Source organism: Pinus tabuliformis, chromosome 6, assembly GCF_031772625.1.
Source record: "Pinus tabuliformis cultivar Carrire ecotype Pingquan chromosome 6, CPIR1, whole genome shotgun sequence".
Lineage (NCBI taxonomy): Eukaryota > Viridiplantae > Streptophyta > Pinopsida > Pinales > Pinaceae > Pinus > Pinus tabuliformis.
Window position 1 is genome coordinate 1826273294 of NC_142292.1, and position 72089 is coordinate 1826345382.

A 72089-nucleotide genomic window follows, 5' to 3' on the forward strand; every position below is an offset into this window, starting at 1 on the left:
GTAGGTATTCTCATCTTCTCATCTTATCTATTGCTTGTAGGGTAAGACTAAAATACTTTAAACTGTTGTTCTAGATATGGATACTTATCTAGGGAATTAGTATTTATCCATAGATACCAAATTCTCCAAAACAATCATGCACCAAGCATAGCAGATGCTTGATGGCCAAAACTATCATGGGGTGTGGTTATAGTGTGACACCTAGAGCAGGTTGAGAAACCCTGCCTTTTCTACCCCCTTGAGCCACCTTCGCAGCTTCAATGCAGTCATTCTCGTATTCATGTCAATGATGTCATGCATCAATTGCTTGGTCGCCAAGTGTGGGAACTTCTTGTGGTCCGCCAAGTCCTAGTCTTCAAGCTTCAGTATGGGCACTCGTACCAAGCACAGAATGTCAAAAACAATTTCATTCGGTGGCAGAGGGGTTTGCAGGGGAGTCTTACTCTCATCAATGTCCTTTGGGACCTTTGATTTAGGCTTTCATGGAGGGAAATACTTCGGCAACCACGTAATAGGGTCTGCACCCTTAGCTTTAACCTCCTCCACTTCCATTCCCACATCCTCATCGTCTATCGGGATGTCTTCGATATCTTACTCCTCTGGTTCTAGGTTTATAGCCTTGCCTTTCTCCTATGCAGTGGGATTTGGTGGGGTTCTCCTTGGCGATGTGCACACTGGTATGGCAGGTTGCTTGCCCTTATTGTCCTTCAAAGTCTCCTTAGTTGGGGTTGGCTTCAGTCTCTATGTTCTTGGTGATTTAGGGACCTCTGTCAATACTTTGTCCACTTCTGGAGTAGCTACTTCTGCTTCTCTTTCCATTTCCTATGTCAACTCCTCTACTACCTGTTCAGTATTTATAATTTCTTTGGGTGTTGACATAACACTTTCTAATAGTGCTCACGTCACCTCTGGAAATTTTGCAAACTAGGGAGTCTCTTTGAAAGTCTTGAAGAATTCTTGGTTCATGGTGTTATCACCTGGATTCAACCTCAGGCTGAAGGAAGGAAATGTTAGGGTAACCACAAACCACGCTTAGCCAAATAGCTAGGTCGGGAGAGGGCTCTTTCCGTAAGGATCTCAGCCAAGATAACTGGACCAGGAAAAGGATTTTAGGCTAGGTATAGTAGCATGAAGTTTTGATTCGATTTTGAAGGGGTTTTGCCGGATTAGGAGTAGCTTGACAATTTAAGTCTAGGGGATTAGGTCAAAATTGCAGGGTGTTCAATGGCGCAAGGTAGGCATAGGATTTAGCACTCTAGGGCTTGATGGGGTGAGATGTTTAATACTGGTGAGAAGCTAAGAAGAGCATGTGAAAACCATGGATCCCTCCTAGACTGTAGAAAACATGAAATGGTGAATAGTTTCCCAAAGAAAAGCACTGATGTAATGAATTCTGCCTATCAACTTGAAAGAATTCACTTAAAAGAAATGAAACGATTAACAGAGTACAAAAAACACATTAACATATGATAAAAAAAGAAGAAATTTTACTAAGACTCCATACCACATGGATCTCGTAAAAATAGCTGCAATTCTTATTAATCTCCTGCTAAACTAGTACAAAATGGTGTACAATCAAGATCTGAGCATCCAGCTAAGTCCAACCCTCTACAAAGAGAAGAAGAAGAAGACATAGACATGAATTCAACCTCCTCCCATCCTTAGGGGTCGAATCCATAAGATGAGGAGCTAATCTAACTAATACTAAACAAGAAACAAGAATATAGGCATCTCAACAACTTGCCTCTAAAAGTGAAAAACTGATTCATTTGAGCTCAAATTGACTTCTAATGTAATGAATCTACCCTCTATTACTATTTATCTATCATATTTACATGGAAATTCATCATTTACAAAGGTAAATAATCCTCCATGAGAGAGAATCCATGAACACAATAAAAAACTGGAAAAATAGACATCCTATGTAAAATTTGCCCTACGTGCAGCGCCACTGGCCCAACACGCAACACCACTGTCAGGTCCCTTTTCGAGGCCTTCCCGGCATCCAAATTTCACTCATGATAGATCATTGGAAATTTTTTCAAGTCTACTTTCCACAAAACCTGGAATTTCTACATTTGAAGCTCATTTGACTCCTAAAAGCTTGATTCTCCCAAGACTGCTTCTATGTCCAAAAAGTGGCAAAAAGGTAATTTTTAGGGTGTTTTTTGACCTTTTCGTGGACCAATTCTACCCTAAAAACTTAGAAAATATCTATGTATGTACTCATCGCTTGGAATCCAAAAATGCAAACCATTTCTCCATTTGATGCCCCTAGGAAAAGCGTAGCATTAGTGGCGTTGCGCATTTAGGCAGTTTTCCTGTGTGTAGAATTTCAAAATTTTCAAATGACAAAAATTCCTCCAAGCTTGCCCAAAATTGGTGAGAAGAACCATCATTAAGTATCTTGATGAGCCAAGGAAGCTTCAGCAAGCAACCTAAGCCTATCCTCCTCCCTTTTGCCTTTCAAAGCCTACCTTAGCTTAGTTTTCATCTTTTTGACCGTCATGTTGCAAATCTTGTTTCGGGTCCTATAATGGTAGGCCATGTGCCTGATCATCTGATTGTCTCTATTTGCCTTCTACAACAACTTCTCAAGGTGAAAATTGACTCTCTCAAGCGAGGTCTCTGTATCATCTTCAATCTCCTTCTCAATAGGAGTCAAAGTGACATGTGCCAATTTGTCACTTTGTCAATTTACCTTGAGCAGTTCTAGCTCCATGAGGACTTTTTTTTCACGCAATTGCTTGTTCTCTTGTTCCAAATATGTGATGACATACTTGGCTCTCTCCAAATTGTCCATCAATGCTTGGACTTGAGCCTCCTTTTCCTGTATGATGATGTCTTTAATCGTTTCTTCGTCTCGAGCCTCTAAGTCAATTATTTCTAGTCCATGGTGAGTATAACACTGCTCCGACTCATCATGCTCAGTCAAGTCAAAGTATCTTTCCTCCTCATCATCAAAACTCTCCTCCGACATCTTTTCCTTACCTTTGTGCAGTTGTTGCACCTGTACCTGTTGTGCTGATGAAGAAGGCAAAGCCCCTTCCACATCCTGTGGAGCTAGCATTTGCCTATGGGTTGATGAAGAAGGCAAGGTCCCTTCCACACCTTGTGAAGCAAACACTTGCCTATTGGCTACAAGTAATCTCCTTGTGCACCTCTAATATGTCATGAAGGTCTTGGACACCTCAGTAGTTCTAATCTCTTGGGCCTCCTCATCTGTTTTCACCTGAGCAATGCTAGAAGGTCCCCCTGCTTCTTGAGACACTGGTGGAGGAATTTGAGGACCCCTGAAGATGTCATGAGAAATAAATGTCTCCCAAGAGATGTTGAGGAGACTGAGATGATGAAGCACAATGATCTTGATCAGGGAGTAATGATAGAGACTGCTCATCTGCTGAGGGTATGGCTTCTTCTGCACAAAATGAGCCATCTTCTCAATATTCCTGAACAAGAAATAAGGAAGGTTTAACATCCTCACCCTGGTAAAATGCATGAGGAGCCTGATGTGATAGGTGTACAGCCTGGAAAATATGCCCTCACAAGTGAAATATTTCATGATGATTTTCATCATGGGGACATACTTGTCTTCAAGAAATTTGAAATGAAAAAGTCTCTTCACCTCATTTCTATACCGGGGTTTGATATAAGGCTCGTAATAGTGTTCATCTAGGTCCTAGGCCTTGTACCACTTCTACCCCACATTCGGAATCCTAGTTGCATCTGAAATGATGGAGGGTGAGACGGTGAATGTTACCCCAGTAAGAGTCACCTTGTTGTCCTAAAGATGAGCTACAAAAAGTCTGGTGAGTTCAGGGTGGTGTTGAACTCTCTCTACCTGCTCATAGAACTCATAGCAGCCAAGATATTTGAAACATGTGACAGCCAATTGAGAGGCCTGCAATTCTCTAAGGTTTGATGGCTCTTCTCTAATAATCCTACCTCCCTTGTGTGGTTTTCTCTGTTGCCTAGCTCTATCTGTTAAGGTGTCACTGCTTGTGTTTTCCTCCTCCTCATAGTCTCGATCCTCTCTGTCCATGTTTGCAAGGCTTGAGGTTGTATGAAGGGAATGGGTGAGTGTTTTTAGGAGTGAGGGGATGGGAGATGAGCTTGTGGCTAGAAAATGAATGAGGGAGTAGGAATGATAAAAATGAGAGGGAGGGCTTGGTTTATTTGAAATATTTCCCTTGGGGAAAAGGAATAAAGGGATAGGGATGATATGGAATAGGGATAAAGGGATAAAGGGATATAGGGATAGGGAAAAAGGGATAGGGAAAGAGTTTAGATTTGTAGTGATAAGTGATAGGAGGAATAATGGGGGTTTAGGGTTTTAGGCATAACTAGGGAGATTTTTAGGGTTTCATATTTATCATGGAGAATGATGCTTAAGAGTTTGATATGCAAACCAAAACTACAACAAAGGAGGTCAACTTACTTGCATTGAAGGTAAGAGGGAACAATTTTGAATTTTGTTGGCGTTTTGAGGCCTTTTTGGCCCTTCTGCTAAACGCGCAGCGTCGGTGCACAGATGCGCAATGCCACCCTAGAAGTGCAGCGCAATGTAAAGTTACACTGGGAAAATTTCCAGATGTGTGGCGCCAGGCCTCAATGCGCAGCGCCGACCATACCTGCCTGAAATGCACAGTGCTAGTCTGCCTACGCGCAGCGCCAGTCCACCACTACTCTAGACGCACAGCGCCACCCTCCAGAAGCGCAACGCTACTTCTCCCTTGCCCAAAACTTGCTCAATCTTTCCTCTTCTTCTCACTTTTTGACTTCTTCCTTGCCAAATGAGAATGATGAACTTGAAAATGAAATGTGAGAGCTTATATAGGAGTAAATTTTGATTTTTCACTTGAAAACCCACTTTCTAATGTTTCTTGTTATTCTTCAAAACTCTGTTTTTAATGCCTTTTCTTCTTTGTTCCTTTTTAGGTGGATAATGCTCAACTTGAACTGATTTTTGGAGTGTTTCTTTGTTTTGCAGCAAGGAGAGATGCTCTGGCGTAGCTGGGATCATTTATTACATAAAGTGGCTTAAAATTACATAAGAAATACAAATAAACTCAAAATACTCTGTTTTCACCTAAAAAACATGTTTTTGAGGTGAAAAATACATTAGGTTAAAAAAATAATGATATAGTGACTATGACCTACAAGCCATCATGCTTGACCTATTTATCATCCTCATACCCTTGCTAACCTTTATTTACACACAAAATTAGGCTCTTGACCTTGGAAATGAAACCCTAATACCTAATGAAAACATGCCCTATGACCTAATGAAATCATGATTGCAAATTGACCATGAAACCATGACTAAAGACAACCTGAAGAAGGGTCAGCAAGTATACTCTATGAGGGTAAAAATTAGGTTTCCTAAAGAGAAGACTACCATCAGTGGATCAGTTTGACATGACCTAATGAAATGATGTAAAATTTCAGTATGGGACCCCTAAAATGAAAATGCAAAGAGCAAATTTTGATCCTTGATGGAAGTATGCAGATACTAACACTAACACATGGATGCCTGAGAGCTTAACAACTCTGTCACATAGGCAAGTTCCTTCTATGTACAGAGGCAACCCCTCTAGCCCTGGAGTGGGTCTAGTCATAGCAAAGACAATACCAAATCAAATTTCTTTAGAAAGTTGATGCCATGAAGGCTTACCTTCAAACCATGATTCGATGAAGTTCCTATTGTGTTGCTCCAGCTTTCATTCTTCTAATCACTTGTTCCTAAAAACAACATACAGAACACAACCACGAACATAATAGAGTACAAAAAAAACTATCTACTTAAAGATTCAAGGAGCTTCAAGCTATCATTACACATTTCGACATACGATATAAGAAATAAGCTGTTGATTTGTATTAATGTAAATCAAAGTAGAATTTACAACCAAGCCTTGACGTTGTATGTCTCCTGGAAGGGTCCCGTCGGCATGTCTCCACAAGCATTCACCCGTATACTATCTCCCAAATATGAATAGCTCTCTCTCCTATCCAAAAGGCTAATGCTAGAATACTCTTACAACCAAGTTAACTCCACTCAAAACCATCCCAAACTAAGTTACATGAGAGTCTACCTCCACACTCTAGCAAAAACTCTCTACTCTTACTATTGAATTCTTGAACTCTGAATCTAGCTGATCTCAGTCATGGAGGAAGTATTTATAGGAGGAGGAGTTTCCATAAAATATGGGAGAAATAGCTTATCTCTTTGAGAGGTTACACAAAATGTGGAACAACCATCCCAAAGGAGAGAGGTGAGCTCATTTGATCCAACAACCAACCATAGGACTGCTCGTGAAGCTGTTACACTTCGAAGCTTCGACGAGTTGTTTAAAAAAAATTCCAAAAGTAGCTCATCGTGAGTGCAATGTAGAGACAGAGCGGAGACTTCGCTAGGGCTAGTGCAATCTTGGTCATCTTCGTGGGTGGAACAACTGCTGTCTTGGGACGACCCAAAAACATAAGTAAACAAGGGTCTGCTTTAGGAGAAGTAAACTGAGATATTCTTCCTGAGATGACAAGGAAGACATTGACACATAATTTGCAACATGACACAAGGCAGATGTCAATAACATGGACCGGTAGTGTCCAAAATCAAGGAATGCGGGGTCGTTGACAAATTAATGTGTAACAGATGCCCCCTAAAGCATGAAGGCTGAGAGAGTGGGAGTGGTGAAATGCTTTACGAATCCATAACTGAAACATAACACCATCACGAAGAACCTACAACATAAGTACAACTGATATCTCTGATACATGAGTACATAGTGAAAGGACATACATGTACATAAGGCATGGGCACAACCATTTATAAGATAAACATAAAAGACCTGTGGTATGGACGCAACCATCCAATCAAAAGGATCATATGAAAGACTCAGTTATGGTCGCAACCATCCAATCAAAAGAGTCATGTATACAATCATGAACCAATCCACGCAACGTGGACTTACGTAATCTGAGCCCAGGGTTATGAAACCCAACCCGATCAAGGTACAAACTATAATATGCGAATAGATGTGCTGAAGTCAAGCATACTAGAAAAATTGCTTGATTACTAGTCAATGATGAAAACCCTTAACAAGCGCAAGAGAGACCACCAGTAATGTCAATGGTTCTCAAGGTACCCCTAGTACAATCCACGAAGTGTGAAGAATGATCTGAAGTTGAACACCTATGAAATAAACCAATCAAAGACCAATGATGAAAGCATGTCGTCGAATGCGAAGAACTTGTCATTAAGGCATGCAAGCTCCAAGGTACCAGAAAAGAGTCTCTAGATCAACTTCCTGGATAATGAGCTGAAGTCGACAGTAAGCGATCGGTCAAAGGAGGGCCATAATGCTTCCCACATCATTGACGTGAGACAAAGGAACAAGGTGAATGTGGATGAGACAGAGATTCGGAGGAAGGTGTGTAAGGACACAAAATGCAGAAGGATTAAGCTCTTGAACATGTCGGTGACATGACTCTGGAGTTTTGCAGCATCTTGGTACCAAGGGATCAAAGGTCATGATGATGCAACAAGGATCAAATGTAATGAGGCAAAATGGATAGCCCAAAACCCGGAAGGCCAACAATAAAGTGAGGATATCCCAACCCGACACGAATCAGAAAGATTGTTGATGTTCAAGAGTGACAAGTTGCCGTAATAATTAATACAACCAATGGAATACTTCTAAATTTCCCCCCACCATTTCTGGCAAGTACCCCAATTATTTTTTAAACAAAAGATTGAAGGGGATAGCATATGCTTGCGATGTAATTTTTTACTTTAGACAAATCCAACCTAATCATTTTTTAATGAGCCCTAAGAAGGCGAAGCTCAATTTCATCATGATGACAAGTCCAATGTCGTCAAGGTTTAACCAGTTCCACATGGTGATTGAATGGAAAGAGTGAGAACATAGCAATGATGATGTATTGGCCATGGGGGATCCAAATTTCCTGGACGTGCTCAGGAATTGTGGGATTTTGAAATTATTCATGGTACCATGCCTGAGAGAACAACCCGATCTAATTCAGTACCTAGTTGGAGCATGGGATCCGAATGAGTGCAAATTCAACATTCGAGGGCAGAAGCTAGAAATCGATGCCAATGCCATCTATTTCTTGATAGGGTTATCAAAGAGGGGTGAAAGGCCCCGAATGACAGGTACCCAGATCACAGGAGAAACAATGGATATGCTCATTGAGAGAATGTGTCCAAAGGCCTAGAAATCAGACAAGGGAGGCAAACTAAAGATCTCCACAGTAGAAGACTTGTCCCTGAGAGTTCTCCTTTCCACCATTACTAGAGCAGCGGGTTTGCAGGCCCCACATGAGGCCACGAAGACTCAACTCCGGCTGGTTGTTGACTGCATAAACCCCACTGTATTCAACTGGGCTGAGGCGGTAGTAGACAACCTCAAACTACAGTTGACAAAATGTCGGCGATGAGATACCAAACAATTTGGATATGGCTCAATGCTCGTACCGTTCATCCTGGAATGACTCCCCATCTTCCAGAGACAGGAGGTGGTCATGGCAAGGCCACCACCACAGGAACTGCAGATCACTCGCTAGACCATTCTAATGCCTTGAGGAGGGGGTGACCAACAGATGTCATGGAGACTAGAGTTCTTCGAGTGGCTAGATTGCTAGCTCGTTGTTGCAGAGGATTGGCCATATGCTGGGACGAACTTCATGGGTGACCCAGACCTAGTACTCCCACCTGGGGAACACTGGGATGATAGAGGTAACAAACTCATTTTTTGATTTTAAAAGAGTTTTATAATTTTAATATTTTTTATATATATGTCCTAATTATTATACTTCAATCTTGCAGATGTAGGACTAGAAAGACTTGTAGGTTTATCTCCCATTTCTCACAGAGTTGAGAGGGAGTTCGAGCTACCTCCTCTTGGTGGAGATGTATAGGATGAGATTGCCTGAGACCTAGAGGGATTGACAGACGGGATCCCGAACTATGCGGGATTTTAGGATGTCCCTTGATGGTACCATCGACACACAGTTGGGGTGTCGAACAGGATCCACCGACTGCTCAGACGTGTTGTCTGAGCAGTGGTGTGCTATAGGGAGCATCACACAGATTAGACCCCTAGGTTTATTTTCTGCAATTTTGAGAGACATGTTGTCTCATGATGTAACCTGAACACATATTGTTTGAGCACTATGATGTGCAACACACGATATATCTATATATATATATATATATATATATATATATATATATATACATACCTATGTTTTCTTTTATGAACTTATTACGTCTCAATGTTTACTTTTATAAATGTCGCAAATGTTTATTTAATACATGATTTTCCAATGCATCTGTTAATGTATTTAGCCTTTTAGGAATGTGCTGATATGTAATGAAATCAAAATTCCGTTCCAATAAATGAACACGTAAATACAACCTTAAAATGTGATGGTTTCTAATGGAATAACGCTCGTTGAGCTGGAGAACAAGAAGCTGTGAATCTAGATTTACAATCAAAGTGTGAATATTCAGGGCAACAATCTCAGTCAATAACTCAATAACTGCACTTTTTTCAGCGACATTGTTTGTAGTGCATCCTAGACAAACACCTTGAAGATCTACCAACTCACCGTGAGGATCATAGACAACCCATGCCGTGAAGGAAAGATTCTGATTACTGCGACAGGAACCATTAGCGAAACCGACATAAGGTGTGATAGACATCTGTGTAAGAAGAAAAAGGACACAATAAGCGAAAAATGCTTACAAACCAAGCCAAAAATGTACAAAAATGAAAACACACTTATGTACACAGAAATGCACGAAAGACTCATGCATAATACTTCTTGAGATAAAGCCCATTTCGGGGTTTATCTAAAGGATTGCATTCATAATCAATCAACTCATAGGCACCTTTTTGAAAAACACGTTTTACAATGTAGGGCCCATGCCACATGGGTTTGAATTTGCCTGCCCGTAGTTTATCATGAGCTTGATCATACAACAGGACTAAATCCCCTTTAATGAAGGAACGCGGGTTGACTATTTGATCGAAGTGAGCTTTCACTCGCTTCTTCTGTGCTTCAATGACCAATGAAGCAAGTCGACGAGTCTCATCAAGTCGTTCTAAGTAAAGAAGGCACTCCTCCACCGGAGTGGTATTCGGCTGTAATTCAATAGCTAATTTGAGAGAATGGATTTCACATTCAATCAAAAGGGTAGCCTCCAGACCATAAACTAGTTGAAATGGTGTAAATTTGGTAGCATCCTTAACCAAGGTTTGATAGGCCCATAGAGCTGAAAACAACATCAAATGCCAATTGGACTTATGCATTCCAATGGTACGCTGAAGCATGGTAACCAATACTTTGTTTATCTAATACATGATTTGCCAATGCATCTGTTAATGTATTTAGCCTTCCAGGAATGTGCTGATATTTAATGAAATCAAAATTCTGTTCCAATAAACGAACACGTAAATGCAACCTTAAAATGTGAGGGTTTCTAACAGAATAACGCCTGTTGAGCTGGAGAACAACAAGCTGTGAATCTACATTTACAATCAAAGTGCGAATATTGAGGGCAACAGCCTTAGTCAATAACTCAATAACTGCACTATATTCAACGACATTGTTCATATTGCATCCTAGACAAACACCTTGAAGATCTACCAACTCACCGTGAGGATCATAGATAACCCATACTGCGGAGGAAATATTCTGAGTACTGCGATAGGCACCATCAGCGAAACTGACATAAGGTGTGACAGACATCTGTGTAAGAAGCAAAAGGAAATAATAAGCAAAAAATGCTTACACACCAAGCCAAACATGTATAAAAATGAAAACACACTTATGTACACAAAAATGCACGAAATACTCATGTATAATACTTCTTGAGATAAATCCCATTTCAGGGTTTATCTAAAGGATTTCCTTCATAATCAATCAGCTCATAGGCACCTTTTTGCAAAACATGTTTTACAATGTAGGGCCTATGCCACATGGGTTTGAATTTTCCTGCCCCTAGTTTATCAAGAGCTTGATCATACAATAGGACTAAATCCCCTTCAACGAAGGAATTCAGGTTGAATGTCTGATCAAAGCGAGCTTTCACTCACTTCTTCTATGCTTCAATGACCAATGAAGCAAGTCGACAAGTCTCATCAAGTCGTTCTAAGTAAAGAAGATGCTCCTCCACCAGAGTGGTATTCGGCAGTAATTCGATAGCTAATTTGAGAGAAGGGATTTCACATTCAATCGGAAGGGTAGCTTGCAAACCATAAACTAGCTGAAATGATGTAAATCTGGTAGTGTCCTTAATCGGGTTTCGATAGGCCCATAGATCTGAAAACAACATCAAATTCCAATTGGACATATTCATTCCAATGGTACGTTGAAGCATGGTAACCAACACTTTGTTTACTGCTTCTACTTGGCCATTGTACTGAGGGTAATATGGCATCGAACTGTCGTGACGCAAGCCCAACTAGGATGTCAACTCAGCCATCATGTAACTATGAAAATGAGAGCCATTATTTGTGATGATGGCTTGAGGGACTTCAAACCTGGTGTTGTACGTTAAGAAACCAATTTCCTGGCTATGTAGAAATTGTGCTTAAGATATTAATGATTATAATGATTGTCACTTGTTTGTTAGTTAATTGTATGTTGTGTTCTTAAATGAAGGACCTGGGAGACTTGGTTTTTAACCCTCAATACTTAGGTGACATGAAAATATCAGAATGCCATTTGATTGCTAAATATAAATGATGAATGAAGAAATCTTGAAGAAGTCATAGACAATACGCTATTTTACACCAAATCTACTATCTGTGACACTTTGAGAAGTTAAATATAATATGATGTCTAACACAGAAACTACTATCTGTAACTTAAAAGAATTACAGAGGTTGAAACTTCAAGTATAGGAGTCATAGACAATATGTTGTTCTACACAGAATCTACTATCTGTGATACTTGAAGAAGTTAAAGATAATATGTTTCCTTACACAGAAACTACTATCTGTAACATAGGATAATTGTAGAGGTGGGAACTTCAAGTATAGGAGCGCTCTTTCAAGGGATTTTAACTTCATTTACATAAGCAAATAAAGACTTGCAGCTTCATTACCATACTTAAAGGAAGAAAACATTTGATGACACATAATAGAGAAGACACAAAATAATACCCAACAATGTGTGGAAAAATTTTGATTCCTTCATTAATCAACAGTTGTATCAGGAATACAGTGGCCTAGTATCCAGGTTCTCCAGAGTTCAAACCCCTTCTCTGTTAATTTTCCTCTTTTTATACATTATGAGACAGTCGGTAATCACCAAAACGGTCAAACTACCTAACTATCCTCTAACTACTTTGAAGTAAAGGTTATTACATAATATTGCATAGAGGATAAAAAACACCTCGTAAATAAAATAACAAGAGGTAACAGAATTTAGCAAAATGATGATGACTGTTAGCTTTTCAACTTTGTTGCTTGGCTATAGATGAAGTCTCTCTCTGTAGATGCTTTAATAATGGTTAAAAATTTTTAATCATAATAAACTGTATTGGACAAAACCCTGTGCGTGGACTTGGGCCCACATATGTATCGAGAGTGTTTTGATTGGCCAAAACACAAGGAAACCTGACAAATCACCTTTCTTTGGAGTTTAAGTCATTCACCTCTAATTTTGATTATTTTTCTTAAACCATAGAATCAATTAATTTACGTGGAACATTAGTTTACCCCAGAGCTAAAAAGAATTAACAATTTGATTCATAGACCTATTGGGTCCGCTTTAGTTGTATGCGAACCATCCGATCACTCATTCAATCAGTGGTTCGATCCTTCGAAACTCACGAGACTTTAAACCTGTTTGAATTAAACCTTATTAAGTCTGCCTTTTCAATGCTTCGTCGACTCCCATACAGACTTGATGGGAAATATAAACCGCTAGTTAATAATCTATCGGGTCCGATTTGAACGATAAAAGCTGATTACTTTTTCACCCGATATCCATCGAATCCCATGTCTTTGGATGGATTACTGAGATTGGCCTAGACTTTAGCAAATTTAAACTATGTTTGATATGCCATCGCGTTCGATTAGTTACTCACCCAATTGTCGTCGGATCTGTAGCCTGTTGATCAGAAGTCCCAGATCTTCTCAAAGGTACATCGCCGCATCCGATCTCCGCAATGAACCCATTCTAGTTAGCTTATGTGATTACTGTTGGATTTGTGGCTTATTGATCAAACGACCCAGACCTTCTCGCAGGTTCACATTCAAAATTTGTCCCATCAATAGAATAAAATAAGTTATTTAGGTTATTTCTTTTGAACTTTGTGGGGGTAAAGAATGCACAGGAGCTTCATTGAGCTTGAACTCCCGCAGTGATTTTAGGCCACACATTGTGGTCAACCTTGCTAACGTCATTATCAACTGTGGGGGTTGAGCCTTAATTAACCTTTGTGCTTATTTTTTCCCTGCAACACACCTCATCGTACTCATCAAGCTATCGCTTGATCGTGCCTCTTGAACCTGCATGACCTTTCAACAATGCTTTAACTTTTCATTTCTTTTGATTTTTATTTCATTTTGTGATAAAAATGAAAATAAGACTTAAATCACAATAGAAGCTACAACATCTGGCTCCACCTTGGGATAGTGATTTTACCACAAAAGAACTAAGAACTGCAGATCAGTGCCTTCACCTTGGGCATGTAGTCACATATTTCTTAACCAATTCAAATTCTATGGCATTTGTACACTGAATATACTCTGGTACCTACAATGATAGGATGCTTGTGCTTTGATGGTAGAATGCTAAGAATCGTAGATCAATAACCTTAGTTGGGCATGGAGTCTGAAATTCTGAAAACCCTGAAATTTGAAAAACTGAAACCTGACATTCTTGAAGTCTGAAACCTTTGCAAACCGGTTTCGACCTGGGATAGTCACCCTTATTTATCCATTAAAATTAAACTAACGAACTGCAACTGGAAACCAAATACTCAACACATGAGCTTATTTATGTACAGGTTCCTACCTATGTGCATGACTGATTTCCATCAAGTGAAGTCAATCTTCCAATGGTACCAGGTTAGCATTTGAGTGCCTGATCTAGAACCATTCTACCAATGAATTTTGAAAATACAATTCATCCTGAATGGAAAATAAACTATGCATAAGGGCAGCTCACAACAAAAATTAGGAATATATCCACAAAATGGTATGTGTAGGCTGTTAATAAATTTCTCCATGTAATCTGCCACAAGATCTTCAAAAGTATAAGAAAAAATATGGTCCTGATCAGCTCCAAAAAAGAAAGTCTCTATGTATGAAGGTTCTTGCTCGAATAAACCTTCTATTGGGATAATATGCTCAATAGAACAATCAACAACATCTTTAAGAAAATGATCTATGTCACTTTTATGTCTCCACTTTTCATCTCTGAGCTTTGATTGAAAATAATTTGTAATTATGACCTCAGGAAGAAAAATAATTTTTTTCACATCACTATATGACATATGGCCAACTTCAAATAGATCGTTTACCCCTGATCCATGGGCATCATTGTGTTCTTCAATGCAATGATATACAATCTCTTTATTAGCTTTCTTTTTACATAAGATATCCTCTTTTGCTATGATAAATGACTCAACATATTATTGTCCAACATTTCTCACTTGCTGGTTTTATTCTCTATGTCCAACACCCAACTGATGAAATTGAAGACCTTCATCCTGTTCCTCATATGAACCATTTTTTATAAATAGGAGAACCATCAAATTTAACAAAATAATATCTCTAGGGATTTATTTGCAACTTAATTATTTCTCCCTCTTCTCGATTGCTGGGCAGAAATTCTTGATGCATGTTTGAACTTTTCCCCATTTGAATTCTCTCTTGATTTTCCTGGAATAGGGTCAACCAATTCTCTGCTTGTGAGGTTATTGAAGAAAAGTCTTTTAAAAACTTTTTCGCATCATTTTGAGAAAATTATAGTTCATTACTTTCAGAGACGTGCTCATAATTAATTTGGCTATAACCTCTATGAATGCATGATATATTATCAACATGATCATTAGTTTCTTCAGAAGGATTATCATGAGCTTTTAAAGTTTATTTAGAATCATAATATTCACAACAACCTTAAAAAAGAAACTTGTGTGCATAAGAAGTTCTATAAAAAGAATTGAACACTGAATGGAAATCTTTCAAAGATGAAATGCTTGAACGAGGCAGAGACTTGTACCAAACCCTAGCTTCTTGGTCCAAAGAAAACATAAACAACTTCATCTTCACATCTTCATGAATGATGCTCTGTTGCTCCATGCATTCATGAAACTCTTGGAGGTGCTGAACTGGATATTCATATTCATTTCTACTGAATCTTGGAAGATACTCATTCCACTCATGAAATATAGGCATATGATGAGGATAGCCAGTGATCCTAGTAAAATCTAGTGGGCTAAATTTATTGGCTAAGAATGTAGGGATAGCCATTAAATCCCAGAAAAGAAAACTCCAAAGTGAAGATCACAGGTGTGAATGTACAACCAACTGCTGAAACTTGTCACCCTCAAGAATCAGCTTCAAACTTAATAAACCCAGGGAAAAGTGTTCTTATTCAATTGTTTTGCAGGCTGTGGTTCTTGTTCTTGTGGAGTCGCCTTTTGGAACCAAAATTATTGCTTTTATTCAAAATAGCCAAATATTTCCTCCTCACTGAACAACCAGAGGAAAATATTGAAAACCCAGGGAAAAGTGTTCTTGCCTTCTCTCCCTGGCAACGGCACCAATTAATGTTGTACCTTAAGAAACCAATTTCCTGGCTGTGTAGAAATTGTGCTTAAGACATTAATGATTATAATTATTGTCACTTGTTTGTCACTTAATTGTATGTTGCATTCTCAAATGAAGGACCTAGGAGACTTGGTTTTTAACCCTCAATACTTATGTGACATGAAAATATCAGAATTCCATTTGATTGCTGAATATAAATGATGAATGAAGAGAGCTTGAAGAATTCATAGACAATATTCTATTTTACACAAAATCTACTATTTGTGACACTTTGATAAGTTAAAGATAATATGTTGTCTAACACAGAAACTACTATCTGTAACTTAGAAGAATTGCAGAGGTGGAAACTTCAAGTATAGGACTCATAGACAGTATGATGTTCTACACAAAATCTACTATCTATGACACTTGAAGAAGTTAAAGATAATATGTTGTCTTACACCGAAACTACTATTTGTAAATTAGGAGAATTGTAGAGGTGGGAACTTCAAGTATAGGAGCACTCTTTTAATGGATTTTAACTTCATTTATATAAGCAAATAAAGACCTGTAGCTTCATTACCATACTTAAAGGAAGACAACATTTCATGACACATAATAGAGAAGACACAAAATCATACCCAACAATGTGTGGAAAACTTCCGATTCCTTCATTAATCAATAGTTGTATCAGGAATAGAGTGGCCTAGTATCCAGGTTCTCCAAAGTTCAAACCCCTTCTCTGTTAATTTTCCTCTTTTTATACACTATGAGACAATTGGTAATCACCAAAACTATCAAACTACCTAACTATCATCTAACTGATTTGAAGTAAAGGTTATTACATAATATTACATAGAGGATAAAAAACACCTCGTAAATAAAATAAAAAGAGGTAACATAATTTAGCAAAATGATGATGACTATTAGCTTTTTGGCTCTGTTGCTTGGCTGTTGAAGAAGTCTCTCTTTGTAGATGCTTTAATAATGGTTAAATTGTTTTAATCATAATAAATTGTATTGGACAAAACCATGTGCCTGGACTTGGGCCCACGTATATGTTGGGAGTGTTTTGATTGGCCAAAACACAAGGGAACCCAACCAATCACCATTCTTTGGAGTTTAAGTCATTCACCTCTAATTTTGATTATTTTTCTTAAACCGCGAAATTTTCTAATTTACGTGGAACATTAGTTTACCCCAGAACTGAAAAGAATTAACAATCTGATTCATAAACCTGTCAGGTCCACTTTAGTTGTACGTGAATCATCTGATCACTCATTCAATCAATGATTCTATCCTTCAGAACTCACGAGACTTTAAACCTGTTTGAATTAAATCTTATCAAGTCCACCTTTTCAACGCTTCGTTGACTCCCATACGGACCTGATGGGAAATATAAACCACCAGTTAATAATCTATCGGGTACGATTTGAATGATAAAGCCAATTACGTTTTCACCCGATATCCGTCGGATCCCATATCTTTGGATGAATGGCTGAGATTGGCCCAGACTTTAGCAAATTTAAACTGTGTTTGATATACCATCGCGTCCGATTAGTTACTCACCTGATTGTCGTCAGATCTGTGGCCTATTGATCGGACGACCCAGATCTTCTAGCAGGTACATCGTCGCATCCGATCTCCAAAATGAACCCTTTCTAGTTAACTTATACGATTATCATTGGATCTGTGGCTTGTTGATCAAACGACCCAGACCTTCTCGCAGGTTCATATTCAAAGAATGCATAAGAGCTTCATTGAGCTTGAACCCCCGTAGTGATTTCAGGCCACACATTGTGGTCAACCATGCTAACATCATAGTCAACTGCAGGGGTTTAGCCTTAATTAACCTTCGTGCTTATTGTTTCCCCGCAACACACCTCATCGTACTCATCAAACTATCACTTGATCGTGCCTCTTGAACCTGTATGACCTTTAGACAATGCTTTTATTTTTCATTTCTTTCGATTTTTATTTAATTTTGTGATAAAAGTGAAAATAAGACTTAAATCACAATAGAAGCTACAACATCTGGAAATCACATGATTGAATAGAAATTGAGAAGCTATCTTACCGTCGTTAATCAATGTAGGCATCGCTTTGGCCCATTTCGTAAAGTAGTCAACGACAACGATGATATACCCATGCCCCCCGGCCGAGCGAGGGTTACAGGTCATAAAATCAATGCCCCACTTTGCAAGGGGCCTACGGTAATGACAAGGTGCAAAAGAGAAGGCGGTGCACGCATCTTGCGTTGGAAAATTTGACATGCTTGACATGAACAAACGGCAAGAATGCAATCCTTGAAAATGGATGGCCAAAAGAAACCACATGAAGAATCTTCTTAGCAGTGGCATAACCAGACATGTGACTGCCATAGGCACTAGAGTGATAGTCATTTAAGACTTTCTTAGCTTCCTCAAGGGTTAAACAGCGATGGACAATAAAATCAAATCCTACACAGTATAAAGTGTCTCCAATAATACAATATGGTTGAGAATGATGGTGAATGCATCGTCGAGCATCCTTAGAAAAGTCAGGGTGAAATGAAGACGTCTGGAGGTAAATGATGATGTCACTATACCAGGGATGGAGGGTACTAATCAAGAAGAGTGTATCATCTATAATGTGGTCCTCTATCCGAGAGGGTGGTCCTCTATCCGAGAGGGAGCGGAAGCAGATGGTAAGGAGCAAAGCAACTCAACGAAAACTAGTGACTTCTTAGAATTGGTAGTATTGAACTCCAAATCAAACTCCTGGAGGATAATGATCCACTTGGAGTATTTTTCCCCCTAGCAATTGGCGTGACAGAATATATGTCATCAGGTTGCAATCAGAAATCATGGTCATGGTACGCAACAAATGTAGTGATGAAAATGTTGAACAACCTGAATGGCTGCCAAGGCCAACTTCTCTACATAAGAATAACGAGCCTAAATGTTAAGAAGGTTGTGGCTGAGATAATATATGACATGCTTAGAACCATTGTCATCATCTTGAACCAGAACCATGCCAATGGTATTATCAGCGGCGGCTAGATAAAGCGAGTAATCACGGTCATAGTTGGGTGGACGCAATAAAGGAGCAGAAACAAGAAGGGTCTTTAGTTGCTCAAATGAATTTTGGGCAATGCCATCCCAAATGAATGGAATGTCATGCTTAAGCAGATACGTATAACATTTAGTGACCTCAGCATAGTTAAGAATTAAATGACGCAATATATTAGCCTTCCCTTGCAAACTCTGCAATTGACAAAAAGTAGCAGGAGGCGGGAGATTCAAAATAGCTTGGACCTTGAGTGGATCGAGATGAATACCCTCCTTAGAAACAACAAATCCAAGGAGTCTGTCGAAGTCGACGCAAAAGACACATTTGTGCGGATTGAGACGAATATTATAATGGCTACAACAAAGAAAAATTTGATGGAGGTGGTCCGGATGGTTTGCGCAGTTAGCTGAATGAGCAGGAATATCATCTAGATAAGGCTGAACAATGTCTCTAATATCATGAAACGCATAGGACATTTCTCTTTGGAAAGTCGCACTGGCATTCTTCAGACCAAAAGGAAGCGTTTTATAAGCAAAAGTATCCCATGGAAAAATAAATGCAGTCTTATGTTGATCAGTAGGTAATATATTGATCTGGTTGTAGCCAGAGAAGCCATCCATAAAAGAGAATATTGCACTCCCAGCATAGTCATCAATAAGTTGGTCAATAAAGGGAGTGGGGTAGTTATCTTTCAGACATGTGCGATTGGTATCATGATATTCAACACAAACTCGAATAGTGCCTTGCTTTTTAGTCACAGGGACAATGTTAGAGACCTAATATGTCAATGGAATAGGATAAATGAACCCAGCCTTGAGAAGTTTTTAAACCTCTACTTTAATGGCAGTTGCCTTTCTTGGGTGCATGGGACGTAAATGTTGACAAACTGGTTTCGCATCAGGATATGTAGGGATCTCATGCACCACAATACTGGTATCTATACCGGGAATTTCTTCATACGACCAGGTGGACACATCGCAAAACTCTCGGAAGAGACTAGTGTAAATCTTGATCTCCTCAGGAGAATAAGTTACTCCAATGTGAATATTTTCAACAACCCTTGGTTTAACAGAGATGTCGATAGGCATGGTTTGTGTGATATTTCCCATATTCCCTTCAGAAAACACCTCATGAGTTAAGATGGGCGTTTGAAGCAGTTGAGAAGGAACATGGGAAGCAAAATTAGCTAGACAGGCAGTCATTGCCCAAAGCTAGGAAGAAACGAGGAACGATGATGACTATCGACCCAAGAAGGATCCTCAAAAGACAAAGTTTCTAGAAGATCCTCATCAGAAGGAAATGTTTCTTGCAAAGGGTCAGGAGAAGTAATATCTCCAAGCCAAGGGGATTGCAAGTACGTGTCAAGAGACCTACTCGAAGGAGTAGATTCAGAAGAATGAGCTGAAGTCAAGACGATTTCAACATAGTTAAGTTCAGCAGGGCTCAACGGCATAACATCACCCCAAGAATCTACCTGATCGAGGGGAGGAATCACCCAAGGATTAGGGTTAAAAGAGATCATATTAATAGAAGCAACATTAGGAGGTGGGAGCGGAAAAACTCCCATGAGGGCAGGAGATTTAAAGAGCCCAACACCCACACTCTCATAAGGAACACCAGTATGCTTCACATAGGGAACATTGCATTCCGTGGAAGAAGAAGCAAAGAAGGACAACTGATCGACCGTAATGACATGCATAGAATACGTCCAACTTTGACCCAGTAGAAGGTTGTAAGTAAAATTGGCATCAACAACCTCTACTTCGACCTTGACCATCTTGCCTTCCAAGGTGATGGGAAAGCACGGGAGAATACCAAACGGATGAGAATCTCTTCCATCAAATGCCTCCAGGGTATTCAGAGATTGACTCAAAGTGGGAGAACCAATGGCTTTCCAATAAGCAACAGACATAATGCAAGTCGATGCTCCTTCAACGATAACAATACGATGGATCATCTTTGAGTTAATAACAACTTGGATGAGAAAAGCGATCTAGTGAGGAAAACGCGGCACATGATTTTCAAGATTGAAAGTAATCAACTCGGAATCATCTAGATCAATTCTACCGATGGCGAATAGTAATGACTTCCATTGGGAAGGATAACTCTGGAGAACATCCAAAGCAAACATAGCCAAAGGAGCTTGGGCTAGATCTTCGACAATGCTATAGTGTTGTGCAGCACAAGCATTGGGATTATAGGAAGATTTCTAGAGAATTCCTTTAGTAGGTGGTCAAATGATGGACTCATTACTAGGCCTTTCAATATGAAGAGGGCCATAATTGGAGGGGGGAACACTAGAAGGGACTTCAGGTTCTTTCCCAGCCGGCGGAGCATACTCTTTCGCTCGAGTAGTTATGTGAATAGGAATAGTCCCGACCATGAAGACCTGGGAACCAGATGAGGAAGAAGATTGAGGCTGGTCCACCATTTTAGTTTGCTAGGAAGGGAAAGGTTCTTTAAGCACAATAGGAATCCTTGAAGTCCCCTTAAGCAAACGACTTACTTCGGGCTGTCGAGGACAGTCTTTAGTGAAATGATCCTCATCACAGATAAGACAAGGATACTTAGGTTTGTGTTTAGAACCATCATCGGTAGGAGTCTTAGGAGGTTCTTGCTTTGGTGTGTCAGACTTATTTTTACCTTTCCCTTTCTTCTTACCCTTCGAAGTTTTCTTCACCATGGTGGACTGGATGGCATTAATGTCTGAGGTTTTCCCAGGATTGGATGGGGACTGAGAAGCAGTTTCAGTAGGAGCAATGGATTTTTGCTTGGCAGAAGTCGTGGAATACTTTTGAGAAGACTGAGCAATAGAACCAATAACACCATCGACAGAAGGTGTCGATAGAGCTTTAGAAGTCCCAGGCCACGGAGCATCGGGAAAGACATCATAAAGCGTGCCAGATTGGGAATATACCAAATCAAGATATTTAGTATGCGCGATGGCTTGCTCTTTAGTAATGCATGCCCCCATTTCAATATCTTTAGCTATTGGACTGACAAAAGAGGTATTGAACCAATAAGTCAATAGTTGATCAGGGATCCAAAACTTGATCAAACGGCGACACCTTCTCCATTCATGAATATGATAAGAGATGTGATTAGCCATGTCCTGTTCAGAGACACAAGAAGATGCATTCTTGTTTCATAGTGAATCGGTAACTGAAAATGCATAAGGAATTCCATCGCAAGAGAGTTAAATCTTGGAAAGTCTCATGAGCAAGCTCAATGTACCACTTTGTAGTGGAACCAGTAAGTGTCCATTGGAAAATACGAAGATGGGTACAATTGTCAAGCCAAGAATTAGATGAGCACCAAAGGTGATAAGACATGACATGTGCCTGGGGGTCTTCTCCGAATTTTCCTTCAAACTAAGGAAAGTCACCAGGGATCTTGGTTGGAACAGGTGCCCAATATGGATTATGAAGTATAGGATCCTTTGTCAACTTCGACACATCAGGTAGTTCCAAAGTGGTGAGAAATGGTAACTGAGGATTGAAAGACATCGTGGATCTTTAATAAGGACCAAAATTAGGGTTCCAACTAGGGCCTTGTTGCCTCCATGGATCTTGTCCCGGAGGATTTTTTCCATAAGGGTTATAGCTCGGCAGATTAAAACCATACCCTAGTTGTTGACCTGGATTTTGACCTCCAACAAACCATTGATTACCAGCTTGACCAACAGTGGCAACATATGGCTACTAAAAATTCTGATAAAGATTAACTTGAGGTTGCTGATAGTTCTGATATGGATTACCCTGAGGTTGCCCTTGGGGTTGTTGAGGTACTTGAGGACCATACTGAAACTGAGGCCCAAACTACACCTGGGGCCCAAGTTGTCTTTGATAAATAGGTTGGGTTTGGAATCCACACTGAGCCTAGGGACCAGGTTGAGGTTGGGGACCAGCTTGAGCTTGAGGTCCGGGTTGCATTTGAACACCAGGTTGACTGCTAGCTAGATTGACTTGACCAAAAGTTTTTCCTTGCTGAGTAGCAGGTTGGCTTTGTTGGAACTAAGGCTAACCTACTTGACCAGAAGTTGGTCCTTGAGATAAATGAGATTGTCCTGAATGCACCAAAGATTAACCTGTTTGGGTTAAAGGTTGTCCCTGAAAGGGTTGTCCTTGTGAGCCCAAAGGTTGCCCTTACTAATTATAAGTCTGCCCTACTGAGGCATAAGGTTGTCCATGAATGGGTTGTCCTTGCGAGCCATGGTAAGTAGTGTGATTCCAGGAAACCGAAGGTGGAATTTGACTATCAACTGAAGCTTTCCAAGGAATATGTCCAGTATAATACATATGGGCTCCATAGTGATCGTAATAGTGCAGAGGGTTATGTGGAACGGGCATCTGCTGAGAACCTAGAGGGTTATAAGTTGGATTTTGAAGAAAAAATAGATATTGATCATACGAAAATCCCCCTGGAACGAAATCTGAGGAGATAGGTACGTTACTTGTAGGTTGACTGACTCCAGACGTCAGAGGTGAAGGATCACCATCAGCAGGTCTGGAAGATATCCCAGTGACAACAGTGACCACCGAGGATGTGGTAACCACACTAACAAGAGGAGTCGAAGATGCCACACAAATGGTGGGCATCGATGGAACAGATGTGACTGACGTAACTTGCATCTAAGGGATGGAGGTCAAAGCCGACTGAGTAGACACGAACAGTCCTAAAGTCAATAACGTTGCACGAAACCATATAGAGCTATGATGTAGAGATGTAGAACCAAGTATGTCGGCTAGAGCGTGATAGCAAAGTGGTAATGAAACATCTGAAGAGGTGTGAAAAGGGAAACCTTCCAGAGGAAACTGATATTTGCATGTCAACGCAAGGCTCTCTTGACTACTAACAGGACTTGATTCATCCATGTCGAAAGAGGCCATAGGAATCAAAGCACCAGGGGGAGTAGACGGAGGATCTTTGTCTAAAAATTCCCAAACATTGGGTGGAGTCCAATTGATATCAAAAGGTTTCCTGCTCGGAGCTCAAGAGGCAAGAGGCTGGACACTTGGAACAATAGCAAGAGAGCCACTAACAGATGATACCTTAGATGGGATGGGGGTAGAAGGCTCTCTGTCACTTGGTAACGATGATAGAACAGATGAGTCCACCAGGATGGCCTAAACTCAAAATACTAGGAGGGAAGATGTGATTAGGAGGGCTTTGAATTCTTTTCAAAGATATTACTCACAATGTGGCCAAAATTCACTGGTAGGATGTTATCGTGGGCAAATAAATTTTATGACACTAGAACAAAACTTTGACTTTTCCCTTTTATAGAGTCACGAAAAAGGGCAAAAGATGACTCTAGTCTCCTTTGAATTTTAATGAGCCTGAAAGGACAAGTGCTTAGATAATCCTTTTACTTTTAAAGAGTCAAAAAGGAATGAAAGTGACTACTTTGGAATTATAGGCCAAAGGGTTTACCAGGCGAATGTGAACTTCAGAATACCTCCCGGAGAACCAAGAAGTATGAGCAGACTATCTCCCCGAATGTTGTGTTCAGTGTATCATGTCGGCAAGGCGGTCAACTCAGCCTCCTATGGATAAAAGGATTACAACCTAGTGGGGTCTCCCATCATATACGTGACGGTACAGGGAGCACAAGTCCATACTAGTACTTATCGAATCACAAAAGGAGGAATCACCCAACCTTAGTGAAAGCAACAACCACTAGGTTTAACAACGTTGGAACATGTCTCTCGCCTAGACCTCTAGATATGAACGTTAAGTTCCAATGTGTTTTTATATTGATTCAATGAAGTTTAGTCATTAATCTTGAATTAAATTTTAGTTTCAAGGCCCTACTGAATGTATTTTCAAAAGCTCCTAGAATGAAACTAGATGAGTGAAGAAACCATTTCTTTTCAATGAACGACTAACTAAAGCAAAGTGAGAGGTTCATTTTTAAGCAGCCAAAGTGACAAGCAAGCAAATCCAAGCAACCTAATCAAGAAAATGAATAACACATCCTTCGCTTTTCAATTTCTAAATGGAAAGAACTTACTAATGCAAAATATTGTTCATATTTCCTAACACTAGATGAATGCAATATTTTGATTTTTTCAAATGAATAGCAAGCAACCAAATGAAAAACTCGAACCATACTAGTCTTAAGATTTTTTGAATGAAATCACTCAGTGAATGAAGAGAAATATTTTACTCTAAAATGAATCAAAGACTCAAAACTAAGAAGATGTTTCTTTTTGGAAAAATGGAAAGATTTTCTCACTGGCCGGGAAGCAATGTGATCTATGCCAAGTGAAGGAAGGAAACCAAATGAACAAGACTTGAAAGCATGGTAACCAAATTTCATGTAGCAATCAGGAAGATGAAAAAAAAATTAATAAAGAGAAGCCTCAAACTAAGCAAGGGATCATGCCAAACGCCGCCCAAAGATCAAACGAACAAGTAACCCAAGAAAACTAATGTTTCAAGAAACCCTAAGGCAAAGAGGTTACATAGTTCAAAAGGAGAAGTTTCAAGGGAATGGAACTCGAAATCAAATATTCTAGTAATAAAAAATTTGACACACAGTAAAAGGTAGAAGAGAAGCTCAAAAGGATAGGACACATTGGCCAATCAGCAAGGAAAACCTAAAACTTGAAACCTACGGTAATCGTCGCAAGCATAAAACTGACAACATGCACCAACAATAAAACGTCGCACCTCTGTAACTAGCAACTTTGTGACGTTGTCACCGAGGTACACTAGTTATTAGCACTGAGCTGATTTTGGAGCTCTTCGTGACTGTGAGGTGACTTAATTGCGCCAAACAATAGAAAGTGTAACTAAGTAGATAGTGCAAGCGCGACTATCTTCATGACTATCACAAAATAAACTCCGACAACCCTATAACAAAGGACAATTTTCAAAAAACTAGTTGAGGGAAGGCTAGACCTATCACTCATGACAGAGGGAAGACTACCACGAATAGTCAAAACAACCCAGAACATGAAAAATCCATCCCAAATGTAAAGGAGACAATAAACAAATAAAACAAACTAAAATCATGAGACAAAAGACAAACTTCTCCCCAGTATGGTCGCCAACTTGTGACACAGGCAAGTTCCTTCTCTAGACAGAGGCAACCCTTCTAGCCCTGGAGTGGGTCTAGTCACAACAAAGACAATACCAAAGAAAATTTATTTAGAAAGTTGATGCCATGAAGGCTTACCTTCAAACTATTGTTCAATGAATTTCCTGTTGTGTTGCTCCAGCTTTCGTTCTTCTAATCACTTGTCCCTAAAAACAATATACAGAACACAACCACGAACATAATAGAGTACGACAAAAACTATCTACTTAAAGTGTCAAGGACCTTCAAGCTATCATTATGCATTTCAACATATGATATAAGAAATAAGTTGTTGATTTGTATTAATGTAAATCAAAGTAGAACTTACAACCAAGCCTTGATGTCGTAAGTCTCCTGGAAGGGTCCTGTCAGCATGTCTCCAGAAGAATCCACCTGTATACTATCTCCCAAAGATGAATAAATATCTCTCCTATGAAAAAGGCTAATGCTAGAATACTCTTACAACCAAGTTAACTCCACTCAAAACCATCCCAAACTAAGTTACATGATAGGCTACCTCCACACTCTAGCAAAAACTCTCTACTCTTACTATTGAATTCTTGAACTCTGAAGCTAGGTTATCTCAGTCATGGAGGAAGTATTTATAGGAAGAGGAGCTTCCATAAAAGATGGGAGAAAGAGCTTAACTCTTTGAGAGGTTACACAAAATGTGGAACAACCATCCCAAAGGAGAGAGGCGAGCTCATCTGATCCAACAACCAACCCTAGGACCGCCCATGACGTTATTACACTTCGAAGCTTCGACGAGTTGTTTAAAAAACTTGTGAAAAGTAGCTCGTTGTGAGTGCAACACAAATACAGAGTGAAGACTTCGCTAGGGCTAGTGAAATCTTGGCCATCTTCGTGGGTGGAACAACTGTTGTCCCGTGACGACCCAAAAACATAAGTAAACAAGGGTCTACTCCAGAAGAAGTAAACTGAGATATTCTTCCTGAGATGACAAGGAAGACATTGACACATAATTTGCAACATGACACAAGACAGATGTCAATAACATGGACTGGCAGTGTCTAGAATCAGGGAATGCGGGGTCGGTGACAAATTACTGTGTAACAAACTCAATTCTCAAAATGCCAAGTGTTTTTCGCTGGATAGCCACTTGTAATTTATAGGGAATTTTGTATTCAAATCCGACCATTCCCCCCAAAATCGATTCATTAATGCTGGATTGGCGACAGATTTTCATATTTCATCTTAAATGCCGACCACCCATTCCATTTGGCCTCACTTATGCTGTCAAATCATGAACAATGACTTTAACAGTCACTTTTCAGCCAACCTGTGCAATTTCTCCCTGGGTAGCGCAGCTCCCTCCGTGTTGCTACAAACCCTGTGAGACTTCCTTGCTTCGCATCATCCTCCAATTGCACAACTCCCCAACTTGGGCAGTGTAGTTTATAGTCCCATGCATCCTTTCAGTTGCTTGGAGCGCTAAGACTGTGCTACCTTCATTTGGTCACATGGTCAGACCACTAGTGTATGACTTCAAGCGACTTCCATTCACCTTTCTTGGGAAGGGTTCTCCATTCAATTTGACAAGTTGTACCACTCCTCCATCAGTAATTTCCTTAATGACATAGGACCCTAACTAGTGGATTTTGAAATTCCTTGGAAATTTATCAAACTTACTATCATAAAACAAAACTAGGTCATTTACCTTAAATGAGCATAGCTTGATGTGTCAATCATGCCATGCCTTTTTGCGTTGCTTTTGGACCTGCTGGTGAAATCCAACCAAAAATATCTCTTCTTCAAGCTCATCCCACTGTGCGAACCTATCCTCCAGGGCTTCGTGATCCGTCATACCTATGAGCACTGCTATGCACAAACTAGGCAAAATATATTCCATAGGCATTACCGCTTCAACACCACAGACAAGACTAAAGGGGGTTTGTCGAGTCAACTTCTTACATGTCGTTCGATAAGCCCATAGTACTGTAGGTATGTGTAGGTCCCAATCACTTCACTGAGCATTTCAAACTTTGGTCAATGCATTTTCGAGCACCTTATTGAATGATTCCACCATCCCGTTAGCCTACAGGTGATAAGGTGTGCTCTTCTAGTGGTATACCTAAAATTCGTCAATCATCTCATTCAGGAAGTGTGTACCACGATCACTCACCAAGATCTTTGGACATCCAAATCGCGTCAGTATATTCTCAAAGAGGAACTTTGCAGTCGTCGCACCTATGCAATTCTTCACGGGCTGTGCCTCTGCCCAACGATTTAAATACTTCGTCATGATGATAATGTACCTTTCTCTTGTCTTTCCTTGGGGCTGAATGGGTACCACAAAATCTATCGCCCACTTCTCAAAGGGTTGCAATGTCATTTGTGGATTCAAAGGAATCTCATACCTCTGCGATGGTCTACTAGACCTTTAATACACATCACACACCTTGTAATATGCTTTTGAGTCCTGATGGAGGGTTGGCCACCACAACCCTACGCGTAGAATATTCTACGCGGTTTCTCTACTTGCATAATGTCCTCCTGCGGCACCACCATGAGAGTTTGCGAGGATGCTGCTTCTTTCTAACTCAGGTACATACTGTCGTAATATCTCATTAGTCCCCATCTTGTATAGATACCGAGCAATGACAGAGAAATACGTCATGCGCACCACTAATTCCTTCTTTTGCTAGATAGTGTATCCTTTTGGTGTAGTACCTGTCATTAGGAAATGTATTACATCCTCAAAATGACCATCCATGACGTGCACTACAAATAGCTATGCGTCAGGCAATCCCCCCTCCAAATTAGTGGGCTCTTCCCCTGTTTCGATGCGCGACAGATGGTCTAGTCCCGCGTTCAGTCATCTAGGCTTCACAATAACTTCAAAATCATACTCCTGGAACAATAAGAGCCACCTGCAGATTCTCCCCCCCAACACAGGCTTATTGGCTAGGTACCTCAGCGTGGAGTGATCTGTATACATTTTAAAATGGCCTCCCAGCAAGTAGTTCCTAAACTTCTAGATAACATACACCATAGCTAACCCTTCGTGTTTAGTGGTAGAATAGTTCTTCTCCATTTTGGATAATATTCAACTTGTGAATGTGATAGGATGGTCCAATCCTTCTCTGCCAGCCTATGTCAGTACTGCTCCCATCACTATACATGACGGGTTGACATGTACATGAAACTCCTTCCAATATGGGAAGACTAGAATTGGTGCGGTGACCATCTTTTCTTTCAATATATCCAAGCTCTTCTTACAGTCATCATTCCAACAGAATGCGACATCCTTCTTCAACAATTTCTCCATAGGCGCGGTGATCTCGACATAGCCTTTGAAAAACTTTCTATAATATCCCGTATGTCCCAGGGTAGTGCGCAGCTGCTTCACGCTTCTCGGTGCTTCCAAGTTCAATATCACCGCTATCTTTATGGGATATAACATCAGTCCCTGTCTGCAAACCACATGCCCCAACAGGTTCCCAAAAGGAACACAAAACAGACACTTCTTGAGATTGAGTGCAATATGGTATCATTGACAGGTATCTAGCATCAGGTGCATACTTTCTACATGGAATTTCACTAGCCCAAATACAGTCCAATGATCAAAGTATACCTCAAGGAACTTATGAATAAATTACTTAAACGTAGCAACCACTATGTGCGAGAAGATCGCAGGCACATTCTTCAATCCAAACGGAATTAGAGTGTACTGAAAACAACCCCACTCAATCGCGAAGGTTTTCTTACTCCTATCCTCCTGCGTGATTTTGATCTGGTGATACCCAGAGAACCCATCAGTGAAGGAATATGCTTCCTAGTCACCTACATTTTCCAACACTTCATGAGTGAAAGGATTCGAGAAAGGATCATATAAACAAGCGGCATTCATCTTTCTGAGATTCACACATATCCTTATTTCATCCTTCTGCTTCTTTTCCTGTACCACTATTGGACTTACCCAGTCAAATTCTTCCATAGGCTCAATGATACTTATCGTGAGCATCTTGTCTAGCTTTAAGTAGACCTTCTCCTTATATTTTGGATTGAGACGGTAAGGTCTTTTCTTAACTGGCTTCATGTCGGGCTTTAATGTGATCTTCATCATACCTAGGTCCCTGATTATCCCCTTCAGATATGTGAACTTGGTAAGGAATAAATCCTGGTATTCATGGAGCAATTCAGCGACCTTATCCACTGTTGCGTCATCCAAGTAGTCTCCAATATTTGAGAATTTTGGTTTTGCCTCCGTACCTATGTTTACTTGTTTCGTTTTCAACAGCGTAGTTACATCAGGGTTCTCAATCTGTGGTCCTTTAACCTCGCGACGACCTTCAATTTTCAGAATATTAGTCTTCTACGAATCCTCATCCTCTTCTTCAGTAGTTACATTATCACATTCTAGTGCGTGACTCAGTTGAGTAGCCCATTCATGCTGAATCAGGTCTAAAGGATCCTGCGGTATCCTAAATATTATTGCTTTCACCTCTTGTAGCGCTTCATCAATACTGTCAAACCCATCCTCAAAACTGAATGTCATCATGGATCTCTCACGTAGGATATCCCATTCACCAGTCCCATGGTGGAGCTCGGTTTCTACATACCAGTTCATCGGGATAATATCTAGGGTGTGACAGAACAAGTGCACCCATTCAGGTTGGGGCTTTTCTCCATAAGCCTGGGTCCATTTGGCCAAATGTGTGCATGGATCATCCTACCCATCATACTTTTCTGTCATTTGCATCTTAGGCTTCCTGAATCGTGTTGTCATCATCCTCCTACATTCATGCCAAACATCAAAGCTTCCCTTATGCATACCCCACTATCTTGCGGGCATAGAGTGTAGTGCCCAGTCCAACGCCTGGAAGCACTGCTTTTCTGGTACCTCCCTTTCAAATGCATCCAAAAATATATCTACCTCATTCAGACCATCATAAGTAGGCAGATTTCTTACCTCTGAGGACACACAGTGCAATGATCAGGTCATCATGTTGGAATTTAGCTTAGTCACTTCATGTAACTAGTTCTGCCAGTGCTCTAACTCTTCATTGGAGTTCGAAGTGCAGGAACTCTTGTGATCCCATGTAATTCATTCATCTGTGGTGGGATTCACCCAGTCTTGGTCTCACACTGTTATCTTATAGATATAGTCCAAATCTTCGTCACTCTCATAATCGCGGACTGGTTCCGTATAGTGCAATCCCCTAGCAGGATCTAGAGGTACTATTACGCGTAGCGATTTCTTCTCAAATATCATCTTTCGCTTCTTTAGATTTATTACCCCATTCATATCAATGGCCTAGTCAATTCCCGGGAGTGTAGGATAGGGATTGATGTCATCCACTATCTCTATTACTTCAAAATCAGCTAGTGTGCTTGCTCCCTCAATATCGACAGTCACCCCCTACAACTGTCCCATGGGGATGATCTTTTACTGATTGGCCATCCTTAGCTAAATTGGGGACCACTGCAGCATGAGTCTCCCCATCCGTTCCCAGGTATTCTTTGGTAGGACGTTTGCATCCCACCCTAGGTCCAAAATAACCTGATCCTTTTCATACTCTCCTATCTGCGCAGTCAGTCTCATCTCCTGTCTCGTTCTTGTTTTATGCTTGCCAATCTTTCGTACTACATGCGGCTCACCAAGAGCGGTTCTAGTGTAGGTTTTAACCCCGTACATAAATTACTTGCATATGAATTCTTAAACACAGAAAATAAACAATGCAAGAGCATAACACATAAAACACATATACACAGAGATTTTCCCTTGGATCCCAAAATCGGGACTACCAGCCTGATTTTTCATTATGTTCCTTTTAATGTTACAATACATATTTATACATGCCGAAGCATCCAATACCATGGAACGAAAACCATATATAGGTTTGCCCAACCTATGTAGGTTAGTCGTGGAAAGAATATAACACAACCCAACATTCTCCCACTTGTTGTTTTCTTTCCACAGGGGGCCACAGGAGAGCTTAGTAATTTTTCCAACCCTGAAATTCCCATTGTTTCTCTACACCAGGAGAACTTCTTAGAGCTCACAGATTTTGTCAATGCATCTGCAGTATTCTTCAAAGTGTCCACCTTTACCAGCAACACCTTTTTGTCTTCTATCATATCCCTCACAAAGTGATACTGAACATCAATGTGCTTTGTCTTTGAATGATAAGCAGGGTTCTTTGCCAAGAAAATTGCACTTTGGTTGTCACAGTCTATCCTTATAGCTCCCTGTACTAACCCCATACTTGAACACAATCTCTACAACCAAACTTCTTCCTTGTTTGCATGAGTGGCTGCCATGTATTCTACCTTTGTAGTTGATAGTGCCACTACAAATTGTTTCTTATTCATCCAACTGATTGCACCTCCAAATAGGTTAAAGACATACCCACTTGTAGATCTTCTCTGATCCAAATCTCTAGCCCGGTCTGCATCAACAAAGCCATGGATATCCAAAACTTTATCCAATCCTAGTCTTCCTTGGTAGCACAAACCATAATCTCTAGTGCCATGCAAATACCAGAAAACCTGCTTCACTGCTGTCCAATGCTCCTTCCCTAGTTTTGACATAAACTTGCTTAATACTCCCACTCCATGTGCAATGTCTGGTCTAGTACAGACCATTGCATATATCAGGCTACTGACTGCACTTGCATATGGAACACGGGACATATCCTCTTCCTCTTCTTGTGTCTTGGGACACTATTCAGCAGATAACTTTACACCTATAGGAATAGGAACCTTCACCAGTTTACTATCCTGCATATTAAACCTCTGCAATATTGTCTCAACATACTTCCTCTAGTTTAACCAGAGCTTCCTCTTTTCCCGATCTCTTTTAATTTCCATGCCCAAAATATAGTTTGTAGCACCAAGATCTTTCATGTCGAATTTGGAGGAAAATTGGGTCTTCAAATCCTGGATAATTTCTTTGTCATTTCCAACCAGCAACATATCATCCACATACAAGACCAGATAAATAACACGGTCACCAATTAATTTAAAATACACACAATGATCTGCTTTTCTTCTAGTGAAGCCAAGTTCCCCTATAAATGTATCAAATTTCTGATACCACATCCTTGGTGATTGTTTTAACCCATACATAGACTTCTTTAACTTGCATACCAGTTCTTTCTTACCCTTCATCGCAAAGCCTTTAGGTTGCTTCATGTAGATCTCTTATTCCAGATCCCCATGAAGAAATTAAGTCTTCACATCCATCTATTCTACCTCAAAATCAAAAGCAGTAGAAATAGATAAAAGTAATCTAATAGAAGTTACCTTTGCAACAAGAGAAAAAATATTACCAAAATCAATTCCCGACACCTAGGAATAACCTTTTGCTACCAACCGAGCTTTGTATTTCTTCACCTTTCCTTTTGCATTTGTATTCTTCTTGAACACCCATTTGCTGCTAATGGGCTTCCTTCCAGTCGGGAACTCCACCAGATCCCAAGCCTGATTTTTGTGCAAAGATGCCATTTCATCAACCATGGCCTCTTTCCAAGGTTTTCTATCCTCTGATCTACTACTTCCTTCACAGTTCTGGTATCATCATCAGTAATAGGTAAAGCAAAATTTGAACAAAAAGTAGATGGACTATACCTTTCTCAATGCCTTCTTTCTCGAACTGATCTTCTCACACCCGAGGTTTGTGGCTCTTCATCATCTAACTCCTCCTCTACTGTAGGGTTTGATTCTCAGGTTCCTTTGGTTGGAATTCATGTTTAATAACATCTTTTACCTTTCTGAACACCACATCTCGGTTGTACACAACCTTCCTTGTTGCTGGGTTCCAAAGCCTATAACCCTTTAAATCATCCTTATACCCAATAAAGATGCGCTTTTCAGATTTACTATCCAACTTGGTTCGTTTCTCCTTTGGAACATGTACATATGCATCACATCCAAATACCATCATATGTGAAAGAGAGAGTTTCTTACCAGTCCATACCTCTTGTGGATTTTTATCCTCAACGTTGATGAAGGTGATCTGTTGACAAGGTAACATGCTGTCTCCACCGCCTCTGTCCAGAATTCTTGTCCTAAACCGGCACCACTAAGCATGCTTCTTGCCCTTTCCATCAATGTATTGTTCATTCTTTCTGCAACTCTATTTTTCCGAGGTGTATGTTATCACAAAACCAGTACTAGGGACTGCAACCAAGCAAGGTCTCATGTAACTGTTTCAGACCAAACTTTAGATTAGGAATTAGCCTTCCTAATCAGAGAGGGCTCTCTCACAACTCTTAATAAAATCCTTCAAACACTAGATGGCTAACTCTTTATTTACTTATGAAAACATAACTGGTTGGAAACACACCAAAAGATATCTCATTGGGCTATGGAGTCTATAATATCAAGTAGACAAGAAAAACACAGTGATCTCATAGAAATCAAGGCTCTTAGCATTACAAGTCAAACATATTCCACCACACATAGCTTGCTGTATACACAGGAAGTCAGAGCATATAAGTATGAATTCTGAGTGATTGCATACAACAAAACCATAAAATAACATAAGGTATAACACATCATCACTTCATTTGACCATGACAATCCTTCGAGAATCTTGAGAAGAGAATAACTCTGTTTAACTATTACTGTCAAAAAAGATCTTACAGTGGCCCAAAACAACACACTTTTTCTATTAAGTATCCAACCCTTTCTACATTCTAATCTAAGCCTTTTATAGGCAAACAAACTTATCCACCTCGAGCTTCCTCCTCCAGCATGAGGGGAGCCTCGAAGGTGGCTATTCATTATCCCTATCTATTGCATAACTAATCTATTAATTACATAATGGCTAAACTGAAATCACAAATGGTTTTCATTTAATCAAAATCCTAAATCTTTGCTCCTTGTCGCATGATGCTTTTCTGGCTTTTGACACATGTCCTTTGCTGCTTGGGTTGAGGTGTCTTGAAGGAAAGTACACTAAATGAGTTGGCCTTGGATTCCAGTCACATAGATGGCTTCATTAATTAACCAAGGAAGGTGCTCTGTTTTCACGGCTTCTGTCTCCCATCACTCTTCATCACTTTAAAAACATGTCCACTGTTCTTTAATTCTTCCTGAACAACGCATATCACCACATCTTTCAAATAAACTGGAAACCTTATGAGCTGAACAGGTGTCTGCAGTTGCTAATTGGCTCTTAATATAATATGTTTTCCATCATCCTAAAATATAGGAAACTTTTCCTGTCTGTCAGTCTTTGCTTTGCCTCATCATATTCGAACCTAAAAGAGCTTACCTTTTATCCTTAATTGACTAAAATAGAGCGGACTGCCACATATTGGATGTGCTGTAGGTTATACTGATAAACAAGTGTCTTTCTTTCAAGTTTCTCAATCATCTTCACCATCATAGCTGCTCTGTGTTTAAAATCATCACCTACAGCAGTTTCGTAGCGCGCTACGAAACTGCTGTGTGATTTCAAAAACACAGTCTTGTGATATGCATAATAAATTCTACTGTACTTTTAATAATCCCTAACAAGATCCCTGCTCCTCTCTCTGTCGTGATAACGATCACCATTGGTTGATTTTGAAATAGCATCACTGCCATTCCTGTCACGAGGCAGTATTCGACGCACAGGTGAGGCATCTCGGGTAGAAGCACAATGTGGTGCATGCTGGCCAAATTACACAGATAAAGCAGCTTTAACTGATGGTGGCCTTCGGGCAGTGTCATCTGATCCATAGTGATTAGTATCACCAGTCACTCCTGCATGCCGAGTGGGAGGATTCATTCATTCCAAATGAGCAGTAATTTGACACATGATAGGTACCGGTATGTGAGGAAAAAGTGTATCGAAATAGTACTGGCCTAGAAGTAAATCATGAACATAAACACCCATTGTGGTCATCCTTCCATTTGATCCTGGAGAAAATTCCTCCTCGTCCTTAACATAAGGCTCAACCCAAACCCATAACGTCTTAGGATCTGCAACATAACGCAAGTACAGGAAACCACTACATCTCATGTATGGAGAATCCTCGTGCTTAAGAAGCCCATGTATTTGCTTCACTGTCAACTTCATGGTAAAAAATTTGTAGAGAAGACAAAATGCTGTAAACGGGCCCCTACAATTCCCTTCTTGTAATGAGTTATACTCTGATGTATATCTCCTTCACGCTTCACCTTTGTACCAAGGTCTGTAAGGGCTATAGTCATGTTATTCTTAGCGATTTCAAAATTAGGATATACAGTCAAACACCTCTCAAAGAGCAGCAATAAAAACTGGACTTCCCATGTGGAACAGGTGTCCGCTGAACTGGTCTTTGGCACACTTTCAATGGGCGAATATAACGCTGGGTAGTAGTACAGAAGACAAAATTTACCAAGAAATCATTTTGCATCTCTGTAAAAAACCTGCAAGGCAAAGCGACCAGAAAAAGAGACAAGGGAGATGTTCTCTGACATCTCATTTAGCATAACATTGTATGTGTCCATTGATAAACGTTCTGCTAGGAACTGATAAGTGAGTCTCAAAACGTCTAACAGTTGTTGCAACTCCACAACGGCACAGAGATCATGAGACTCAAAGAGTTCAAACAAGAAGTCAATATTTTCTCTGAAAATTTTATTCATCCTCTGCGTCCTTGGAATTTCCTTGTTTGGCGAACCAACTCCGTAAAAATCTCACGTGTTCCATGGAACCCGCATTTTTCAGGGTGAATGCACTCATTCCACTAAGCATCAATTTCGCCCTCTGTCCCCACTTGATAAACTCCGGCAAAACAGTCCCAACAACGCAAATCAAAGGCGAGAAAGAAAGAGTTTAGATATCTTGTGTCAATGGCTCAATTTGTCTTCCTCCATTTGCGCATGAACAGAATGATCTATAACACCCGGCAATTCCACAAACATGATCCACAATCCGGCGCGCTGTTGTAGAGGCCATGTGTCATATAATTGACACGTATATTATTACTTATCCATAATCGGTTTTACCCACAGCAGAAGAAATCTCCACCGGCCCATTTTAATAGTCCTCAACCATAATATGAAAACGGTGCTCCCATATAGACCCGTATGTTGACACGTATCATTTGGGAAAAACTCCTTCATTAACATTGCATTTGCTGAGAGATTTGTATCTATCAGCAACTCCAGAACTTGAAACGGAATGTGTTCCTGGATACCATTCCCAATTTGTAACTTTCTTAATGCGGCATGAACAGGTAACCACAGCTCAAGCTACGTATCTGGTTCTTTAAGTCGATCCAATAATGCTTAAGCAGCCAATAAATGTTCTGAAATAACTGTCAACTTTGTCACCAAAGCAAAAATATCTGGTTGCAAATGTTTTGGAGCCTTATCTAAAACAAGAGCAATTTTCTGAGTTGTGACCTCTGTCTCGGTTCTGGACCACCGTGGGGAACTACACCATCGAATGCCTTGAGAGAATTGACAATCAACCCTAATAGTTCTTCAGATTGCTCTGGCCATTTTGTCTCTTGCTTTTGATTAGAATTGTTCACTCTCGAAGACTCTTGTGCAGTTGATTCCAGAAGTGATGAAACAGGCCAAACTGCAGCCTTTTCCGCATACACTGTTGCCAGTAAGTCAGTGCTTTGCACTGTTTGCTCCATCCATCCCAACATCAAGGCGTTAATCTACAGGATTATTCAGAGATTCCAGTGTTCCATTAAAACCTTTAATTCTCTAAGAAGTGAACACTCCCCTGCGCAAACATTATGGCAAACATTTTTATGACACTGAATGTGATCTTCCCATCTGTAAACACTTGAGCCAATGTTCCAGCTCCTTCAATAGCTTCTGGTAGTATGCTGTGACAACACCCGACTCAGGAAACAATATGACCATTGCATACTTGAGCATAAAATATATCAAAACTTGCATCTTTACATGCTTCATGACTAATTTAAATGTCTCAACAATTGAGCTTGCAGGTTTTCGACTGTCCTCTGAAATACATCATAGACTCACAACCTGTTGGCATGAAGCAACCAGCAATCCTGCATTCTCCTCGAAACTATACTCAATCCAAAGCAGCAGAAAACCTCTGTTATCCTCTGTAATCAAAGATACTCTAACATATTCCTTTGGCTTAAATGGGCCTTTTCATCCGAGCATTAGCTGAGAAATCTTCAAGATTTAGCCAATAAGTAAGACTATCAAGAATACCACCTGTAGTTTACATTACTTTGTTTGGTGATTGTTCATGTGTGTTAATAAAGATATTCCTTGTTGTGCTGACTGCCTTTGTTCCAAGGGTCACAAGCAATCTTGGGTCAAGACCATCTGCAACAGGCTGGGAGAAATAGCCCACTAAAGGAGCCATATGTATCCTGCCTATAGTTCAGAACATCATCGGAATGTCTGAGTTGTTTATTTTCAAGCCTATACTCATGCATAACTCAGTGGATTTTGATAACATGACCGCTGGTGAAAATGGCAATGGTTTCGGGAAAATTCCCAATTTGGTAGCGCAGCCAGTGCAAGGTTAGTGATTTTGCTACGAAATCACTAAAACAGATGGCGCTGCTAAACTGCTAACGAATTTATGCGCTGCGAAACTGCTAAAAGAATTCAGGCACTGCGAACACACCCTGGTCTTTAAACTAGGCTAAAATTTTTTAACTACAGCATTTTCAGTGATAACAGTGGCTCCACTAGGGATAGTGTGCCCTTGTGGTGCGCTAAGAACACGCAGCTCCAGTGCCTTACCCATTTGTAACAAACAAAAATTTGCTTGACAAGCATGACTGTAGGAGAAAGAAACTACTGCTACTGAAAAATAAATGCTCAGCCAACCTTGAGCTTATTTGCAATCTACCTACCTACCCTATCAGCTGCAAACTCCACTTGTAGCTCAAGCAACATGATATTTCCAATGTAGCCAATCATTCATCTTATCTGACATTTGAGTCCTTTGACTGTATCGGATTTCAGAGCCAATGTGATAGTGTAAAGACCGCTGCCACTGAAATTGTCTCTGATCTTCTTTGAACAACTGAAATACTGGAGAGTAAAACTCTTCCATATAATCAGCTATAGGATCCCAGAACACATGATCAGCTTGTCTTTTCTCGAAACTTTCCAGCTGTACAAACTGATCTTCAACCACCGTGTTCAGTTCCTCAATCGTGAAAGAGAAAGGAACCAGCGTAATCTCCTTGTGTTCTATCATAGAAAGCTGCTGAAAATAATGATCATGATAACACTCTTCATTTTCAGGCCCCTGATTCTCAACCACACAAGACTCCTCTGATGTACTATCCACTTTTCTATTTGACAAGCTATCCAGTTGCTTTTCTGAATCATTCCAACAAACAATGGAATTTTCCTCACTATTATGATTATTATTTGGGGTAAGCTGCTGCAAGGAATTACAAAATTGAGCAAGCTTTTCCTCTGCCTGAGGGTCATAGAAAATTTCCTCCAATATTTCTTCTTGCTGAGTGCAATTAATTCCGTCTTCATTATGATCTGAAGCCTGACAAATTTGCTGCATCTCTACATCAATATCAAAAGATAAAACATGGTTTTCACAGGTAAACTCTTGTTGCTCTTCATGCGGCGCTTCATGGAGTGTTATACCTTCTTCTTGGTGCTGAAAAACATTGTCATGGAGAGCCTCTAAAATTTCTTCATCTGTAAATTCATCATCATCATAACAATCCTCCAAGTACTGAATAAGATTCAAAGAATGCCTACAGCAATCTTTGAGCAGCAACAAAGAAGGATAACATTCTTTATACATTTCACAGAACGCATCATGGAAATCAGCAAGAGAAGATAATGAATCATTTTCCAAACCTTTATACCAAGACCATGCCTCTCCTTCTAAAGTAGCCATAAACATCCTCATGAGACAATCTTCAGGGAAATGAACCTTAAGACTGCGTACATGTAAGTGAAACTTAACCAAATGGAGAGCAGCATCATCCTTCTTTTCATCTTTAAATATTGGAAGATCATCTAACCAATCAACCTTTGGCATAGGATTTGGAAAACCAGGGATATGAGACCGATTCATAGGAGCATACCTGGCATTCTTTCTCGCAGTGGAATCCATCTTGAAACTTCATCAAGCTACTGATCTTCTAGCAGTGGAGTCACCTTCTAATTTGTTCGTTGATGTGTGGAGTCGCCAAGGTAGTTTTGCAGCCTTGAAAATCATTTGAACTCCTGCTACCTTCAGAAATCCAATCTTAAGCTCCCGGCAGACGCACCAAAATGTTATCACAAAACCAGTACTAGGGACTGCAACCAAGCAAGGTCTCATGTAACTGTTTCAGACCAAACTTTAGATTAGGAATTAGCCTTCCTAATCAGAGAGGGCTCTCTCACAACTCTTAATAAAATCCTTCAAACACTAGATGGCTAACTCTTTATTTACTTATGAAAACATAACTGGTTGGAAACACACCAAAAGATATCTCATTGGGCTATGGAGTCTATAATATCAAGTAGACAAGAAAAACACAGTGATCTCATAGAAATCAAGGCTCTTAGCATTACAAGTCAAACATATTCCACCACACATAGCTTGCTGTATACACAGGAAGTCAGAGCATATAAGTATGAATTCTGAGTGATTGCATACAACAAAACCATAAAATAACATAAGGTATAACACATCATCACTTCATTTGACCATGACAATCCTTCGAGAATCTTGAGAAGAGAATAACTCTGTTTAACTATTACTGTCAAAAAAGATCTTACAGTGGCCCAAAACAACACACTTTTTCTATTAAGTATCCAACCCTTTCTACATTCTAATCTAAGCCTTTTATAGGCAAACAAACTTATCCACCTCGAGCTTCCTCCTCCAGCATGAGGGGAGCCTCGAAGGTGGCTATTCATTATCCCTATCTATTGCATAACTAATCTATTAATTACATAATGGCTAAACTGAAATCACAAATGGTTTTCATTTAATCAAAATCCTAAATCTTTGCTCCTTGTCGCATGATGCTTTTCTGGCTTTTGACACATGTCCTTTGCTGCTTGGGTTGAGGTGTCTTGAAGGAAAGTACACTAAATGAGTTGGCCTTGGATTCCAGTCACATAGATGGCTTCATTAATTAACCAAGGAAGGTGCTCTGTTTTCACGGCTTCTGTCTCCCATCACTCTTCATCACTTTAAAAACATGTCCACTGTTCTTTAATTCTTCCTGAACAACGCATATCACCACATCTTTCAAATAAACTGGAAACCTTATGAGCTGAACAGGTGTCTGCAGTTGCTAATTGGCTCTTAATATAATATGTTTTCCATCATCCTAAAATATAGGAAACTTTTCCTGTCTGTCAGTCTTTGCTTTGCCTCATCATATTCGAACCTAAAAGAGCTTACCTTTTATCCTTAATTGACTAAAATAGAGCGGACTGCCACATATTGGATGTGCTGTAGGTTATACTGATAAACAAGTGTCTTTCTTTCAAGTTTCTCAATCATCTTCACCATCATAGCTGCTCTGTGTTTAAAATCATCACCTACAGCAGTTTCGTAGCGCGCTACGAAACTGCTGTGTGATTTCAAAAACACAGTCTTGTGATATGCATAATAAATTCTACTGTACTTTTAATAATCCCTAACAAGATCCCTGCTCCTCTCTCTGTCGTGATAACGATCACCATTGGTTGATTTTGAAATAGCATCACTGCCATTCCTGTCACGAGGCAGTATTCGACACACAGGTGAGGCATCTCGGGTAGAAGCACAATGTGGTGCATGCTGGCCAAATTACACAGATAAAGCAGCTTTAACTGATGGTGGCCTTCGGGCAGTGTCATCTGATCCATAGTGATTAGTATCACCAGTCACTCCTGCATGCCGAGTGGGAGGATTCATTCATTCCAAATGAGCAGTAATTTGACACATGATAGGTACCGGTATGTGAGGAAAAAGTGTATCGAAATAGTACTGGCCTAGAAGTAAATCATGAACATAAACACCCATTGTGGTCATCCTTCCATTTGATCCTGGAGAAAATTCCTCCTCGTCCTTAACATAAGGCTCAACCCAAACCCATAACGTCTTAGGATCTGCAACATAATGCAAGTACAGGAAACCACTACATCTCATGTATGGAGAATCCTCGTGCTTAAGAAGCCCATGTATTTGCTTCACTGTCAACTTCATGGTAAAAAATTTGTAGAGAAGACAAAATGCTGTAAACGGGCCCCTACAATTCCCTTCTTGTAATGAGTTATACTCTGATGTATATCTCCTTCACGCTTCACCTTTGTACCAAGGTCTGTAAGGGCTATAGTCATGTTATTCTTAGTGATTTCAAAATTAGGATATACAGTCAAACACCTCTCAAAGAGCAGCAATAAAAACTGGACTTCCCATGTGGAACAGGTGTCCGCTGAACTGGTCTTTGGCACACTTTCAATGGGCGAATATAACGCTGGGTAGTATTACAGAAGACAAAATTTACCAAGAAATCATTTTGCATCTCTGTAAAAAACCTGCAAGGCAAAGCGACCAGCAAAAGAGACAAGGGAGATGTTCTCTGACATCTCATTTAGCATAACATTGTATGTGTCCATTGATAAACGTTCTGCTAGGAACTGATAAGTGAGTCTCAAAACGTCTAACAGTTGTTGCAACTCCACAACGGCACAGAGATCATGAGACTCAAAGAGTTCAAACAAGAAGTCAATATTTTCTCTGAAAATTTTATTCATCCTCTGCGTCCTTGGAATTTCCTTGTTTGGCGAACCAACTCCGTAAAAATCTCACGTGTTCCATGGAACCCGCATTTTTCAGGGTGAATGCACTCATTCCACTAAGCATCAATTTCGCCCTCTGTCCCCACTTGATAAACTCCGGCAAAACAGTCCCAACAACGCAAATCAAAGGCGAGAAAGAAAGAGTTTAGATATCTTGTGTCAATGGCTCAATTTGTCTTCCTCCATTTGCGCATGAACAGAATGATCTATAACACCCGGCAATTCCACAAACATGATCCACAATCCGGCGCGCTGTTGTAGAGGCCATGTGTCATATAATTGACACGTATATTATTACTTATCCATAATCGGTTTTACCCACAGCAGAAGAAATCTCCACCGGCCCATTTTAATAGTCCTCAGCCATAATATGAAAACGGTGCTCCCATATAGACCCGTATGTTGACACGTATCATTTGGGAAAAACTCCTTCATTAACATTGCATTTGCTGAGAGATTTGTATCTATCAGCAACTCCAGAACTTGAAACGGAATGTGTTCCTGGATACCATTCCCAATTTGTAACTTTCTTAATGCGGCATGAACAGGTAACCACAGCTCAAGCTACGTATCTGGTTCTTTAAGTCGATCCAATAATGCTTAAGCAGCCAATAAATGTTCTGAAATAACTGTCAACTTTGTCACCAAAGCAAAAATATCTGGTTGCAAATGTTTTGGAGCCTTATCTAAAACAAGAGCAATTTTCTGAGTTGTGACCTCTGTCTCGGTTCTGGACCACCGTGGGGAACTACACCATCGAATGCCTTGAGAGAATCGACAATCAACCCTAATAGTTCTTCAGATTGCTCTGGCCATTTTGTCTCTTGCTTTTGATTAGAATTGTTCACTCTCGAAGACTCTTGTGCAGTTGATTCCAGAAGTGATGAAACAGGCCAAACTGCAGCCTTTTCCGCATACACTATTGCCAGTAAGTCAGTGCTTTGCACTGTTTGCTCCATCCATCCCAACATCAAGGCGTTAATCTACAGGATTATTCAGAGATTCCAGTGTTCCATTAAAACCTTTAATTCTCTAAGAAGTGAACACTCCCCTGCGCAAACATTATGGCAAACATTTTTATGACACTGAATGTGATCTTCCCATCTGTAAACACTTGAGCCAATGTTCCAGCTCCTTCAATAGCTTCTGGTAGTATGCTGTGACAACACCCGACTCAGGAAACAATATGACCATTGCATACTTGAGCATAAAATATATCAAAACTTGCATCTTTACATGCTTCATGACTAATTTAAATGTCTCAACAATTGAGCTTGCAGGTTTTCGACTGTCCTCTGAAATACATCATAGACTCACAACCTGTTGGCATGAAGCAACCAGCAATCCTGCATTCTCCTCGAAACTATACTCAATCCAAAGCAGCAGAAAACCTCCGTTATCCTCTGTAATCAAAGATACTCTAACATATTCCTTTGGCTTAAATGGGCCTTTTCATCCGAGCATTAGCTGAGAAATCTTCAAGATTTAGCCAATAAGTAAGACTATCAAGAATACCACCTGTAGTTTACATTACTTTGTTTGGTGATTGTTCATGTGTGTTAATAAAGATATTCCTTGTTGTGCTGACTGCCTTTGTTCCAAGGGTCACAAGCAATCTTGGGTCAAGACCATCTGCAACAGGCTGGGAGAAATAGCCCACTAAAGGAGCCATATGTATCCTGCCTATAGTTCAGAACATCATCGGAATGTCTGAGTTGTTTATTTTCAAGCCTATACTCATGCATAACTCAGTGGATTTTGATAACATGACCGCTGGTGAAAATGGCAATGGTTTCGGGAAAATTCCCAATTTGGTAGCGCAGCCAGTGCAAGGTTAGTGATTTTGCTACGAAATCACTAAAACAGATGGCGCTGCTAAACTGCTAACGAATTTATGCGCTGCGAAACTGCTAAAAGAATTCAGGCACTGCGAACACACCCTGGTCTTTAAACTAGGCTAAAAATTTTTAACTACAGCATTTTCAGTGATAACAGTGTATATGGAGTAGTATTCTACCGTGCTATACCACACTTCTTACAGAATTCTTCAAATTCTTTACTGCAAAACTCTCCACCTTATCTATCATTAGCACCTTTATCTTCTTCTTTGTCTGGTTTTCCACCAGAGCCTTAAATTCTTTAAACCTGTCAAAGACTTCAGATTTCTTCTTAAGGAAATATATCCATGTATTCCTTGAGAAGTCATCTATAAATGATACATAGTACACAGAATTACCCAGTGATGGAACCTTCACAAGTCCAAACACATCATTGTGCACAAGCTCTAATATCTGTTTCGCCCCCTTACCACCAGAGGGGAAACTCACCCGATTCTGCTTCCCATATACACAATTTTTCACAGAAATGAAAATCGGGAGAGCTATTACTCATACCTTCTACCATACCTTTACCATGGAGTATTTGAAGGCCCGTCCCTCCAATATGTCCAAGCCTTTGATGCCATGGCATGGTCTTCTCTCCAGAGACCACTAGATTTTCTGCTCCACTTTCAGGAACCATAGAACTATTGCACCCATCAATAACAGTGCTACCTTTCAGCTTATACAGAGTTCCAGTCTGGACTCCCCTCATCAATACTAGTGCTCCTCAAACCATCTTGCAGGTATGCTTCTCGAACACTATTTTTACACCTACATCATCCAACTTGCTTATAGAAATCAGATTTCTGGCTAATGCAGGAATATGCAGAACACCTGGAAGTGTTCTAACCCTTCTACCTTGCACCTTCAACTTTACTTTTCCACGAACAATGATTCTAGCCTTCCCATCATCCCCTAAGAAGACATCACCACCATCATATTTATCACACTTGCAGTACCACTCTCTATGGGGAGTGAAGTGAAAGGATGCACATGAGTCAATCAACCATGCCTCATGATCTACATGTGTACTTGAAGAAGCCAAGTACACATCCCACCTTCATCTGAGGTGGTTTTCACCTCTGCAGAAGGAGCATCATCAGATCCCTTTCCTTTATCAGGAGATTTAGATTTACAATCCTTTTTGTAGTGCCCTTCCTTCCCACATTTCCAGCACACCACCTTTACATATTTTCCTCGAGATTTAGATCTCCCTCTAGATTTAGATCTCCCACTTGATGACTTATTTTTGCTTCTATTATGGGATCGTCCTTGTATAGACAAGGCATCACCATTCTGTCTCTCCATATTTTTCCATCTCATCTCCTCCGTCAGCAAGGATGAGACTATTTCAACAAAATACAAGGCAGTTGCATTGCTACCTATTGCAATAACCAGACTATCCCACGAATCTGGTAGAGAACACAACAAACTGATGCACTTATCTTCATCTGAAAATTTAATATCAACAGATGCTAACTGACTTACCACAGTATTAAATGAGTTCAGATGCTCTGTCACCGAGTCTCCATATTTCATCCTCAGGTTATATAGCCTTTTCCTCAGGAACAATTTATTCACCAGAGACTTAGATTGGTACAAAGTCCCTAACTTGTCCCACAAAACCTTCATCGTAGCTTCCCCTGATACATTCAGCAATACTGAATCTGAGACACACAATCATATTGTGCTCTTTTCCTTTCGATCCAACTTCTTCCATTCTTGATTGGACACTCCCGTTGGTTTAGTACCCGGATCTACCGCGATCCACTAATCTTTATCCACCAACAGATCCTCCATCTTGAGTTTCCACAACTCAAAACTCTAACCATTAAATTTCTCGATCTTTATCTTTCCACTGCTCACCATCTTCTTTCACCACCAGAATCGATCTCGTAAATCTCCCACTGAACAAGGTCTACCACAAGCCCGAGCGAAACCCCTCAGCAACAAAGGTGTCCCCTTGAAGCCAACAGCTCTGATACCAAATGTAGCTTCTAACCCCGTACATAAATTACCTGCATATGAATTCTTAAACACAGAAAATAAACAATACAAGAGCATAACACATAAAACACATATACATAGAGATTTTCCCCTTGATCCCAAAACTGGGACTACCAGCTTTATTTTTCATTATGTTCTTTTCAATGTTACAATACATATTTATACAAGCCAAAGCATCCAATACCATGGACTGAAAACCATCACGTCCAAAACCATGGACCGAAAACCATAGGTAGGTTCGCCCAACATAATATAGGGAAATAAGGTAACATAACCCAACATCTAGTGCATGTATTGATGAGCTCCTATAACCCCTTCACAACCTTACTATCGTGCAATAACTTCATACAGGTCTCCAGGAAAGTTGTGAGCATAGAGGGGTCCATCTCCTGCTCAAGCTTATTCTTACTTCCTGAGGTGGAGGCCTCAGCGAAGCTCTTCTTAGCTTCCATGAAGGTTTCACATGCATGCTCCAAATCGAACTCAACCTCCTTCGCTAGAGCTTTGTGAACCCATGTACTATCTTATGGTTGTTTCCCCTTGTCATCTCCTGTCGCGATTCCACTTCTGAGGACTATATTTACATTTGCATCCTCTTTGTGTGGCTCAGACCTCATCATCTGAAGGTTTTGAGTTGGCGAAGGTGGTAGTGTCCCTTTATCACGTATCCTAGATATCAGCGTAGGACAACCTTCCATTTCATGATCAAACAGTGTGTAATATTTGCATGATGGACGTGTTCGGTTAGTGTAATCACGGGAATAGTTTCCTGGTCCTCAGCAATTGTAGCAAATCAACTGTCCCCGACCTCTACTAGGTCCTCCCCCGTCTTGGCCTCATCTACACCCCTGAAATCATGTCCGTGCCATCCCTGTGCTTTGGTCAAGGTGTCGCGTTATGGCTTGAACCCTGTAGGTTGGTGTTTTATCCATCATCAATTAATAACTCCTACAATTTCACTCATCATGTCCTACCGACCTACAAAAATTGTAGAACAGTTGTTGTGGTGCCTGTACAAACTTCTGCAACAAATGACAGTTATTCGTGGCATGTTTTCCTACTACCTGAAACATGTTTTCCTACTACCTGAAAAATAGGGCACGATAATGTAGGCCCCGCACTAGGTCCTTCTTGAGCTTCTAGCCATAAAGGCATCAGTCCCCCTCCTACAATATAGTTCACAAATATTGGGCAATGGTCCTTGTCATGCCCCCGACTCTTTCATTTCAAGCACCATACCTCCTCGTGCACCTCTGGTCGATCCATCTTGTCCTACTTCAGACTTTTCATCTCAAGGCATAGGTTCTTTAGCTGTGCATGGATCTGCTGAACTCCTAGGTTTGGATCTTGCATCAGGGTTTCATGTAGTCTCATGAAAATCTCCAAGGCCTCCACTTGAGTTGTTATATTTTGTTGTGACAACGCAACCCTTAAGTGTGGCAGTAGTGAAGCCAAAAAATCATCTGTCCATCTGTCAAATTCATGTTGGCTTTGTGGATTATACACCTCAACCTCTGATCTAGCTCCCAAGGCATCTCGCCTGGTTGCATCGCAATTTCTTTGAATCCCACAATTGACTGTGCCTCATATTTAGTCCTACTGAACTCTCTATTCAGTGTTGTTTGGATGTCTACCACTCCATGCTGGGCGCGACATCGCCCAAGGGACATTTTGGGGCTTAGAGCCCAGATTTTGGTCAATTTTGTAATTCCAATGCAAAGACTCCACATTTTCTGGGCGCGGAGCATGTAGCTTATTAAAGAGTCATAGGGTTGTCCACCCTTATTTTGTTATTGTAATGCCTGCTGTAGAAGATATACCCATGGTCCGCGAACCATAGGATTGTATAAGTAGAGCGAGACTCTAACTAGTTAAAACAATCAATAGATCACGATATGGAAAATATATGATGTATACGAGATAGATCTGTAAAGTATAAAGTCTAGTTTTGAGTCATAGAGTAGGTAGAGGCTTTGCAACTGAGTGCACAGAGGCCTAGTAGTCCATAGTTGGGTGCGCGGATCCTTGCAACTGAGTGCACAGAGGCCTAGTAGTTGATAGCTGGGTCCGCAGACCCCTGCAGCTGATTGTGTAGGGCGAGTTGAGTCTGTACTTATCTGGAAGTATTAATAAAGAGAAGTTTCTATCATTTCTATGTATTTGTTTCTTGTTTATGCATCTGTTATATTGGGTATGAATTTCACTTATAATGCTTATATAATGTGTGAATGAGTCTAACTGTATTGATTAAGTGAATGCAAGATAGAGTATTTGTTTACGTGAAGTTATCTAAGATCTGTTAAGAAGATAAGTAAGATATTAGTTTGGGAAATAATGTAGATCATTGCCCTAGCAGCGCGAAAGGACTCCAGCCCCTAGTTAGGGATGTGCGAAAGTTGATTGTAACAAATCACAAAGGTATTGAAGGTTAGAACAGAGCACGAAGTGACCTGCACAAAGGCAGGTTTAGTTGGAATAAACCGACATCATAGACATCTCAAGGGTGTGGAAACTTGGTTCTAGCATCCCTCCATATTGCTTCGAGTGAGACTTCAGCCCACGCTCCACGGGCTGATGCTAAAAGGGCCAGTAGTGTAGGGATTTGTTTGGCTAAATAACTTTGAACCTGGGTCAAGCCCCCATAAGCCAATAAATGGTCCTATTTATAGGACCAGAATCTGCATGAGATATGTGTGATGTTGTATAATTGGAATCCAACTAAGAAACAAATCAAAGGCTAGTTGGATAGAAGAATTCATGAGATCACAGCATAGGAGAAGATAAACCCGTGACTATCAAAAGAAGAGTGGCTAGATAGCTACCTATATATGGAGATCCACAAAATATTTTTTGCATCCTTCTTTACTGAGCTATACGAGTGGATCGCGAAGCTAGAAAATAGCCAAGAAAGGTGGAAACTTGACTATCCTATTGTGTGGACCCTAGAGCTGGTGTGAAGGTTGGATGCATCAGAGGATAAGATCGCCCGCGCCACTGATAATTGGCTCGATCATATTATAGGAGGATTCGTTATTGAGTTCGTGGTTGACACCTCAGTCAGCTATAGTGAGGCAAAGTGACGCTTCCTCAAAGGGACATGAGGTAAGTACGTAAAGTCTTTGAATACTTGGATTAAAATGTTGTTGTGTGAAAAGAGGGTTATGCAGTTACCTTGATGTTTTGGGCTATGCAAAGCAGAAAGGTTTACAAGAACGAAGGAAATAAGGGTCAGAAAATAGCCCCTTGATTTCACCTCTGCGAGGAGACGAGGAAGAGCTCGTGAAGGTCTCTCCACGAAGTACTATCCATCTGATAAGGCAAAGAATTCCGCAAATACCACCTCCACCCACACCACCATCGGCTTCACTGCCATCACCTCCATCTTCACCCATACCAACTCCACCACCACCGCAATTTAGTATGGAAAACATATTGAAGCTACCTATGTTTAAAGGTTTGGGAAATGAGGATCCGAATGAATTCTAGTTCGTTGTAAGGGTTGTATGGGAAGTGCAAGGAGTTACAAATGACCATATAAAGAGAGCAACATTGGCTAGCACTCTGCAGGATCGCACACTGACCTGGTATATTAAGTACTCCAACAATAACCTGAATGCGAGAGTCACATATATGTAAACAACGATAAATAGAGAATTAATTAGCAGGCCTAAGTCTGAAGAGTAGTCGGTTGTGGGATTCAAAGAGATCACAATGCTACCACGCGAGACACCTTGGGAACTAGATCAGAGGCTAAAATGTATGATCCACAAAAGCCAATATGAATCTGACAAATAGATAGCATCGCGAGTGGTTTGTACCTTTGCTACTACCACATTTAAGGAGTGTGCCATCACAACAAAAGATAAAAACTCAGGCAGAGGCCTTAGAGATTTCCATGAGGATTCATGAGACCCTGATACAAGATCCTAACCTAGGAGTTTAGTAGATCCACGTGCAGTTGAAGAATCTGTGCCTTGAGATGCAGAGTCTGAAACAGGACAGGATGGTTTGACCAGAAGTGTGCGAAGAAGTATGTTGTGTAAAATGCAAGAGTAAGGGTCATGACAAAGACCACTACTCGATTTTTACAAATTACCTTGCAGGAGGAGGATTGATGCCTTTAAGGATGGAAGCTCAAGAAAGACCTAGCACAACACCTGATTTGTGGTACGCTATCTGCCAAATAGCAGGAAAACATGCCATGGATAACTACCACTTGTTATAGAAGTATACACAAAATTCGCAGCAATTGTTCTGCAACTTTTCTAGGTTGGTGGGACATGACGAGCGTACTTGCAAAATTTATGAGTTGATGATGGATAGAACTCCCACCTACAAATTTTAAGCTAAAATGCGGCCCCTTGACCAGAATGCAAGAGTGGCATGGACAAGATTTCAGGGGCGTGGATGAGGCCAAGGTAGAGGAGGACCTGGTAGAGGTCATGGACATTTGATTTTCTACAATTGCTAAGAGTCAGGACACTATTTTCGTGATTGCACAAATCCAATGCTCCCATCATGCAAATACTACACGTTGTTTGATCATGAGACAAATTATTGTCCTACACTGATAGTTAGGATACGCAACAAAGGAGCACTACCACCTCCCCTGACTGAGAACCTATAGATGATGAGGTCTAAGCTGCACGAGGAAGACTCGAATGTAAACATTGTGCTCCGAAGTGGAATCACAATGGGATATGACAAAGGAAAATAGCTAGAAGAGAGTACTTGGGTTCGCAAAGCTCTAACGAAAGAAGTTGAGTTTGATTTGGAGTGTGCTTGGGAAAACTTCATGGAAACTAAGAAGAGCTTCACTGATGCCTCCACTTCCAGAAGAAAAGATAAACTGAAGTCAGAAATGAACCCATCTATGCTCACATTGTTCCTTGAAACTTGTATGAATTTACTACGCGACAGTAAGGCTGTGAAAGGGTTACAGGAACTCATCAACAGATGCACTGGGACTGTGCCAAGAGAACCACGCATAGTCTAGAAGATCGGAAAACATAAAACAAGGATGAGACGAGAAATGAGACTAACCGGGCAGATAGGAGAATATGAGATGGATCAAGTCATCCTGGATTTGGGATCAAACGTGAATTTTTTACCAAAACATACATGGGAGTGAATGGGAAGACCTGCATTGTAATGGTCTCCAATTCAGCTAAGGTAGCCAAACCAATAGAAAATTATACCCATGGGGTGATTGTAGGGAATAACTGTGGATATTGAGGAAACGAGCGCACTTGAATATTTTGAAGTGTTAGAGATTGTTGATGATAGAAATACCTACCCCGTGCTCTTGGGAATTCATTGGGCTACTGACATGAACGGGGTGATTAATATGAAGAAGCGCAAAATGATATTTGAGAAGAAATGACTGCACGTAATTGTACCCCTAGACCCTGCTGAAGGATCACACTATACAGAACCGGTTCGCGACTATGAGAGTGATGATGATCTGGACTACATCTACATGATAATAGCATGAGACCAAGACTAGGTGAATCCCGCCATGGATGGGTGGATTACATGGGAGTGCGAGAGCTCCTTTACTTCGGATTCTAACGAAGTAATAGAGTGATGGAAGATTGAGTTACATGAGGTAACTACACTGAATTGCAATATGATGACCAAGTCGTTGCGCTGCGTGTCAACAAAAGTAAGAGATTTGCCTACTTATGATGGTCTGAATGAGTTAGATACCTTCTTGGATGCATTTTAAAGGGAGGTTCTAGATAAGCAACACTTCTAGGCCTTGGGCTAGGTACTGCACTCTATACCCACGAGATGGTGAGTTACACACAAAGGAAGTTTTGATGATTGGCACGAATGTAGGAGAATGATGAGAGTATGATTTGGGAAGCCTAAAGCGTGATTAACAGACAAGTACAATGGACGGGATGATCCACGCATGCATCTGGCCAAGTGGGCGCAGGCATATGGAGAAAAGCCACAACCTGAATGGGTGCACCTGTTCTATCATACCCTAGATGTTATATCGATGAAGTGGTATATAGAAACAGAGCTTCGCCATGGGACTGAAAAATGGGATATCCTACGTGAAGGGTTCATGATGACCTTCAATTTTGAGGACGGGTTTGATGGTATTGAAGAAGCACTACAAGAAGTAAAATTCGCCATCTTTAGGATGCTGCATGATCCTTTAGACTTGGCACAACCTAAATGGGCTACTCAGCTAAGTTGCACACTGGAATGTTATAATGTAACTGTTGAAGAAGAGGATGAAAATTAACATTCCAGAGACGTAAGGCCACTGTGAGGTTCAAGGACCATAGATTGAGAACCTTGACATAACCGCACCGGTAAAGACTAAGCAGGTGAATATTGGTATGGAGGCGAAGCCCAAATTCACAAAGATCAGAGACTACTGGGACGATGCAATGGTGGATAAAGTCACTAAATTACTCCACAAATATCAAGACTTATTCCCGACCAAGTTTACGTATTTAAAAGAAATAATCAGAGAATTAGGGGTAATGAAGATAACGTTAAAACCTGACATGAAGCCAGTTAAGTAGAGGCCTTATCGCGTAAATCTGAAATACAAGGAGAAGGTCTGCATAGAACTAGACAAAATGATTGCAGCACACATCATTAAGCCTATGGAAGAATCTAATTGGGTAAGCCCAATGGTGGTACAAGAGAAGAACTAGAAGGATGAGATAAGGATATGTGTGGATCTCAGAAAATTGAATGATGCTTGTGTGCATGATCCATTCCCAACTATGTTCACGAATGAAGTTTTGGACAATGTAGGTGGTTAGGAAGCATATTCTTTCACTGATCGGTTCTTAGGGTACAACCAGATAAAAATCACGTCAGAGGATAGGAGCAAAACAACCCTCATGGTTAAGTGGGGTTGCTTTCAATATACTGTCATGCCATTTGGATTGAAGGATGCGTCGACCATCTTTTCGTGCGTGGTTGTTGTGGAATTTAAGGAATATATTCATAAGTTCTTGGAGGTCTATTGTGATGAATGGACTATATTTGGGTTGTTTAAGCGCCATGTAGAGAGCTTGCACTTGATTTTGATACCTACTGGTGATACCAAATCGTGCTCAACCTTAAGAAGTGTGTGTTTCTCGTTCCTTTTGGGAACCTATTGGGGCACGTGGTTTGCAGACAAGCGTTGATGGTAGACCCTGCGAAGATCGCGGTGATTCTGAACTTGGAAGCTCCAAGAAGTGTGAAATAGCTGCATGCTACTCTAGGACATATAGGGCATTACAGAAGGTTTATCAAAGACTATGCCCAGATAAACGCGACGATGGAAAAATTGTTGAAGAAGGATGTCACGTTCTGTTGGAACGATGACTGTAAAAAAAGCCTGGATATATTGAAAGAAAAGATGGTTACTGCGTCGATTCTTGTCTTCCTGAACTAGAAGAAGGAGTTTCATGTCCATGTTGATGCGTCATCTATAGTGCTGGGGGAAGTACTAACACAGGATGGTGGAGAAGGCTTGGATCACCCTATCGTGTTCACAAGTCGTAAATTATCTAAAGCAGAGAAGAACTATTTCACCACTGAGTGCGAGGGACTAGATATGTTTTATGCACTCCAGAAGTATCAACACTACTTGCTAGGAGTGTTGTGGGGAAAAGTATCCAACACGGAATGACCCTATCCCATTCTAAGGGTGATAGTTCCTTAGCAACAGTTGAAGCAAAGCTATCTAAGATTACTTCTTTATGACATGCAAAAGAGGAAAGGAAGAGATCCACTTACCGATGTCTTGCGCAAATGGTCGATCCAATCTTCTCTCTTTGCCGCTTGCTCCCAGCTCCAAGTCTTCTCACGGGCCCAGCTACACAAGATCCTGCAAACAAGACGAGAAAAGGAAACTACAAGAGGCATGCATTCATAATTGATTCAAGGATTAGCATAAATCAAATACGCAAGTAAGACAACACATCATTGAAACACATGCGAATAGAAGAACCTCAAATGCTTTATTAATGGAAGAAAGTAAGGTTCAGGCGGTGATACAACCATAAGAGGTCCAATCCAGCATCACCTTCCCGACGGAAAGAAATCTCCTCTTCACCTCCCTCAAGCAATCACCCAATACTCTCAACTGTAAACCAACAGCAATTCTTTGCACAAAATTCCCGACCCCAGATCCCATGGGATGAGATCCTTATATAGAGTTTTGGAGTGAAGATAAGTCAGCTTGATGTGTGACTTGTTGTCCTCTTCAACTCCAGTTGTTCTTCAGTCCTTGAGTCCACTCGGAGTTTCTACCTTCCACTTGGAGTTTTAGAACCTCTTTACTCATCCTTAGGTGAATCTTCTGATCCAAGTGTCATTTTGGAAGCTTCCTGGGCACTGGCACATTGAGAAAAGATTCCTCCACATGTCAAAGTACGCCCAGCACATGTAGCCTTTGTTGCACTTGCTATGCAGCGCAGGTACACCATGGAGCTTTTGACATTCAGCGCAGATGCTTAGTGGAGCAGCTGCTTTGATCCAAAATTGACCTGTTTTTGAGTGTTTTTCAGTGGAGAACTGATCTGAAGTGCTGTGGTTTGCTGACCTTGTTCCTCTAGGGGTAGGAACAACATGTTTAGGGACTTTGGATCCCTCAGATTATTGACATTTCATGCTCCATGCTGTAAGGCACAAAAATGTCTATAACAGTTGCCCCCTAAAGTATGAGGTCGTTTATCGGGTGAAAAGCTTTATTAGGAGGATCCGAAGTTCATTCAATCGTCGGGAGGTGACCTGTAACAAAATACAATACAATACATTATCTTTTCATACTTTCTTTTCATGATCTAGCTGATGCGGGCATTTCCCATGCTCAGCTTTATAAATACATTTGCTGTACATAAACAGACGATCGTCTGATAATAGACTGATAATTCTCTGCTTTTAATTATCATCCTTTTAGTAGGATGAACATCTGCTGCACATGTCTATGTTTTTATCTCCTGAATATATATCGCAGCCCGGATGGATGAAACTAGATCCGGGGTCTTCAAACTTGTCCGATCTTCACTCTAGTACAAGTCGATCCATGTGAGAATTTCTTGAAGTCGAACATGGAAAGACATCGCTTGATTACCAGTCAATAATGTAAACTGTTAACAAGCACGAGAGGAATCACCGATAATGATGATGACCCTCAAGGTACTGCAGCACAATTCACGTGGCGTGAATATAGGATCTGACGTCGAACACCACGCAAAGTCTCTCGGTCGAAGGTCATTAATGTATACCTATCGCCGGAAGTGAGAAACTTGCCATTGAGGCATGCAAGCTTCAAAGTACTAAGGGGGTGCTCCTAGATCAACTTCTTGGATAATGAGCTGATGTCGACAAGAAGTGATCCGTCAAAGGAGGGCCTTAATGAATCCCACATCAGTGACATGGAACGGAGCTAGTGATGATGGTGAAAACGATCTGTGAAATATGATTCAGGGTGGCGGTCATGGAAGGATGAAAGATGATGTATGGTAGTGGATGGGACCCGGTTGACACTTTCTGAATGACATCTCTTGAACATATAACGACACTGATGTGATGGATCGGTAGAATTACCCCATGTATGGATGGTATGGCGAGACCATGGTGAAGGGACCGGTGAATGATAATAACCCAACCCGATATTTACGGAGGCAAAAGTGTCATGTTCAAGAGAGACTTGCTACCATTAAGCTTTGAGGTTCTCCCAATTTTTCCCCAGTCATTTCTGACCAGTACCTCTTTATTTTTGTCAAGCTTGAGGAGGATAACATATGCTTGTTCTATAACCTGCCCTTCGGGCAAGCCCATCGCTATGTTTTAACGAGCCTAGCGATAGGGAAACTCGTTCTCATCTAAAGACAAGTTTGTCGCTATTTAATGTATTTAACGAGTCTAGCGACAAAGACAACTCGGTCCTTTTCATTTTTAGAGAGTCTGAAAAGCGTACATAAAGTGGACTCCAGGGGTCCTTTTTCGTCATCTAATCCCTTAAGTCCGAAAAAGTATAAAACAATACAGAAGGGATGAATGTTCGATATCTTTATCGAGCCGAACTAGACAAGCGCTCGATCTTTTTGTGCAATAATCCCTCAGGTCCAAAAAGATTAAAATCTAGAGGAGGGATAGCTCTTCCGGTCCTTTTAACAAGCTGGAAGGCCAAAACTCGGCAAACTTTTCATATTTTACGAGTCAGTGAAAAGAGCTCAAAGAAGACTCGTATTTTGAGGAACGAGTGATAAATAGGGATAGCAGCAGATTCCAGGTACAGGTTGGAATTTTCCAATCACGGCAGTATTACAAGGATGGCTAAGTGAAATCACTCTTCGCAGCTGTTCCTCAAAATAGGTAAACAATCAAGTGGATGCGAATGATCGGCCAAATGAAAAATGGAGGTGACAGTGCACAAACACGACCAAGGCTTTTATGGCTGATGAATTTACGGTCTCAAATGGTTATTTACCAGTTCATTTTTTCTGGATGAGCTTGAACTCTGGGTGGAAGCTTGCTCACATGCTTATGTTTATTTTTTAACGAGCATGAAGTCCGCGTTAAAACTGTTCGGTTTTGCGTTTATTTTTTAACGAGCATGAACTATGCCAAAACTGCTCGTTTTTACCAGTCATAAAGTAGGAAGGTCTCCTGGAAGATTGCTATTTTTTAAGGAGCTTCATCTCCCTACGCTTTGCTCCATACCCTCTCTTTGTGCAAGCTGGGTATCGACTTATCTACGGGTTAGCGGGGTTAGACCTACCTAAAAACTAAAAAGCCGCCCGTGCTTGCATTCCAAGAGGTTTGCATGCCCCCAGGTGTAAAGTCTAATTTCAAGGTCGCCCCTACTTTTCCGTTTAAAAACCTTTGTTTTCAACGGGTGAGGCTTGCCTCTTTCTGGTTACCCAAAGATCGTTCTGCTAATCCTTTCAAACAGAAACTTTCTTCGGCGATGTCTATCATTAGGTTACACAAAGATGGTTACAATTTGTTGCAGCAATAGAATCTCTTTCTTTGGAGGCTGCCCCTACTTATCCTTTAAAACATTTGTTTTAATGGGTGAGGCTTGCCTTTTACCCAAAGATGGTTACTACTTGCTGCCGCAAACGGATCCCCTTCTTTGGCAGAGCCTACTTATTTAGACAAAGGTGAATGACGATGCTCCGCCACACACTTAACTTTAACAAAAGAATCTTTTTCCAGAACAACCCCATTCCTAACTGCCCCTTCCTCTGCATGAGAACTCTTGCCGGCTCTTCTGTTTTACGAAGATGAAGGAGGGGACGGGGTACGGACTAGTCATATTCTCCCGTGGAAATTCTACTTTACACCCAAGGTTTTCTCTGACCCCAGCAGACCAGGATGCATGCCCCCTGGGTTCCGGCCCTACTTTTCCGAATTACTCGCACTCATCAGGAAGAAGAACCGGAGGTAGAGACCTTTCTTGATCAAATAGACCATTCAGGATAGGTATGTGACTATTTGCGATGCGTGATCCCAGAAATGAAAGTTGGTCTACGAGCTTGACCATTCTTCCTTCGTATGGAAAACACATTATTCGAAAGAGTGAGGAGACTATTGCTTCCATGCAATATATGTAGTCTCGTCCAAGGAGTAGGTTATAATCCAAGGGTCCTTGGACGACCATCAAATTCATCTTGACAGCCTTCCCTTTCAATGTAATAGGCACATTAGGTAGAATCCCTAATGGTTGACTGGTTCCTTTGTCAAAACCCGAGAGATTCCTTATCTCAGGCAAAAGCGCCGGGCAACCCAGTGCTTTCCAAGCAATAGAGGACAGGATACTCACAGATGCCCCTTCATCAATGATAGTCCCAGCCATCACCATTTTGTATATTTGGACTATAATTCTAAATGGTATACTGGCTGGCAACCGGGGTCTGCCTAGTTGGTTCCAATCAAAGGACACAACCAGGTTGCTTGGTGGTGGGACCGAATATACGGCCGGGTATGATCCTGACGATGCTCCTTCCTGCGATAAAGGAGTGGGCACATTGCCCTGATGTTCATCAGAATCGGTGTTGATGAAAAGAATCTGGACGGTGTCATCCTTACTCTCTTCGGTAGGGGTGTCAGCTGAAGATGAATCCTCAGTGACTATGGTATTTGAAGATGAAACTTCTGAAGGGAGAACCGGGTCAACTGCCGTTTCGACCTTTGGACTTTCGTCCGGTCCGGATTCAGTAGGTTCACTTTCAGCGACTGACACTTCAGCTGGCCCTATGAGCGGGGCAGCTATATTTTCGACCAACGAAGGACTTGGCGCGAGTTTTTGGTATCCAGGAGGAAGTAGCAACGGTGCAACCGGTTGATCTTCCAAAACTCTCTTGGCTTCGTCTAAAAAGGGACAACGGCGGAGGGTGTGATTGCCTTCACACAGTTCGCAGGGGAATCTCATTCCCCTTCGTCGTCTAGAACCTTCACTTTCGTTGGTCAACGGTAAGCATTCAACCTGGTTGTCAGAGGTTGACGCTTCCGAACTGTGCAAACGAGGGGACCAGTCCCTTAGTATCCGGGGAATACTGGTACAATCATGGTGGAGGTGGTCCCCTCTACATATGACACATGGCGATTTGGGCCCGGTCCGTGCTGTGTGTGGATTTTTGTTAGATGCCTTTTGCTTGCCCCCAGGCGCCTTTGGCTCCTTCTGCTTCTTTTCTTTCTTCTTCTTTTCCTTCTTCTTTTCTATGGGAGCTCCGCTTTCGGCGGCTTGACCTTTCGAAGAAGAAGGATCGGAGGAAGGCTTATAAGAAGTGGAAGGCTGGAGGGTAGCTCTAGACTGGTCTAACTGTTGACTCGACTGTTCAGGAACCATGGTGGTCTAAACTACAGTGGTTGAGAATAGCCAAACTGGCAGGCCAATTGTCAGTCCTGGAAGCGACAATGTGGCCATGTGGGGCGCACCAACTTCTCCCCAAGAGGAGAAAGGGCTAGGGGTCCCATCACGTGGAATCCCTTGGTTGGTGTGTTCCATGTTCTCAACCTCAAGATCAACGCAGGAATAAGGGGTGATTATGTTCCGTTTAGAGTGAATTTTATATGACGACGCTTTAGACACAACTTGCTTTTTCACTTTTTAAGAGTCGAGAAAAAGCTAAAGATGACTCTAGTCTCCTTCGATGTATTAATGAGCCCGAAGTGACAAATGCTCGGATGGACTTTTTCAGTTATAGAGTTTGAAAAAGGCCAAAAGAAACTACTCTGGAGTTCTAGGCAGAGGGTGTGCCAAACCTTTCGCGAAACCACAGAATACGTTTTACGGTACGAGTGGTCGATCTTCGTGAATGCTGTGTTCACTGCATCGCGATCAGTAGGGCGGCCGACACGGCTTCCTATGGATAAAGGCTTTGTTCCTATAGGGGTCCCCCAATATACGCGACGGTACGCGGGGGCACAAGTCCGTATTAGTGCTATCGTCCCTCAGGAGGAATCACCCACCTTCGTAGAGATCGACAGTCACTATGTTTAACGACGCCGGTTCACGTCTCTACCTAGACCTCTACTTTGTTTCGTTATGTTTCAAAGCGTTGTTATGTAAATTCAGTTCGTTTTAGGTTGATCTTGCTTAGCAGTTTGCCTTTATGGACCACCACGTGATGTATGATACAACTCCTAAATGCAGTCTAAGAATGATAAGCAAGCTTTTTCAATTCTTTCAACTTATGAAAATCTTAACTACTGAGGGAAAAGAAAGACATCATCTTTTCGAACAGATCATAGAGCACACACTGATGCACTTTTCCTAAATCGACATGCAAACTGTCAAAATGCACATGCACAATGAAAGTATTTCTTTTCTTCTTCCTTAATGTTGATGTATTACAAAAAGAAAGCTGTTGTATAATTTCGAATTCAATTTCAAGCGAAAGCAAACAAGTTTTTGTCCAATAATCAAAAGAACACCTTAAGATTCACTCGTTTCAACACAAGAAATACTGAAATTCGAACCATATAACGAAAGCAAATGTTCAAGCAGCTATGAACAGCAATAAACTAGCTCTTAGAATCACAACGACACTTTCTCACAGGTCTAGATCCAAGAGGTCACAGCAAGACTAATTCACTTTCGCTACGGGAAACTGTGAATGAAAGCAAGAAATACAATAAGAACAATCACGGTTTCTTCATACAACTGAGGCGGAATGAAGGCAAAGAAAGGTAGTTTCAGCTGGGTATACAGGTTGACAACAGGCTGCAAAACAATATTGAAAACTGGGCAACAGACAGTAGGGAACCCCAGTTGCACAAGGCAAAACTGGATCAGCGCAGGTGCTGCACTGTCAATCTGACATGCAGCGCAGGTAGCCCCTTCGGGACCTGCGTTGCAGCGCAGGTAGCCTTTGCTGCAGCTGCACTGAAGAGATAACTCTCGTCTTTCTCAGATTCTGGGTCACAGTTTGCTCAAAAATCAATGGTTTTTGGCCAAATCAGAGGCTATCAGCCAAGTATACACTAGAGGATGATTAAGGAAGATGAACACTATCACAAAGAGCTAAAAAGAGTCCTTGTGGATCAGCTCTTCAAATCATAAACATGCCCAGCACTGAGGCTAGAGTAGCTGCCCTCTACTTTGCATTCGAAGGATTCGGATGCAGTTCGATTCGGTACTCCCTTTGCTTAAGAAATGAACAGCAAGAAACACAAGCTACCAACAAGACACGGTCCCCAGCGGAGTCGCCAGTCTGTTGTGGGGAAAAGTATCCAACACGGAATGACCCTATCCCACTCTAAGGGTGATAGTTCCTTAGCAACAGCTGAAGCAAAACTATCTAAGATTACTTCTTTATGACATGCAAAAGAGGAAAGGAAGAGATCCACTTACCGATGTCTTGCGCAAATGGTCGATCCAATCTTCTCTCTTTGCCGCTTGCTCCCAGCTCCAAGTCTTCTCACGGGCCCAGCTACACAAGATCCTGCAAACAAGACGAGAAAAGGAAACTACAAGAGGCGTGCATTCATAATTGATTCAAGGATTAGCATAAATCAAATACGCAAGTAAGACAACACATCATTGAAACACATGCGAATAGAAGAACCTCAAATGCTTTATTAATGGAAGAAAGTAAGGTTCAGGCGGTGATACAACCATAAGAGGTCCAATCCAGCATCACCTTCCCGACGAAAAGAAATCTCCTCTTCACCTCCCTCAAGCAATCATCCAATACTCTCAACTGTAAACCAACAGCAATTCTTTGCACAAAATTCCCGCCCCCAGATCCCATGGGATGAGATCCTTATATAGAGTTTTGGAGTGAAGATAAGTCAGCTTGATGTGTGACTTGTTGTCCTCTTCAACTCCAGTTGTTCTTCAGTCCTTGAGTCCATTCGGAGTTTCTACCTTCCACTTGGAGTTTTAGAACCTCTTTACTCACCCTTAGGCGAATCTTATGATCCAAGTGTCATTTTGGAAGCTTCCTGGGCACTGGCACATTGAGAAAAGATTCCTCCACATGTCAAAGTACGCCCAGCGCAGGTAGCCTTTGTTGCACTTGCTATGCAACGCAGGTACACCATGGAGCTTTTGACATTCAGCGCAGATGCTTAGTGGAGCAGCTGCTTTGATCCAAAATTGACCTGTTTTTGAGTGTTTTTCAGTGGAGAACTGATCTGAAGTGCTGTGGTTTGCTGACCTTGTTCCTCTAGGGGTAGGAACAACATGTTTAGGGACTTTGGATCCCTCATATTATTGACATTTCATGCTCCATGCTGTAAGGCACAAAAATGTCTATAACAAGGAGGCTACTTTAAGATGTATATAGATCATTCTGTGCTAAAGTACCTGGTAAATAAGCCGGTGTTGGGGGGGCACATCTGCAGATGGCTTTTATTATTCCAAGAGTATGACTTTGAAGTTATCGTGAAGCCTAGATGATTGAACGCGGGACCAGATCACCTGTTGCACATCGAGACATGGGAGGAACCTACTAGTTTGGAGGAAGGATTACCTGGCACAGAGATTTTTGTTGTGTCCATAGCAGATGGAAATTCTGAAGATATAATTCACTTTCTAACAACTGGAACTGCGGCAGAAGGATACTCTATCTAGTAGAAGAAGTAATTAGTGGTGTGCACGACATATTTCTCTGTCATTGCGGGGCATCTATACAAGATGGAGAATAATGAGATACTGTGAAGATATGTACCTGAGATTGAACAAAGAAGCATCTTCACGGATGTTCATGGGGGCACTGCTGGAGGATATTACGTAGGACGAGCAACCACGCAGAAAATTCTACGCGTAGGGTTGTGGTGGCCAACCCTTCATTAGGATTCTAAAGAATATTACAAGGCATGTGATGTATATCAAAGAATAGGTAAGCCATCGCAAAGGGATGAAATGCCTTTGAATCCACAAATGACGTTGAAGCCTTTCAAAAAGTGGGAAATCAATTTTGTAGGACCTATTCAGCCTCAAGGAAAGACAGGTGCAAGGTATATTTTCACTGCGACGGAGTATCTGACTCGTTGGGTAGAAGCACAGCTAGTGAAGGATTGCATGGGCATGATTTCCATGAATATTCTATTTGAACATGTACTGATGTGATTTGGATGTCCGAAGATATTGATGAGTGATCACAGTATGTACTTCTTGAATGAAATGATCAGTGCTCTCACGGAAGAGTTTTCAGTGTATCATTAGAAGAGCACACCATATCACCCACAGGCTAACGGGACAGTAGAAGCATTCAAAAAAGTACAGGAGACTACTCTGACCAAGGTATGCAATGTGCACCGAAGTGATTCGGATCTACGCATACTTGCAGTGTTGTGGGCTTATCGATTGACATGCAAGAAGCTGATGGGGCATACACCTTTTCGAATTGTCTATGGAGTGGAAGCCGTAATTCCTGTGGAATACATCGTGCCTAGTCCGCGCATAGTAGCACTCAAAAGTATGACAAATCGCGGAGCCCTGGAGGAGAGGATCTCGTAGTTGGATGAGCTCAAAGAAGAATGATTTTTGGCTGGATTTCATCAGCAGGTCCAAAAACAACGCGAAAAGGCATGGCACAATCGACATATTAAGTTGCGCACCTTTAAGGTAAAAGATTTGGTGCTGTTGTATGATAGTAAGTTTGAAAGTTTTCCAGGGAAGCTTTGAATGCATTGGTTAGGGCCATATGTTATTAAGGAGATTACCGATGGTGGCGTGGTACAGTTGGTAAAGCTAAATGGATAACCCTTCCCAGGAAAGGTGAATGGCAGTCATCTGAAGCCATACACAGGTGGCTTGACCATCTGACCAGTCGATAGAAGCATAGTCTTAGCACTCCAGGCAGCTAAAAGGAGGTGTGGGACTATAAACTACTCTGCCCAGGGACTACGCGATGTTATGACTGCACGCAGTAGCGAAGTGTCACAGGGTCCACGACAGCATGAGGGTAGCTGTGCTGCTACACTGGTCGGCTAGAAAGTGACCGTTATAGTCATTATTTACAATGTGTTGCTTGGTTTGAGACCAAATGGAGTAGGCGGTAGGCATTTAAGGTGAATTTTATGGGCTAGATTCCTGAAAATCTATCGCCAATCTAGCATTAATGGACCGAATGTGGGGTTAATGGTAAAATTCAAATTCGAAGGGCACTATAAATTATAAATGGCTATCTAGCAAACAACACTTGACAATTTTAGAACTGAGTTGTTGCGTGCTCAGATATCCATGAACCAAGACTTATTCGACATTCTGAAAGTGAATTCGTTGCTTGAGCAATTACGAGAGACATTGAGAGAACTGTGTAATCACACTATGGTAGCACCCGTAGAAGTCATGGATACAGGAGTAATGACAACTGAGGAAGCTACGTAGGGAATTATGGAAGTAGAAGCCTGAGAGAGCCATAGGATAGTCGCTAAGATCCCTAAATCACCATGGACGCCGAAACCTAAGAAGGATACGCAAGCCATGGTACCGGTGCACGTCTCACCTAGAAATCCGCTGAGGGCCAAGCTCACAATGGAGGAAAAGGGGAAGGCCATCAATTTGGAGGCCGATGAGGAGGAAGAGTTTGAAGAAATCCTGGTGGAGGAGGAGGATGTAGAGATGGAAGTTGAAAACCAGGGTGCAGACCCTCTCACCAGGCTGCCTGCATATGTTCGTCCATGGAAGGGTAAAGCTAAGGTGCCCAAGGATATAGATGAGAGCAAGAGCACTTTGCAAACCCCACTACTCCCAGATGATATTATTTTTTAGGGCGCGCACTTGAGATGGGTTCCCGTATTGAAATTTGAAGATTGGGACCTCGTAGACCACGAGAAGTTCCTTTATTTAGCGATCGCGCAGCTAATGCGCCAGAAGAGAGATGCACCGGCTGGGATGATAGAGTTGGAGCCACACAAATGGCTCATAGGTGTTGAGAAAGCAGGGTTTCTAAACCTTCTCTAGGGGCCGCATTACCATCGCACCCCAGTAACCATTTTCGTCATCAGGCAGCTACTTTGCTTGGTGCATGATGGGTGCTTATGGCTGGAGGAGCCCATCCCCATCACAGACCATCTGATTCACAGGATCAAATGGCTCCCTTATGTAGGGGAGGACCCAGCGAACATTTCAGAAGGAAAGAGTAATGTCTTGGCCATCGTGGAGTCCATTAAAAAGAAATTTAAGTTGGAGAAGAAGAAGTAAGGGTATGCCATCTCCAGCATGAACAACCCTGCAGTTAAGGTCATGACATAGATATTGGCAGGGAAGGTTATGCGGAAGTGCCATGCAGATGAGGTGCCTGCACTAGTGGTTGCACTAGTAGCACAATCCGGAGAAGGGGTCTAGTTCAACTGGGAAAACTATCTATGCAGTGAGTTCCTTGAGAACTGTCGTGAGGAATAGGAGCATGGAAAAAAATTCCATTATGCATGGCTCCTGTTGTCAATAGTACTCGTGGCCTGGGAGTTGCCCGAATATAGCTATTTCCCGTCAATCACGTAGGATCTTCCAGAGGCAACAAAGTACACTTTGCTATGAGCAACCAGGGATGCACAGAGGATAAGGGAGAGCAAGATCGTTTGGGTGCTCATGGAGATGAACATTAGGATGGGGATTAATTGCAAGCCACAGTTATCACCCACTGTCTACAATAGTCTGTAGAGCTTCGCAAAGCTCAAAGAAGACTTCCACCATGTCTTCATCATGGTGCAGAAGGACCCCATGAAGACGTGGCATGAGTTACCATACTTGGTGAATGACGATGTCATCTTCATGGTCCTTTAGTCTTGGCCACCAACGTGGCACACCCCAACTGGCTCTGTGGTTGAAGCAGAGAAGTCCACCACACAATGGAAGAAGGAAGAGACAAAACTGTGAATGGCACAGCTAGCGAAAAAGCGCAGGAAGGAAGAAGCAGTGGCTAAGGCCCAGGTGGTGCACGATGGTGCAAAGTTGGCCAAGGAGTAGCAGAAGACAATAGAAGAAGAGTAAGAAGGAAAAAATTTTCCTTCTCCTGAGGAGAGATAGATACAGAAGAAGGTGGTGTGGACCTATAGACAACATCCACCCAGCTAAAACATCCATGCCCACGAGAACGGGTAGGGCCATGAAAGAAGAAAAATGCCTCAAAGACTTCGTTTGACTCTATCACACTTACTGAAGGGGATCTTAACGATATTGGAAAAATAGTGAGGGATGTCACTGCAGAGGCCCTCCAGTAGTTTGAGGAGTAACACTAGTTGCTGTTGGGGACTCTCCGGACACAGATATAGGAGTTGCAAGTGTGCACTCCACAGGTTGGTACAGTGTCCACCAGCCTCGCAGTTGGCATTTAAGCTATCGAGGAAATGTTGTTCGCCAAGATGACCAACACAATAGTGCTGCCAGATGGAGCACTCAGTACAGAGAATGAGGCCGACAGGCCTATGGTCAGCGGGTTGAAAGGGGTCAGGTTAAACATGGCTACGCTCCCTCGAGAGATGGTCTATCTTTTGGAGGATGGAGTCACTACAGAACTTTGTGCTAGGAAGAGTCATGCTATCCAGGTAATGAGCGAGCAGAGCATCAACATTGAGTAGTTGAGCCTATAGCACAATGAGGTAGTGGCGTAGAACAGACAGATAGTGCAGGTGGTGGAGGAAGCCTACCATATGGTCCCAAAGTTGGCCATCTAAGCTGACGAACCAGTGGAGGCATGCATACGAAAGTTAGCAGCAGGGGTGGGCGACACTAGAGCTGAAATGGCCAAGGTTCGGCTGGAGCTGAACCTTCAGATAGAAGAACTGCAGTTGAAGGCCCAACTTTCAACTCTATTAGAGGTTAAGGAACAACGCACCACTACGATCACAACAGCAACAGCGATGGTTGACAGTGTAGTGACAGACTGCATGAAGCTATTTGAGCAGTCGTTCGAGGTCCTCACCACCCTCTAGGAGGACCCGAACATAGAGCACCTAGAGACAGAGGCGTGTGAGTTGTAGCAGAGGTATGATGAAGTAAAAGGGATTGCGCAAATGGTTTCCCTTACATATAGGCTTGCAAGGATGCAGTAGGAAAAGGCACTCATGGAGCAGGTAGATGTTGCTCGGCATGAAGAGGCAGTTTTGAAAGTGCACCTACAGCCATGGATTGACGAGGCTTATACCATTACAGCCTCCATTGAAGCAAAGCTCTCGCAGATGCAAGCAACTCAAGAGCAGATTTAGGGCAACAGTTCAATGACAGCAGTCACTAAACAACATGTAGATGAAGTCGAGAAGGCAGCCGCTCAGTGTGCTGCCGAACTTGCAGCGATCCAATTAGAGTTGGGAGGTCTTTGTGGAAATATCTCCACACCGACAGAGTGACTTGAGGGCAAGTCATGATGTTTGTGTTGTGGGATTGTTGGGCTCGAGATCCCCCAAGAGAAGTTTTGGGGCTTAGAGCCTAGATTTTGGTCAATTTTGTAATTCCAATGTAAAGGCTCCGCATTTTGTGGGCACAGAGTGTGTAGCTTGTTAAAGAGTCATGGGGTTGTCTGCCCTTATTTTTAAATTGTAATGTCGGCTGTAGAAGATCTACCTGTTGGATACCTATAGTAATAGGTTTCATATTTCATGATTGGCAAGAGAAAAGCCAAATATGCTCTGCTTTGGTATCCCAAAGATCCCATATTTCCTAGAAAGCAAGAGCTGGGTAAGTGTTTCAAGCATTGAGGGCCTTATTTCAATTTTTGTGGATGATTCAACAGTCTAATCTGGATCATGCCATGTTTCAATTTTGAGTTGTAGAATAGAGAAAGAGGTCTGTCCAAACAGCTTAATCTTGGCAGACAAGTAGCTCAGGTAGAGAAGCAAAGGTTCCCAAAAGTTTAATCTGGGACCTTGGAGGACATAAGGGTAGAAGTAGATAGAGAAAAAGAGGAAAAAGCCAAAGAAAAGAAAAGGCAATTGAGGGTTGCAAGTTCAAGTGCCCCTCCAAGAAGAAACAAAAAATGCTAGGCAAAATAGTTGGGTAGGCAGTTGTGGTTGCAGAAAGAATATGATCACCATTACACAAGTATCCATAGGTCTCTTGCCAAGGCAATCGATCTGTCAGCAAGCAAAGTGGTGAAGTCCATGAAATTACAGCAAAGAGCATCACTAACTTCCTCTCTTTCCCTCTCTACTCCATCACTAACACCCCCTTTCTAAATTCCCCTCCTTCATTCATATTAACTCCTAATTCTACTATATAACCTCCCTTATCTTACCCCACCCCTAATATTATTAACACTTAGGTGTATAAAACCCCAAATCTTATCTATATTCCCTCCCATAGGCATAATAGCCGTGTATTTTTAAAAAGGGGCCAAATGGCATCTGGCCACTTTGGTGAACCTATTCCACCCATTTCCCTTTTGCTGCAAGACAATTTGCCTTCAAATCACCTCTGCATTGCTAAAACCCACTTTCCAAACCCATTTTGCCTATAAAACCTTTGCAAAGGTCAAATGCCCGCCTCTGGCACGTTTCCCAATCCTACCGCATTGTGGTTTAATCAAAACATTTGAAAAAACCCACATAAAACCCACAAATTTTGATTTTTCCGCCCATAATATCAAAGGCGCATGTTACCCCTCCGCCAGCCGTCGGATCAAGCCCACCAGATCCGACGGCCTACAGCAATATCGGAGCGCCTCCCGTGACCGCACGTTAACTTCCGGGGAAGTGACGTTGTGCCTTGTCACGCCTCCTCCACGCGTCGGGCGTTAAACCATCTCGGAGCCCGCTCTGACATCCTCCGCGCCGTACCTTAACCGCCCCGGGAGACTGCGACGGTTAAGGCCTTAACCGTGACCGTTGCACGTTAACCGCCACCTACCCGCCGCTAATTCACCGCCACGTCGTTGCCTGCCCGTACCCGCTTATGTTATTGGCCCACCTCACTGCTGACTGGGCTTCCACCTCGCCTCACCTTTGACCAGCCGCCCACTGCCACGTCGCCCGATGACGTCAGCTGACGTCACCTCACCATGACCCACCAGTGACGTCATGATGACGTCAGCAGAAAAAAGCGCCAAATGGTAAAATGACCCATATTTACCAAATTTTCCCGTGTTTTTACCATTTTCACTGTGTTTTTACTGAGCGCTCTGCTTGACCGTTTGAGCTCGAATTTTCGCCAACCAGTCGATTAGCCCGGGCGACCTCCTCAGAAAGCACCTGTGCACCTGTGTCTCAACCTCTGCTCGTCGAATTACAGGTATTTAGACCATTTCGCCCTCCATACGACCTTCATTAAGCTCAAAATTGCTCACAGGGATAATAGAACCACAAAGACTAGATTTACACCGTTCATTCCCCTTCATTCATCCAGCATTGTCACTGTGAGGGCCAAGAAACACTGGCAGAGCCCTAAAAACCTGCAATTCCCATTAAACCTCTGTAATTCTGCGTTTTCCCGGCAGAATTGCTAATAGACATATTTCACCCTGTTAGAGAGTTCAGTCACACCACAGAGAGGTTCTATCACTAGACTCCAGTAGTATTTCAATTGCTACTGAGAGAATTCCCCTTGAATACTCAAAACCTCAACTGTTTCCACAGAAGACTGTCTCCAGACTGTGTTTTCACCATTCAACCTGTCTATTTGCAATTTTGGTAACCTGAACAGCTATGGAGACCCCTATTGCACTAAACATTAAGCCCATCAATGCACCTCACCAAGAGCTAGCATGGAAAGCCCTGGGAGACATGGACTACCAAATGCTGGATTGGTTTCCCATGGGAACCAAGTATAATGTGTTAATGCTGAATGAACTAAGAGCCCAGCACCTCAGTGGAGCAGATATCTTGGGGATTTGGGAGTCAAATTTGCCCATATACAACCTTCCCCAAGTCAATCCAATGCCAGAGCTCATTTACAGCTGCCAGGAATGCTATGACCCCAGCCAAAGGGCAGTCATAAGCCCCACAGGCCTAGTCCTGTTCCAGATCACCCCAGAGAGCATAAACCAGATGCTGCACTTCAATACAGCCAAGAAATTGACCCCTCTGTCCATGCAGAATCTGATTAACACAGGGATCAAGCTGTCCAGTGACCAGATTATCAAAATCAACCAACTGTTTGTCATATCAGGCTCTGAAACAGTCAGAACCCCTCCTATTGGGTACCATTGTCTGAATGAGTTGGGCAGAATGCTGGTGGACCTAATTAGCTATGTCCTAGGGTTCAGGGGGCTGGAAGATGTAGATGAAAGTATAATGGCAATGCTGTCCATGTTTGCCCCTGGTAAGCCTCCAGCTGTGCAGTATGATTATGCAACTTACATAGCAGAGAAAATCCATGATCAGTTCATGAATTTGAAAAGGGAGAGACTGTTTAGGTACTCCTCATATATCTATCATTTATTTCTTTTCTATCAGCCAGCTACCTTCTCAGTTCCTTTGAGGTCACTCAATGCCCAAGGAAGCCCAAGATCGGTTGTTTTCTGGACCTCTGTGTTTCATTTTACCTCAGTATCACCCTATACATACTGTGAGTTCATTGATCTATTTGTTCATCCGGCCCTAACAGTTCTGCAAGGTACTCCTCCTCCTAGATTAACCGATGAAATGAGGAGGATTCTACATCTGAACAAATCCTACAATATTGGCAACTGGTACTTCTACCAGAACCACACAGTCATTAGGATATATGGCTGTGAATTGAACCCATTTAGATTGCCAAGGTATGTCCCCATGAGGCTTTTTGCCCTGGAGTATTTCAGGCAGTTTGGGAACTCAGATTACCTTCACTTTCAGAGTAGAAACAAGAAGTCACAATTGAAGGTAAGAAGTCAGCTAGGTTCCTTCCTGTATAACAAGAAAGAGGAAGGATGGAAAGAGGCACACAGCATGCTGGAAAGCCTCAGATTGCAGACCAGTTTTGAGTGGATTCCTTATGACCCCAATCATAGTATTTCCCTCAGGAGAATTAGATACAGACTGGGCAACTATGCACATAAAAGACAACCGGAAATAGAAAAGTATGCCAATGCACTAGATTGGGAAGAGGGTACACTAATAGAACAACTCACTGAGGTAGAATTGCTTGAGAAAGAAGCCAGGAATGTACAAAAGGAAACTGACTTGGAAACTTGTGCACAGGTGCCCCACTCCTACAGAAAGCAAAGTGGAACAGCTGCTGGATCTTCAGCAGCACAGCAGCAAACCACTGAGAAGACATCCCAGGCAGCAAGCAAAGACAAAGGTAAACAGGTGGAACAGCCACCTGTATTGACAGAGGAACAAGTGGACACCTTGCTACAGCAGCAAGAAGAAATGGAACAGCAGGAACTGGGGCAGCAACAAGAAAAGGCACAGTCCAGTGAACAGCCCTTGCAGCAGGAAAAGGGGACAGATCAACCTGGCAATACTGAGCAGCAGCCTCAAACAAATGTGCCTCCCAGGACAGACACCAATATAGACACATCAATCCTCCAAACACCACAAAAGGAGGATGTGACAAGAAAAAGAGAGAGAGAGACCCCCCACACCTCATCTTTCATCAGGGGTGAGAAGAGACAGAGACTGAATGACTCCCAAGAGGAGGACATAGCAGTAAGGCAAGCCATGGGCATGGGCCCACCCAGTGGAGAACTTTCGGCCAGCTCATCCCAGCGAGGACATGACATGACAATGGGAGGAGAGGTCAGCTCCTCCAGTGAAACAAGAAAAGGACAGTCAAGTATAAAACAGCAATTCATTGACATAAAAAGGAGGAGTGATCCAATAAAAGTGCAGCTGTACGATCACTTGTTGAACCTAGCTCCTAGCAACCAGCAGAGACTCATGTCTGCTTTCGATGTGAGCGAAGGCAAAATGATAATGAGCCACTTCACGCCTACAACTTTGCAGCCTCAGTCCACCTCAGACTATCTAAGAACCAACATGGAGGTTCTTGCCAAAGACATACACCCCATGGACAAGATTGAACTACATAAGCAGACTGGTGAAATGGTGTACGCCTCCCTGGCAGATGAGACATTGGAGAATTATAAATTAAAGAGCAGCCTGGACAACACAGCTTCTCAGCTGGAGTTAGAAAGAGCTTCATCACAAGCCAAGGACAATAGGATCAAGTCCTTGGAAGAGGTAATTATAGAAATAGGGCATGATCCTAAAGATGTCAAAGGC

General features: G+C 41.6%; 1 pseudogene; it reads right to left on the bottom strand.

The window, feature by feature from the left end:
* Positions 1–35398: 35398 nt before the first annotated feature.
* On the bottom strand, positions 35399–35959 carry LOC149266302 (pre-mRNA splicing factor SR-like 1 pseudogene; annotated as a pseudogene).
* Positions 35960–72089: the final 36130 nt, after the last annotated feature.